We start from the raw sequence: 72,089 nt of genomic DNA on the forward strand, positions 1-72,089 counted from the left end.
AGAGGAGACAATGAAAATCAGAAATGAAAAGGGGGATATTATTAACAATCCTGCTGAAATAAAAAAAACTGTAAGTGAATGCTATGAACAACTGTATGCCAATATGCTAGATAAACTAAATGAAAAGAACACATTCTTAGAAATACACAAACTAACTACATTGACTCAAGAAGAAATGGAAGATCTCAACAAGACAATTACTAGAAGCGAGATTTAATCAGTCATCAAAAACCTCCCAAAAAAGAAGGACCAGAAGCTTTTCATAGGGGCAGTCTGCCAAACCTTCCACAAAGAATTAAGTCCAATTCTGCACAAACTCTTCCAAAAAATTGAAGAGGAGGGAACATTCTCTACCTCATTCTTCAAGACCAGCATCACCTTCATACCAAAGCCAGATAAAGCTATCACAAGAAAACTACATATGATACATGCTACGTGGAAATGCTCCAAAATGTGTTCATCAATTACTATGAAGGAACCACACTAATGAAAGAAGTTGTTAATGTGGGAAAAATGGGAAGTGTGTGGAGTGGGGCATATGGGAATCCCTATATTTCTTTATGTAACATATTATGTAACCTATGCATCTTTTAAAAATAAATTTTAAAACACTTAAAAAAAGAAAGCTACAGACCAATATCTAGTATGAATATAGACACAAAAACCATCAACAAAATATTAGCAAAACGAATCCAACAGCATGTTAAAAGAATTATACACCATGATCAAGTGGAATTTATCCCTGGTATGCAAGATTGGTTCAACATAAGAAAATCACCTAATGTAAGTAATAAAAGATATTAACAGAATGAAGGGGAAAAAACACATGATCCTACTTAATCGTGAAAGACCTTTCCCTCTAAGATCAGGAATAAGATAAGGATGTCCAGTGCGGCCAGTGTTATTCAACATTGTCCTGGAAGTTCTTCCCAGAACAATTAGACAAGAAAAAGAAATAAAAGGCATCCAAATTGGAAATGAAGTTGTGAAACACTCTCTGTCTGCAGATGATATGGTCCTATATACAGAAAATCCTGAAAACCCCACAAGAAAGCTGAAAGAGCTAATAATTGAACTCAACAAAGTGGTAGGGTACAAGATGAACACCCAAAAGTCAGTAGTGTTTCCATACACAAGCAATAAACAATTGGAACAAGAAATCAAGAAAAAAAATTCCATTCACAATAGCAACTAAAAGAATAAAATATCTAGGAATAAATCTAACCAAGGATATAAAGGAATTGCACACAGGGAACTATAACATACTAAAAGAAATCAAAGAAAACCTAAATAAATGAAAGAACATTCCATGTTCATATATTGGAAGACTTTCATTAAGATGTAAATCCTGGTGGGGATCATAAGGCAACCAATCAGAACAAAAAACAGCTGGGGCCCCTTCCCGACATTAGGAAGGGGGCCAAGGAAAGGTCTTAACCTGTAGCATGCCCTCAACCCATGTCTCATGTTGTGTACTTATTTCATTTCTAGTTTTCTTGTTTCTTAATAAACTCTTTACTCCCTTGTCTACCCAGCCCCCCCAAAAAAGAAGATGTAAATCCTATCCAAAGCAATTTATAGATTCAACATAATCCCAATAAAAATTCCAACAACTTCACTGGAGAAATGGAAAAGCCAATCATCAATTTTATATGGAAGGGTAAGGTGCCCCTAAATCACTAAAGCTATCTTCAAAAAGAAGAATGAAGTTGAAGAACTCACACTTCCAATCTTACAGCTTATTACCCAGCCACAGTAATCAAAACAGCATGGTCCTGGCACAAGGACAGACATATAGACCTATGGAATCAAATTGAGAGCTCATAAATCAAGCCTCACATCTATGGCCAATATTAATAACTTGAGATATTCAAGGACGCAGAAGATTTATATACTATAAATTCTTTTTTAGGAAGTTTCTTAAATATGCACTCCAATATATGAAGCAGTACACTGCTAAAAGAAATAAAACAAAGTAAAGCTACTATAGCTAAGAGATTTAAAATTAAGTCAGGAGATCATTCTGGACGTTATTATTTAGATCCCAGTCAAATATTACTGCCACAGTATGCAAAACCTCAAGCAACAATGTTCTTGAAAACCTTAAGGACATCTAGACTCTATAACACAAACCACAGGATAAAGAACTCAGTTAACTATCTAACCTGGAGGACAATTAGAGTACCCCAAACACCACCAACCACAAACAACTTGTGTAATCTTCTTTTCCTTTAAAACACCCTTGCCTGGATACGAAGATGGGACATGTTTTGGTTTGCTACCAGAATCTGTGTTCCCCAAATTGTAATTCTAAGACCCCCAAATAAATGTCTTTATTGCCTTGCGGCTTAATTTGTTATTTCTCAGTTGACGAACTAAGAAAGGAGAGATAAATATGAATAGATCCACAGAAGGAGAGCAGTGAAGAGAAGTGCCATCTTAAGAGAGCACCAGAGTAGATGAGAGCCAGAAAATAGAAGGCTTCAGGAGAGAAGTCTCTAGGGGAAAAGAGTGGAAAGAGAGGATAGGTACTTAACAAAATAGAAAATATGATTGAGAACTTAAAGAAAAAACAAAACAAAACAGGAGATATTAACAGAAACAAACAAACAAAAAAGGAATTAGAAATTTTAGAAATAAATATAAATGCAAACATGGTCCAAATAAGAGTCAAAATTAATTATGGCTTAATTTGGAGTAAATAAAGTACAAAAAAACCACCTTGTCTTGCTTGAGGAACATTCTCCTTTAAACGAAAATGGGATCTGTCCATAGGAACATGTCTTCTTCCAGAGATGCCATTGTCATTCAATCACTTGGCTTGAATTAAGTAACATTTACTTAGTCATAATACTGGATGAGCTGTTTAATGATTTTATACTTTTAGAATCAACCTTTGGACAAAGTACAAAAACTTGATTGTGGTTGCAGGAGAGAGGTAAATTGCAACAACCTGAAGATTGTAAAATAAAGTGCAACCAAGAGAAGGTGGGGAGTAGAAATGGGGAAAGGAAAGAGTAGGAATCTTGATCTTTTAATCATTATAGAGTAGCCAGTCAGAAGATAGTGTTTACTGTTGATGGAACAAGAATTTAAGGTTAAAGTGCATTATTCAAAGTCGTAAAGTTAATCTGTAAAAGGACTAAAAATACTAGCAAACAATAGAAGGTGGCAGGAGGAAGTTGGAGGGTACATGAGATCAAACCTCATGGTTCATGGTGGATATCAAAAACTGTAGTCTAAAACTGATAGAAATAGAGAGGTACATTGCAAGCATATTGTCTATGGTTATGAAGATAACCAGCAGAAGACCTTAAAAAAAGTTAGATTTTCTTACATAGAATTACTATAATACCAGCAATTCCTTTTCTAGGTATATACTCCAAAGAATTTAAAACAGGGACTCAAAGAGATACTTACATGTCAATATTCATAGCAACTTTATTCACAATAGCCAAAGGGTGGAAACAATCTATGTGTCCATCAAGGGATGAAAGGTAAACAAAAATGTGGTATATATACACCATGGAATATTATTCAGTCATAAAAAACAATGAAGTTCTGATACATTCTACTACATGTATGAACCTTGAAAATATCATGTTGAGTGAAATAAGCCTAAAAGAAAAGAGCAAATACTGTATGATCACACTTATATGAAATATCTAAAATGTGCAAATTCATAGAGACAGAAAGAAGATTAGAGGTTACCAATGGATAAAGAGGAATAGTAGGATGGGAGTTAATTGCTTAATGAGAACAGGATATTTTCAGTGTGATGAACAAGTTTTGAAACCATGGGCGAGCCAAAAGCTGGTTTGTGGGATTTCCTCTGTTCCCATAAACTTTTCTTCTCAGTTTGTTTTGCAGGTGCAGAAATGCAGACTCTTGTCCTATAGACAACCTTTGAAACACCAGGAACCAAGATCACCTCCCTCAGAACCAAGATTATGAAGACAAGGAGACACTGGAAGCAAATCAAATGCAAGATTTCTTTCAATAAGGAAAATCAGCCGAAAGTCCACACTAGAACAAATGAACAGCTATAATTAGTTAATTGAACTTTGCCAAGTCTAACCTCCCCACCTCTGTCCCTACCTCCCACCTCCAATTCCCATAAAACTTTCCTTAGTTCTCAGATCAAGGAGATAGAGGTGAGCTTTGCCTTCTGTCTCCTTGCCAGTTGACTTAACAATAAAGCTCTTTCTTTTCTCAAAATCCAGATGTCATAGTATTGGCCCCTGTGTGTACCAGGCAGTGAGCCCTTGCTCAGTAACAGTTTTTGTAATAGATGGTGGTGATGTAGCACAACATTGTGGAAGTAATTAATACTACCAAACTGTACACTTAAAAATGATGAAAATGGGATATTTTATGATATGTATTTATATATGTGTATGTTATTACAATAAAATTTTAAAAGAGATTTTCTTGGTGGAATGGGAATGGAGTGTTTTAGATGGAAGAAGAAGTGCGTGTCAGTTTTTTTCATCATAAACTTTTCTGTAGTACCTGATTTCTTGATGTACTTTGATAAAAAGAAAATGAAAGAAGTGAATGCAAAGGAGTGTCACTGAAGTGCACATGGGAAAGGTGCTCACACTTCACATATTTCAAGGAGCAGCTCAGTCCTCACTATCCCCCATTCCTTCAATGGAGGTGGCACAAAAGTGCACATTTATATCCCAAGGGAGATGTTACATCCCAGGAGAGTGTGCAGTGGATGTAGAAATTGGGACTTCAAACTCCTGCCAAATGTTAAGTGGATATTCAATTGCAAATATATCTGCTCTGCATTCCCTGGGGCCCATAGTCATGTATTCATGTGCTAATCAGAACTCTCCAGCTCTTCAGGAGCTAAAATCAGGACAAATTGTTAATGCAGAGAAGCTTTCAAGAAGCCAGAAAGAAGCATTCTTCAAAATGTAGAAGCAGCTTCTACATTATGGAAAATGTGATTCCCCACCTCCTTCAAATATTGTATGCCTTCTTTGGACTATCAAAGGATTTGTGCACAAGATAAATCCAGGTTTGCAAACCTTTGCCTCCACACACAAAGTTCTCAGGACTTCATTATGCCTCAGGAGCTTTATGAACTGTAGACACTGCCCTATTTCATGACCCTGTGCCCTTCTCAAACAAAATCCTAAAAAACTAAGGCTCTATCTTGGAGGTTTGCAAAATTTCAAGGTTCATGGAGCCCTCAGTGTCTCAATAATTTTTTCACCACACCCCAGTCCAAAAGAAGTGCCTCACAATTCCATATACTAATACAACTTAATAAGCAATTATGTTCTAACAACTTAATAGCTGTTTGAAAAATTAATACGCATAAATTGAAAGAAAAATAAGATTTCATTTTAACCATTTTAACCATCATTACTTACTAATGGAATGTTTGCTCAGTGTGCTCTTATTTTGGGGCACTGCACTTCTCAAACCTTGGCATCGGGCTAGACAACCTTCACCCTCATTTCTCGTTCCACATTGCTTGTTCATATGGCACTTACTTTTGATCACAGAAACCTCAGAAAACAGTTTCACAAAGATATGACATCATCAAACGGTGTGCGAGCCAGTGGATAACCACAAGCTAATAATTCATACAGTGTCTGACAGAAATTGAATATTGCTAGCGATGCAGGTTAGTATAGGCAAAGAGGAAAGATGAGTCACAAGTGGGACACAGCAGAGAACCGTGGCCATGAGAGCGCCCCTGGAAACCCTGGGGGAAGGCTGCTATTAAAAACAAAGCCTGGAAAGACCCTGCCCAGACCCTAGCCACGAGCCCCATTAGGAAGCTGTGGATAACTCCAAACAGGCCTCCCCATTGGTCCCAGGTAACTCCAAACAAAAGGCTTCCTCATTGGTCCCCTGAGAGCAGGCAGGAGGGGATCGAAAGGCAACCAATCAGCACAGGAAATAGCTGGGACCCCTTCCCAGCATTAGGAAAGGGGAGGAGTGAAGAATGACTTTACTAAAGGCAGCCGCCACCCCAGGAGGTACTCCACATCCAAGTATGGGTGTGTAGTTTCCTCTCCTTTCACAATAAATTCTTTTCTAACTAAATAACCATGTTCTTAAATTATTTTATGCAACATAGCCAAGAACCTAGAGGAATCCAGCACCTTCTGACTTCACTAGAATTCCCCCCAAATTTCAAAGTATGCTACAGTGCTCCTATGAGTCCCTGTATGCTCAGGCTACTTGGGCGCACACTTTGGGGATCACAGATCTACCCAAGACAGACCTGACACCATCCCTAAGTTCTAGAAAAATTAGATAGAAGGTATAAAGTGGCAGATGATGGAATGTGGACACTTGACTTTAACACCAATTAATCAGGCATTTCCAGAAATGTGTACTTCTGAACTTGAATGCTATCCGTGAAAGACTGATAATTCTTGTTCTAGAAGACTTATGTAAATATCAACAGATTTTTTAACCAGAAGAGATGATAGAGGTAAGATGGCCCAACTCCTCTATTTTCAAATACAGAATATAGTGACTAGCCATTGCTTAGCTCTTACGTCAGTCATTATTCTAAGTGCTTTACCGGCATGAACTCATTCTCCTCACCACAATTTCACAAAATGCTATCATTATCCTCATTTTACAGAACAGTAAAGTGAGGTGCAGAGGGATTAAGAAATTTGCCTAGGATCACACAACTAGGAAGAGGAGGAACTGGCATTCACTCCATAGCCTTCTTGGTCCCAAATTCCAAATTATATGTCATTATGGAGGTTAGGCCCTGACAGAATCCTTCACTTAGATTTTTGGTTTATTTTTTTGACAATTTACAAAACGCTTTCAAATCAGCTATCTCCTCTGATAGCCACAACATTTCGAGGTGGGCAGTACAACTATTATCACACAATTTCAAAATGGGGAAACTGAGGCTGTGTGGCTTATAGTCCAAAATTAAGTTGCTAATAAATGGTGGTATGAGGACCAGCCCAGCTTTCGGACTCCAAGTTGAGTAGTACTCTTCACTGTACCATTTTAGGAGATTTTTTTCCCTCTCATACATTCTCAAAGATAATACAAGTGACTTCTCAGAGGACACAAATACTGATAGACTACTACTACTCAATATTCTTCGGGAAAAAAATAATAGCTTCACATTATTGTGCCACATTTCAAGTGTGTCGCCAAAGCACTTAATCTCGTGGAGTCCTCCTGACAGACTTACAAGGTAGATGCTTTCCTCCATTTTACAGATGAGGGAAACTGCAATTCCATCACTGCCCAAATTCATTCAGCTCAGGAAGGCAGGTTTAGTAGACTGCCTGAACCCTAGGTTTTACTAGGGTGTCTTTATCCACTGTGAAGGTCTTTACAAAACGTGATTTGTAAAACAGCACGCTTCAACTACAGGACAAAAGAGTTTTCACTGGCAACGCCAGTATTTTGAAAAATTTTATCTTACCTGCTGCAAAATTGTGACTTTGTAATCACTATTTTCTTTATTTGGAAATTGGTGGAAACAACTGCAATGATTACATACGGAGGTCAAGAGACAGGGTGTTTATTTAATTTGGCTCCATGGGTGAGTAAAGCAGTGGAATTTAAAGAGATTTAAGAAAAGTCACCAAGAACTAAATTTGCAGAGAGAGTTAGTGGGGAAAACAGGAGCAAGTGAGCACATATTAAACCGCTACTGGGCAGCATTAACTTGTCCCCTATTTCCTCCTCACATTCCCTGTCCAAGTGGGCGCTTTTCCTGGTTCATAGGAGAGGAAGTGAAGCTCAAGGTGACTAAGGGCTAGAGACCCTTCCACCCATGACATCATCTGGGATCTAACTCTCTAACCTAAACTCTTTTCTGTGACCAGCTTTCCTGGCCAAAGAAACTGATCATGCAAACATTGGACATGGATTGCCTGTGCATATATATAAATCAACAAGCAAGAGCAGTATTTTCTAACAATTAATTTCAAGATCCTGTTTCATAAAGAAAGACAAACAAACGAAACCACCCAGGCCCTCAGGGCAAGAAGACCCAGCCTAGAGAGGATCGGCATTCTGACATCTCCTAAGAAGCCAGTTCCCCAGCTCCTGAGAAGACAATGCAATTCATTGGACTCACCCAGGACAACTAACACAGAGACGACGTTGGACAACGCCCATCCCAAGGAACAGAGAGAGTCTGCAACTGCAAGCAAGATAGTTTCATCCTTCTGCCCCATGGGATCGAAACCCCTCTCAGTTAGGAGCAGAGTGGGCATCAACATCCCAAAATCCTCAAGACTGGGGAATGAACAGTGGACTAAAATAGACTTATTACTATTCTATTATAGTCTTATTATTCTAGCAATGGAAAAACTCTTATCATTGATATAAAGGCAGTGCCCACTAGAGATTCTGAGGGATGGGAGAGGGAAGAATAGGTGTAATATGGGGGTATTTTCAGGACATTGGAATTGTCCTGCATGACATTGCAATGATGGATACATACCATTATATATTTTACCAGAACCTAGAAAAGTGTACAGGACAGAGTGTAAACTATAATGTAAACTGTAGTTCCTGGTTAGTTGCAACGCTTCAATATGTGTTCATCAATCGTAACATATGTACCACACTAATGAAGGATGTTGTTAAAGTGGGAAAGTGTGGGAGGGGTGGGAGTGGGGCAATACCAATGCCCTATATTTTTTATGTAATATTTATGTAATCTAAATCTTCTTTAAAAATAAACAAAATTAATTAGAAAAATAATAATAAAAGCAGATGCTGAAATAAGGAGAGAAATATATATATATATATCACCTTGCTCAAAAAGCAAAGAATTTAAGTTTTCTTGTTCATGAACACGGTGCTTAGATTTAAAAAAAAAAAAAAAACAAGAGAAAAAACTGTATTAGATATGAAAATTTAAGCCATAAATAAATAACTAGATAGTTTCAAATACTAATAATAATAATTACAAAGCAATGTTTTACAAAAAGATCAAGTCTGGAGTAGTATTTTTAAAAAGAAGAAAAAGCCCCACAACTTGTCAAAGACATAGCTGTACTTTTTCATGTTTGTCAGTACAGTCCATCAGCCCTCGTTTCTTTCCAGAAGGAAGTTGCCATACCCTTGGTCAAATAAATTTAACTCTCCCACTGCAATACCGGAAAGCACAGGAAGAGCATGCAGGTTCCAATGCACGCAGACTGGCTCAGTATCTCCATAGAGAAATATGAAGTGGTCCATGGTGACTCTTCCATTAGCAAGGAAATGGGAAGCTGTAATTTTTTTTCTTTTCTGAATTTTCAAATAGTAGTCACCTTCAATGGTGGTTGTCACGATCCATGAGTTAATTCACGTCAAGCTCTTAGAACAGTGTAAGCACACGGTAAGCACTCCAAACTAATGTTACCTATTGTTATTATCATCCTCATCTTTATTTTTACATCCATTGACCTACGCTCGGCATTCTGTGTAAGGCTTGCAGGTCAAAGTGTGCAGTGACAGAAAGCTCAAGGCACATGAGCTCCGTTCATAGGTTTGCCTCCCATTTCCATCAACGGGGCCTGTTAAGATAGAAATACCTCTTAGAGCAGGCACATTTTCAGTTTTTAGAACGCAATTTCAGATTTGTAGCAGTTAGAACACACACACACTTAAGTACGTAAGTACTAGACCTGAAAATTTAGCATTTGGGTTTTTAGGAAGCCACATTAAACTTGAAGATATTTGAGAGCTCTTTTAATGTTTCAATTTTAAAAAGTTACAATAAGACATAGCATAAAAAAGATTAACTTGGCAGTGTCTATTTTATTCCTGTTTCTTCTGATGTTAAAAAGTAAATTCTAATAACGTGACAGAGGCACAGGAAGAAGAGGGAGTGGAAACACAAGGCTTGAGTTTAACAAGTGGTACCTGGTATTTCTAAACACTCCCTCTCGCCCAAAAGGACATTACGAATATATAAAAGAGAATACTAAATTGCCTTTAACAGAAGCCAGAAGCTTGAACTTATTTGTGTCTTTTTGTGCATTCACTCAATCAACCCACTTAACCTTTTTCCGTACTATCCTTTTGGCTCTTAGCACTTCCTCCTGTATAGTAGCTGAGTTATATCTGTTTATCTCCCCTACCAGACCAAAAGCTCCTTAAAAGTAAAGACTATTTTACCCTTGTATCTGTAGAGTGTTTCCTTTGGCTTGCTTTAGGACATAATAACCTCTCAACCACCATTTAAATGAACAATTTAATCAAGCATTCAATGAGTATTTAATGAATATCTACTTATTTGCGAAGTCCTGTCTTGATACTGTAGAGGATACAGAAAAATATGAGGAATAGTTCCCATTTTAAAAGAGTTTAGAATTTAATAGGATAGATAAGACTCAGAAAGATGGCTGTTTATAGACAAATAGGTGGATGGATGGATGGATGGATAGATAGATAATCAGACAGATAGATGATAGATGGTAGATAATAGATAGATGATAGTTACATAGAAAATAGTAGAAAGAAAGAGAGGGAACGAGAGAGGGAGGGGTGGGAAGGGAAGGGAAGGGAGGAAAGGGAGGGGATTTAATCCACTGTTTGTGGATTGACTCAATGAAGGTAATATCAACTGTCAGATTTAAAAGATAACTCAGCTCACAAAGGCTAAGCTCCTAATTTTACAAATAATAGTTGGTCTTAAGATGTTCCCTCCCACACAGAGCTTCCTCCCTCTTCTACATTTGTCAAGACCCAGGTCAGTCTTCACCTTCCTTGAAAAGTCTTTTTTGTTGTTGTTTTAATCCGTGCAAAGTGAACCTGCTATTCTCAGAAATCACCCTCCTTCCTTTCTGAATTTTCAACTTCATTAATTACCCATTGTACATAATAGTCATTTAAAATTTTCTAGATCATGAAAAATTTCAAGGACACAGTAAAATACAGAATATGATAAAACAGAGAATCAAATACCTGCCCACTATCCAGATTTATCAAATGTTCACATTTTGCCACATTGGCTTCAGATCTTTATGTAAACAGGTTAAAAATATATAAAAATCATGTGGGAGGATGTATGCCCGTTACAGCAAAGTGGTTACTTCCCAGAAAGGGAAAAAAGTGGAGAGACAATGGGATGGGTAGATGGGGCAAAGGTTGGGAATTTAGCTATTAACTGTCTTTGAAAGGTTGATAACACCAACAAAAAGGTCATGGCAACTGGTCTCGGTTTTCCCTTTCCTTTGACTGAGGCTGCCCTTGTGATAGTGTTGTGAGAGCATTGGGATGAGACTTCCCCATGTTTAAATCTTGACTCAGTAGCCAGCTTGATGGCAAGCTCCTGGAAGGTAAGGCCTTATCTTACCCACATTTGTCTTCCGCTTGGCACAGAGTCACACTAAGCACATTGCAGGCTGATTTGATTTTTTTAATCTTTGTAATTCCTGTGAATATGGCACATGCAGTTCATTTTTTACATTTTAATAAGGCTTTCACTCTCAAATTATTAACATTTGCAATGCCTTCATTTATCATCTCACTTCCAGTCTTCCCAAGAATGTTGTAACTATAGCAAGTCAAATTTACATGTGGTCTCTAACTTGTTTCCAAGGGACTCCCATTACAATGAGGATGAAAAATTGCAGAACGCTGTCTTCAATCCCATCTGCACATTCTATGCTTTAGGGATTCATTAGACACATTTTCTTTGCCTAGTTTGAAGATAAACTATGGCAGCATCTCCATGGTGGGGCAAATGTAATCTTCTCTGGCCTGATCCAGTGCAGATGCTTAGCTGCATGGTGGAATTGAATGTCTCAAAGGTCAATAACTCTTTCTATCATTTTTCATTAAAGTGCTTGAAGCAGGCAGTTCTTGAAGGAATAATTACTTGGAATCTGGCATATGATTCCTGTTCACCCCAGTGAGTTAATCTTGAGAATTCAACTCCAAAGCCAGTCCTTGACAGGTTTTTGCGGGAGTTTCACCTCACACCTTGGAACAACTGAAACATCTTAGGAAATCCATATTACCAAAGTCAGAATTCCCAGGATGAATGCAGAGGCACAAAACTCAACCATCTCCAATGCACGAGGGTGGGTAGATTTGCCAGGTTGGGAATGGAAAGGAAAATGAGGGAGGGGATTGCCTTAGGTTCAAACCTGGATTTACTATAGTTTCAGGGCCAGTCCAACAAAGCTGTTGTTATTCTAACTTCCAGGCTCTGATGACAGAATCCAGCTCCTAAGCACAGACTCAGCTTTAACCAACCGCCTTGGGGAGCTCAGTTGTCCTTCCCGACCAGAAGACTCTCTTAGCCTAAACCCAATTCTTGTGGCCAAGCTAAAAATCTTAGCAGACAGAAGCAAGTTCAGGGCTTGGGGAGCAGAAATAACGCAGTCCGAAGTGATCTAATCATTTCAGAATGTGCTTTTTAACATGACCTACTCTAAGTGCTGGACGGATTAACTGGTAGAGGGAAAATCCTCTGTACAACTATCTGAGGAAATCGGTAGGTATATTAGCTAAAAATCTCTTTGGTAACTAAGAATTCAAGCTACTCTGGCTAGGGTAAACCAAAAGAGGAATATAGTCGGAAAAAGCTGAGGTGGCTCAAGAAAGAGAAAGAAGGCTGAATAACTAAAAGCTGGGCAAGGCTAGGAAACAATCACCCGACTCACATCGCTGGAGCAATGCTGTCCAAAGGCAATAAATTCAAACCGTATATGTACTTTTAACTTTTCCAGTAGCCACATTAAAAGAGACAGGTGAAATTAATTTCAGTATTTTATTTAACTCAATATATCCCAAGTATTATCATTTCAACATATCATCAAATAAAGAATTACTGACATATTTTCTTTTCTTTCATGCCAGGTCTTTGAACTCTGATGCTTATTTCACGCTTAAAGCACCTCTCAGTTGAACCAGCCACACTTGAAATGCTCACCGGCCATGCGTGGGTAACAGCTTCTCTACTGGACATCCCAGCTTTGGAGGGCGGCCATTGATCCCAATTATTACTAAAGATGCCTTACAGCATCTCCCAAATTTCAGAAAGCTAGAAATATGATTGGCCAGTGAGGGTCCTGGCTGGGCTGGATGGATCAGCCAAAGGGGTACGGACAGCTGTGGGGCCAGCCACAGACAAGGCCCCCATGAGCCAGGCAGCTAGCTTAGGAAGGGATGCTGAGAAGGAGTTTGGGGTTTCAGAGGGATTTTTTTTAAAGCTTCCCAGGTGATTTACGATGAGACAGGTTTGAGAATCAGTGATCCATTTATCCCTCTTTGTTATTTATTAAGAACTGAAGCCAAAACTGTTCATTCAACTACTTCAAAGATTTGGGCCTTCTTGTCTTGTCATGGAGCTCCCGTCAGGATGCGTGTGCTGGGTAGGGGGAGAGGCATGGTGACTCTTCCTCCACTCACTGAGGGGGTCCTCAGTGGATGCACCCAGCCCTCCATGCCCTTCCTGAACTTCTGATATGTATGACCTCATTCCCCAAGACTTCAGAATATTGCCTAGACTAGGTCAACCCTTCTTACCCAAACATAGACTTAAGGCCTCAGGAGCACAGCCTCTCTCCCCAGTTGCAGTGGTATTCTGGTAAACTGGCTGCTACCAGGGGAGGAGGTAGGGAGCTCCAGTTTGTAGCATTTGCCAAGTTCTGGGGTATAAATATTCCCACCATGGCCAATTTTAAGCTACTGGCAAAAATCCTGGAAATTTTACAAAATGCTCTTGCAGCCCAATACAAGCTACCTCCAGCACACTACTAGAGTATTGCTAAAGCATTTCACCTTCTACATAGTTCCGATTCTTACCCTTCTCTCTGTTCTCCAAAGAAGCAGCATGGTGTAGATAATGGCTTTGGAGCCAGTCACACCCTTGGCTAACTCCTGGGTCTGCCCTTCTCTTCCTAGCAGACTTCTTTCATGCTGAGTTAACTGCTAACTAACCTACAAGATGATGGTGAGGATTAGAGAAAACCCGTGGAAAGCCTGCACATAGCAAGCACTCCATAAATGCCACTTTTTTTTTAATTACTTTTTTTTATGTTTAAAGAAGCTTTAGATTACGTAAATGTTATATAAAAAATATAACAGATTCCTTTATGCCCCACTCCCTCCCCCTCCCACACTTTCCCACATTAATAACGTCTTTCCTTAGTGTGGGGCATTTGTCACAATTGATAAACGTATATTGCTACTGACCACGATCTACAGTTTAGTTTGCACTCTGTCCTGCACACTTTTGTAGGTTCTGACAAAATATACAATGATATGTATCCATCACTGCAATGTCATGCAGGGCAACTCCAATGTCCCCAAAATGGCCCCATATTATACCTATTCTTACCTGCCCTTCTCCTCAGAACCTTTGGTGGCCGCTGCATTTATATTAATGATAAAAGTTCTTCCATTGCTAGAATAATAATGTCTATAGTAGAATAATAAGTCTACTTTAGTCCATTGTTCATTCCCCAATCTTAAGAATTTGGGGATGGTGATGCCCACTCTGCTTCTAATTGACCCACTCTGCTTCTAATTGAAAGGGGTCTTAGATCCCATGGGGCAGACGGATGGAACTATCTTGCTTGCAGTTGCAGATGCTCTCTATTCCTTGGGATGGGAGTTGTCCATCATCACCCCTTTGTTAGTTTTCCTGGGTGAGTCCAGTGAACTAGAGAGTAGGTGTTGCAACTCTGCTGAATTTCAGGCATAAATGCCACTTTTTAAATTTTGAACAGCAAATTCACATAGCAAGTCAGAACTAGAACCAGGATTAGAACACAGAAAAGTCCCTTTGAAGATATGAAAATAGATTGCCCAATCTGTCCAGTTCAGGATATTGCAGAGAGGTAAAGCACCTACATCCCTGACCTTTGTGTGTATTCCTTGGAGTCAATGGTGGGGAAAAGGGGAAGTAAACAGTGAAATAATTATTGAGAATTTTCACGATTCTGAAATGAAAAAATAATATCTGGTCCTTTTAAGATCTAGACACCATAACATAAAATTCTTATAAGATGTTCTCAGCCTTTTAACCACCTTGTCCCAACAAAAAGAAAGGCATTTTTACATTTCTAAGTTTAATTAATATAGTATAAACAATTTTGTTGACAACACTGGAGAATTTGGCCATACCAGCCGTTCTTATTTTGGCAAAATGTGATCAACAAGTCCATTTCCCAATGGGAGGAATCTGAGCACACAGTTGCCAGATTTCCCCTGGTCACAGAACATTAGGGCTGAATCTTAGTGTTCAGACATGTGGAGTATTTTTTTACCTTCTGTATTCGTCTTCCCGTAAGAGGTACTTCCTCACCCAAAGTCTGTTGCCATGTGCTGATGCAAGATGGTGGGTGGCATCTACAAGCCTTCCTTCTTCCTCCTAAAGCTCTGTGGGTCCAGCTCCTTCCGATCTCAGCTGTAGGCTAGCATAGGGCTCATCTCTCTTCCCAGGGCTTATTTCTTTCCAGGCTCAGCTGCTCTGGTCTATTCACAAGGTCAGCTGTAAACCATCAGGCTCATCTCTCTTCCCTGAGCCTCTGCCATTTCTAATGAGCTGTCTCTATTCCTCTGTTTTCTTCTCCTATGTGTCTACTTTCCTATAAGAGTCTGTTTTATCAGCCCAAGGGGACTGGGGACTCAACGCTGAGTCACTCTCTAATGATGTGGTTGAATCAAAGCCCTAATCTTACCATAATTTACTCAGATGTCTCAGCTGAATCTAACACAACCAAAGGGTTATCACGCCCAGCAGAACAGAACAGTTTACAAACATAACCTCTCTTTTTCACAAATAATCTCAAACTTCCACAGCTTCCTTAAAAACTCCCTACACACACCTCAGCTCCCCTATACAACTTTCATCATTTACTCATTACCTTAGTCAACAATGTGCATGTGGATCCAGGGCCAACCACCGAGGGCGAGGATTGTGTGGAATGGAAGCCCATGTCTACAGTTGAATTCTGGCTCTATACACCAGCTGTGTGATTTGGGCAGTTTACTTTACCTTCTGGTGCCATTTGTAAAAAGGAAGTAAGAGTAATCCTTACATCAGTGAGTTGGTATGATGATTACAGAATGTAGTATATGTGAAGCGCTTGCCACAGTTCCTGGTGTCTTGTGAGACACTGAATACAAACTGGTTATCACTGTTACTATGAGCCTAGTCCTGAATCAGACTGGCATGGAGTTACAGTCCAATGGAGACAGCTCTGAATAAATAAATATGAAAATTTTAGGTTTAAAAAAAAATGTGTTTTGCAAAATCTTATTTCTACAAATATTACCTGAGTTTCTGATTGTGAGGCTATCCTATAATTACGTGTTGGGAGAAATTAATCTTACCTAATCAAGGTTTTCCAGTCTTTCCAAGCATAAAGCAAAGATTTGATGTCATTATTCACTCTTGATTTTACATGTGGGATTTTTATGTGGGTGTGGGAGTTAGCAAAGGGGTGAGGGGTGGAGGGACTCATCTATTTCCCCAATACAGCTTTCAAAGGTGTTCTTAAAGTACAGAAGAAAGGGTAACAGGTAAATAGGTTGAAAAACACTTGTTCGTGTTGAAGCTTGACCAACGCAAGTCTGAAAGCAATTTTGAAGTATCCCACACATTCTCTGATAACATTAAAAATAAATAAATATGATGCTATCAGGGCTGAGGTCCAGTGAGAAACATGACGGCTTTGTTTTTATCAGCAACAACTTTGGGAGTCAGGAAGGTGGGAGGCAGCAAGCCATGAGCCAGTGTGCCCCACTGCCAGGGTGCCCGGGGATCTTACGCGAAGGAAAGAGGTGGCCGTGTTTATCGGAGTCAAGAAACATTCACTCAGCTCTCTAAAAAGGAGACTGGTGGCTTAAAGCTATGGACCCCAGAAAAACATATTCTAAAGCTTAATCCATTCGTGTGGACGTGTGAACCCACTGTAAATAGGACTTTTGATAAGGTTACTGCAGTTAGGGTGTGGCCGGACTGAATAAGGAGGAGTCCTTTATAAGCAGAATGAAATTCAGATACACAGAGAGAAAGTCACAGAGAGCAGCCAGGAACCAGAAACCAGTGGAACCCAGAGAAGCCAGGAGAGGCCACCTCGTGCATGGACATGACACGGAAAAGTCAAGGACCAAGGATCGCCGGCAGCCAGCCCTGGAACGCCACAGTCTCCCGGAAGGAAGCATCACCTTGACGACTCCTTGATTTTGGAGCGCTTTTAACCTCAAAACCATAAGCCAATAAATTCCTGTTATTTAAGCCAACTCATCATAGGGCATTTGTTTTAGCAGCCAGGAAACCAAACCAAGATGTATCAAAACTATTTATACAGTTGTCTTCTACCTGCACTGAATCTATGGGCCAATTCTGATTTCCAATATTTAAGCACTGAATTAAGAACTATCTATATTATGGTTTGTTTTTTACTCATGTTTAATTTTTTTTTTTCAAGAAGACGTATTATCTGAATTCTAGTTGTATACCTTGGAAGGACTTTTCATATAAATTATTTCATAAATCAGAAAATAAAATCCCTTTTCAGGTCACTGTGCCCCGAGGTTCTGTCAGCTGCTTGAGAGCAAAACAGTCAGACAAAAGGAACCATCCAAAATTTCCCCAAGCTGGATTGCACTAGAATCATCTGGAAAGTTTGTTCGAAATACAGCTTTCTGTTTACTCTGTTTACCTGGGATTGAGTCAATGGCCTGGGGTAAGGTGTGGGAATCTCTGTAAGTATATGTATGCTAACTTCCCCTCCCCATTCAGCTGGGTTTGGGAACCACTGAGCTCACCCACCTCCCTCATTTTACAGGTGAGAAACTGAGGGCCCAGAGGACAGAAATGACTTACTCTACACCATGGCGGGAGTATAGGAAACTTGCATTCCCTCCACTTCTGCTCCAGGGTCTGAAGCAGATTAAAAGTTGAATTCAAGTGTAGCCAGCCACCTAGTGGGGTCAGGAGTCAGCAGTAAATAATATAAGCCAGTACAGCGTAGTGATTAAGAGGCCCCGCCCTGGAGCTGACAAACCACAGTCCAATCCTCTCGGTCAGCCACTTTCCAGCCATGGGGAAAGTCACACTGGAGGCAAAAACCCAGCTGAGCATTGTCTCTTCCACTGTCACAGGAGATTTCAGTTCATGTCCTTGCAAAATTAGAAATGCCAGAGATCTTCAGGGTCCCTCTCAAATCTTTGGAACCACAACCTTTGAATTCATGAATATCAAATGGTATTGAAGTTAATAAATACATCCCCACCTCACCCCCAACTCAGCCTACAAATAAAACAAAGGGGCTCTGCCTAACAATTTAATTGGACCCTGACGGTGGGTGTATCAGTGCTGCTTTTTTGGCAATTAACCCCCTACCCCAACTGGTGCAGTTTCTGCAAGGGGAGTGGAGATTTATGTGGGGAAGGAAGCCTTGACTGGGAAAGAGCAATCAGGAAGTCTGGGGAGAAATTTAGGAACTGAGGATGTTCTCAGGAGAGAACGTCCTTGCGAAGATTTTAACTTGTCAGAGTTCCAAAAAAGGAGAGGCTAATTTTGTGTGCACTTCAGGTCTTGCTTTCTTGTGGTTCCCACTGGTCACCTGCTTCCTCCAGAAAGAGCAGCCTTGTTGGTGTGCAGTGCAGGGACAGGGCAGTTTTAAGGAGTCGTCTCGCCCCACCCCACCTCTCTGCTCAGGAACAGGGAGCCACACCTTATCTAGGGGATCAAATCCTGAAGTTCCAGGAGATGAGCACCAGCAAAACGAGGGGGGGCTCACAGCAACCGGAGCATGACAGAAGGCCACCTAGTGTGATGGAGATGACATGGAGATGCTCCCAAGGTACCACTTTGGAGGGACGTAGATGAAAACTTGCAGGTTCCCACTGTACATCAGGAGGACTGAGTGGTAAAACCAGGTGTCAGGACTCACTTCATCCACCTGTCGGTTAGATAGGCAGACGTTGCAGGGCCTTTTCCAGCATGTATTTACAGCACAGAAAGCAGGCAGCAGTTTTTGCGGGCGAGCAGGCAGCCATCAGTCTGTGGCTATGACGGTTCCACCGAGGAAGAAAGAAAAGGAGGATCCTTTCTCCGTGCTGCCACTGTCTGACCTTGGGCCGGTGGCGCCACCCTTCTGGACCTCAGGACCCTTCCTAGTGGTGTCCCATCATTTCGCAGATTATTTCTAAGATCCTTTCCAGCTCAAGGGCGCCATGATATGCTTGTGCCAGGCCTGAGCTGGCGTCTTGGCCGTAGGTAGAGGAGCTGACAGATTTCCTTCTACTCGAGCTGCTCATGATAAATAGAGGTTGGGGAGAGCAGGCAAAAAAAAAAAAAAAATGAGTCCCTAGTGATATATTTGTATTTGAAAGCTGAACGCAAGTCCTAAATGAGCTTCAGAAACCTGAGGGTCTCCCCCAGGTCCCCCACCCACCCCCACCTGACATCCTGCTGGGCCTTTTCCAAGAGGCTCCAGATTTGAAAGCTAAAGAAAGATAAAGGTGGGGAAAGGCTGTTCTCTGCTTCTGCTCTCAGCCCAATTCCCTTCAGCCCTTGGAGCACGGCCAAGCAGTGACTAATTACCCCTCTTCCTGCTCTTGGGTCTCTCCTCCCAGAGGCCGGCAACATACCTCAGGCTATCGAAGTTCCTAGAAAAAGCAGTCTTTAGGGGTTTTTTCTGCACAGGGATCAGGATAAGAAAAGGAAAATAGCATTCCAAGGCCTGAACAATGGAGGCCTTTGTTGCTCTATAAACTGGAGGCAGTGTGCTCTGTCAGCTAGCCCAGGCTGGGTGAGGCGTGCAGCCATTTTGAACTGAGCCCGACTCCTTCTCACCGGCTTCGTGGAACACCAGAAAAGGGCTGTGGCAAGTTTAATTTACACAGATTCCAGTGAGCAAGAACTGTTTGTCCCTCTTCCCTAGCACTGACTGTGTCAGCACAAAGAGCCAACTGGTTAGGGATTTTCTAGTACTTTCCTTTATTTATTTTTTAAATCACACCACTATGGTCTTCCCTTTTCATCTAACATTTATTGAGCACCTACCATTGGCAAAATTGGGCCTATGACTTCTGGGAGAGAAAAACAGTCCCTGAAAAAGAGAAACTCACATCCAATGAGTTGTTCTCAGCCCTTCTTAAAAATGCCAAAGCCTGGCCCCACCCCAGACAATTGGACCTTTTTTTGGTGGTGGGGCCTGGGTAACTGCAGCTCGAAAAATCTCTGCAGTGACTTCAACATGCTGGCAAGGTTAAGATCCACTAACCTGGAGGGAGAGGCAGAAAGAGGGCACAGGATGCCTGCCATCACCGCAGGGATATATAGTTAGATGTGCCCTGGGTGGATTTTAGGAAGTCCCAGCATCGTGAAATCTAACAGATGGGATGTCACTGTGAAAAATCTAATTGGGGTCAAGGTGTCCCAAGGTATTACTATGGGATAGTATATGAAAGAGGAAAACTAGCTCAGAAATTAAGGACTGCAAAGGAGGGGGGGGGGCAGTTTCCAGGGACTTTACTCAGAGGATAGTCCAACATCAGCCAAATATTCAAGCTAGGAATCCTGGGAGCTGCAGTACCTCCAAATCCAAGAAGGAGCAGATAACTGGTCTGCATATTGAATTTTCTCTTCACTGGTGATAAGGTTTCAATTCTGATGACTTTAGGACATGGTGTATCTTTTCCTCTGTAAGAGGTTCTTCACATTCACAAACTGCACCCAAATTGCCTGATACTTAAGAGTGTGATGAAACTGTTATAAAGTACCTTTCAGAGCCACTGACAAATAGCTGCTATAGCAAGTGTGATTGATTTAGTTAAGTATATAATGCTGATGTTGGTTTTATTCACTTTTGGAAACACAGTTGTTTCTTTTATAAAGTAATGTATCAAAAAAGTTTAGGAAATGCAGAATTTTTTTTTAAAAAAGGGAAGAAATTCTCTTGTAGTCTTGAGTCTTGACAGTCTCATGCCTGTCTGCAAAGATAACTATATATTGATCATTTCCTTTCAGTCTTTTCTCTTTTTTTTTGGTTTTATGAAGAATACAATTTTGTATTATTTCTTTTTTTACCAAACTCCATGACGCGGGCATTCTCTTATATTATTATTTTAAAGAACTCTTCATAATGATTACTTTTACTTGCTTTACAACAGCCACTGTGTGACTAGGCTATTATAACTTAATGATTTCTATATTGCTGGGACTTTTTGGTTGGTTCTAATGGCTTACTAACAAAAATAAGTGAATGCCTTCATTCATAAAAGTGCTTTTTTTTTCCAGCTCCCAAGAACAAATCTACTGGGTCACATAGTCTTTAAATCACTTGATATATAATATAAAATTATTTTTCTAAATTACAGCGTCACCAAATTTCAGTGTCATGTTGTAAGTGTAAGTACGTGATGTAAGCACACGGGGCTATATTGAGGTAGGGGCTATAAGTGAGAGAAATGGATTGCCATTAATGTGTTAAAATAAAAAACCAAAACACCTGCTCAAAAAATAAGAGCACAGGAAGTTAGATTTGTTGGCAAAAGTTGCTTTCTATGTGGAGAAAATAAAGTTGAATTTTTTGCTCATACCATATGTATTAGTCAGCCAAAGGGGTGCTGATGCAAAGTACCAGAAATCTGTTGGCTTTTATAGGGTATTTATTTGGGGAGAAGATTATAGTCATAAGGCCATTAAAGAATAAGTTACTTCCCTCACCAAAGTCTGTTGCCATGTATTGGAGCAAGATGGTTGCCAGTCTCTGTGAGGGTTCAGCCTTCTTCTCCCTCCTAAGGCTCCGTGGTCCCAGCTTCTTCCAATCTCAGCTGTAGGCAGGAGGGCTTGTCGCTCTCCGGGGAGCTCATTTCTTCCCGAAGCCGCAGGATCCTATGTAATGAGCTGTCTCTTGTCCCCTATGTTCTCCTTCTCTCTGCATTTACTTCTTTGTGAGTGTCCACCTACCAAGGGGGTGGGGACTCAAAGTCCTACTGATGTGGCCGAATCAAAGCCCCAATCTTAATTTAATCAAGTAAAAGTGAAACTTCTGAATTTAATACAATCTAATACGCCCAGAGGAACAGGTGAGTTTACAAACATAATCCAATATCTATTTTTTTAATTCATAAAAAAATCAAACTGCCATATCAAATGCAAACATAAACTTCAAATAGATTGAATGTGTAAGGCAGAACCATGAAGGTAATAGAATATGATGGATGAGAGAATATCTTTAAGACTGCAGGATGACAAGGGTGTCTTACATAAACTCCAAAAATATAAAACATGAAAGTAAAAAATCACAGTTTTGATTCTATTAAAATTAAGGCTTTCCATTCATCAAGGACACAACAGACAAAATTAACAAATCAACAACCTAAAAGATGTTCACAAACTCTAAAAACAACAAGGAACCTTTAGAAATCAAATGATAAAAGATAGAAACTCTATAGAAAATGAGAAAGTGGTATGAATAAGCAATTCACAGAATGGAAAGCCTAAATGGCTAACAAGTAGAAGAGTTCAATTTCTCTCCTAATAAAGAAATGCAAATTAAAACTAGACACCACCTTACACTCAGCAGATGAACAGAAAGTAGAAAGTCAGATGACGCACTCACGTGCATTGGCAGATGTGTGATCTAGGACAGCCCTTCTGAGCTATTATCAGTAGTTCTTCATGATATTAGGAATGCATGTATAAATGAAATAGAAAGTCTGCTCTTGGGGATATGATCCTGAGAAAGCTTGCATAGGTTCACAAGGGGAAAATACAGGTATTAACACATCAGACTGATGGGAAGAGGGCAGAGGAATGAGAGAAAAAAAAAAGAATAAAACCAAATTAAGAGAGGAGCCCCATAAGGCCCATTCTGACAGCATGCCATAAACTAAGAAGTGTAATTAATTAGATGCTTTCCACCTGAAGTCCAATTTCATTTATTACAGAATTAGTTAGGTGTTTAGCTGGATTAAGTCTCTCAGGTCTGAGACTTCAAGGCAAGGACCAGTTCCAGCCAGGTTGAACTGAATCATGTCCTTACATATCAGTAATGTAAATCATTTAGACCAGTGATAATATTTTAAAACTCCGCCATTCTGACTAGTGGAAAATGTACAACTGAGTTTTGCAAGGTGTTCAAGGATTTTAAAATGAGATAAAATTTTAATTAGATTAGATTGAAAATTAGAAATGTATTTCATTTCATAAAGTGAAGACTTGGTGGTAACTGATATATCCTGAATGTTGTATGGTCTACGAATTCTGGTGTCTGCTATGTTTAATATAAAGGAGTGGCTACCTTAGCTATGTTTTTTTGATGGCTCTGTCATGATTTTTTTTTTCTAGTCTGGTCATTCTCTTTGTCCTTGGGTACCCATCACCTAACCACATTGTCAACCTGGCCTGCCTTGCTGACTCATCCAGAGAAGGATCAGAACTCTACCCAGTAGGTTCTGCAAAGAGGGCATTGGCCAACTCCCTGTTTTATCCTGAGGCTACAAGACACTGGGGTAGATGAATCAAGTACCTCTGCAAACACATGTTCTTAATCTTATCTGGATTTTCCTGTGGGTTTTAACTCATTGTAAATAAGGCCTAATGGAGGCATCATTTTTAGTTAAGATGTGGCCAGCGGAATCAGGATGGTCCCTAATCCAGGTTACTGGAAGCCTCAGAAAGAGAAGGCTTTTGGTCGCAAGAGCAAGAAAGGAGAGCACATCTCCATGCGGGTGGAGGCAGAAATACAAATCAAGGAAACCCCAGGATTACCAGAAACCAGCACCAGAATCTAGTTTTCTAGGAGAAAGCAAGCCTTGCTGACATCTTAATTTGGAATTTAGCCTCAAAACTCTGAGTCAATTAGTCCCTCTTGTTTCAGCCAACCTACAGGGTGACACTTGTCACAGCAGCCTGACATAATAAAACAGACATTCAGCCAGTTCAGATGACCTGCCTGGAGTTCCCTCTCTTTTCCCTGGCCAACTCGTTCAGAAACCATTGATGTCAAAACCAGAAAGCTGCTATATCTATATTAATATGGATGCCTAATAATTATTATCTGTATTAATGTATGAATGATAATTCTATTGTCTATGCTAATGTGTTGGTAAAGGAGAGGATCACCACATAATGATAAAAGGTTCAATTTACTAAGATATTATTTTGTAAATTTTTAAAATAACCTAAAAATGCCTGAAGCAATAAGAAAGATTAATCTTCAGGAAGAAATATTAGTCCACAATCATAGTGGGATATTTCTATGAACTTTTTTTTTGTTTTTGAATGATCCAGGAGACAAAAGAGAATCATCAAGGATTAGATCTGTAAAATTCAAATAAGTTCTGTACCCAATGTTAGAGAATATACATTTCCTCCCTCATTAACACAAGTATATTTCCAAAGTTGATAAGGAACTAAACAATAAAGAAAATCTCAATAAATTTCAAAAAAAGTATCATACAGACCTTGATCTCTGAACAGAACACAATTAGGTAAGAAGTTAGTAACAAGCATTCTCAACTAAAATAACCAAAGCCCAACAATGAAGAAGTGAATATACGTACATCGGGATGTTATATAGCATTCGGTGATGTAGATCAGACATCAGCAAACTTTTTCTACGAAGGATCAGACCACAAATACCAGGCTTTTGGAGCCACACTGTTTCTGTGAAAACTACTGAACTCTGCCCCTGGGGTATAACAGCAGCCATAGACAATTTGTAAACAATGAATGTGGCTGTGTTCTAATAAAACTTCATTTATTGACACTGAAAATTTGAATGTAATACGTCACAAAAATCTTCTGATTTTTTTTTTTGCAAACATTTTAAAATGTGAAAACCATCTCAGCTCACGGGTCATACAAAAACAGGCAGCAGGAGTCCAGTGGAGAAGCGCGACGCGGCAATCCTGTCCAGTCCTCCCTGACCACGGACCCCTGACGACCCCTGACCCCCGACCCCGCAGGGCTTCTACTGGCGGGGAAGGTGGCCCTGAAAGCTCGCCGCACTATGTCTCCCACGTCCAGGTCGCCGGCGGGCTTGGTGGCTCCAGCAGGCCCAGCCACGCACCGCTGCCTCTCTGCTTCCTATTCTGCCCCTCCTCAGATTCACTTCATCCCAGTCCGGGGCGAGTAGTGCTGGGGTTATGTCTTTATTTGACGAAAACGAACTGTTGCTGTTGCACAACCATTGGCACCTGTATTGAGGAAACATAACAACAAGCACGACACAGCCTCCGTGGCGAAAATTTTTTCTGCATTATCAGAGTGCAACATGTATATATGCAAATGCTAAAATGGTTTGACATCACGCTACATTTTATACTAAAAATGCTTTACTGTGAGTGGTCTGTAATTAAGCCCGATGAGACATCTAAGGAGCTCATACACATCCGTGGGCAATGTGGTTTGCTTATTCATGCTTATTGCATGTTTCTTTTTGAAAAACTAGTGGTGGACACATGGATCACATTTATACAGTTATAATAAATAAAGATTTGGGTTTTGGTGGGGTTTTTTTGTTTTGTTTTGTTTTGTTTTTTTTTTGGTCAATCTTAAAAAAAAAAAAACTGGTAGCAGTCCAGAGTCAACCACAGTTTGCTGAACACCTAAACAGATGAATTTTAGCAACGTTAATATCGACTTCTTTTAAAAAAGAAAAAAGAAAGAAAGGAAGTCCCAAAAAATTGTGTACAGAATGAGACTTTTTTTATGAAATTTAAAACAATTCAATTTTAAAACTTCATGTATTGCTTCTTTGTATGTGTCCTTGCATAATTCAATCCATTGATTACAGACAGAAGAACATTGTTTTAGCAGCCAGAAGGATCTCAGGTTACAAATCACACAAAAGTAATGGAATGACTATATGTACGTATCCTTTTTAGGAATATATACCATGATAAAATGAAAAGAACAGACATGTGAACCCAGGATTTGGGATGATGATGACCCCAGGTGATAGGAAGCAAGAAGAAGGGATTTGGGGGAGGAGGGATCCAAAACCTGGCTCTTGTTTTGGGTGGTGGGTTAGTGGGTACTTATAAATACATTAAAAATTCTAACTATATGAAAACACACCATACTTAGACCAATGAGAGTATGTAATGGAAAAAAATACGATGAATCAATCTCTATGCATCTGAGAATCACCAAGTAAGACCTAGGTACATAGGAGCAAAAGAACGTCGAGCAGAAAGAATCACGTGTGCAAGAGCCCTGAGGTAGGATTTGGAGAACTGAAAGTAGGCATCTAAGGTTGGCTCTAAAAGGGCATGAAGAGTTAGTCAGGGGCCAGCTCACACAGGGCCTTGGAGGTTTATTAAGGATTTGGGTTCATATCCTAAGAGCAATGAGAAACCAGTGAAGGGCTCTAACTAGAGTGATGTGAGCAGCTTTGTTGAACATGGCTAAGTATGGCTGCCGTGGGAAAGCCCATTCATCACCGGAGCATAGGCGTGGGTGCAGGGTATCTAGGAGACTGATGATGAGGTCACAGGTCCATTGTTTTCCTTATATCTGGGTGTCTGCTAGATGTTAATGGATTTTTTTCTCTGCTCACATTTTGCTGACTCTAACAGGTGAAGTGACCTTCACTGGACCCAGGGTTGGAACTGGTGGGCACAGGCAAATGATAAGTGACACTTTAACTTTAGTTTTGTCTTTTTCCATCACCCATGGTAGTGACCAGTTCTCTCCTCAATTACTTAAGAGCTGCTCATCACCTTAATGTACATGCTAATTTGGGGGAAAGGGGGACATAGTCTATACTTTGTATAAGGCCATGAAGAATGAGTAATACATGTTGTGGCAGCTTGAAATTATTTTATGAATCCCCGAAAGATAAAGGTTATGTTTCTAAACTAATCTATTCCTGTGGTCTGATGCCTTTTGCATTAAATTCAGTTGAGAGGCCTTTGATTAGATTACTTGATAAGATGGTTTTGGAGCTTTTGATTGAACTATGTCAGGAAGGCATGACTCAGGTTGAGTCTCTGCCCCCTTGCTGAGTCTGATATATCCCAGAGACAAAAAGGCAGACAGACAGACTTAGGAAAATGAAGCCGCCATATGTTTGATCCTGCCACATGAGAGGTTTTGCCCACAGCCGAGCTGCAAAGAGCAAAGTCCCCATGAGGTTCAAAAAGCTGAGTCCCAGAGAGACAAAGAGGAGTCCTGGCAAGAGACAAGCCTTATGTCAGGTTTGCCTATAGCTGCAGAAAGGAGAGACCTTGGTAGAGATCGGCAGCCATCTTGCTTTACCATGTGGTAGCTGAGTTGGAAGAGAAAGCACATTTTATGGTGCCTCGATTTGGACTTTTCACAGTCTTAGAACTGTAAGCTTTTATCCCAAATAAATCCCCTTTAAAAACGCCAACCCATTTCTGCTACTTTGCACTGGAAACCCTTTGGCAGGCTAAAACATATGTCCTCCCTATTAACATACTTCGACTTCTCGCAAAATCTTACCTATACCACAGTTGTGCTAAAAGTACTTGGCCCTCCTTTCTAGCCTGTTTTCTCTACACAGAGGCTCCACACGGCTTCTGTTGGTTCTACCCCAGGTAATTTCTTTCTGATCCCAACTTTCTCTCTTGAAAATGGGAAGTAATTGGGGAGGCATTTTTGTTCATTTTGTTATAAGTGCAAATTCTCTTTAGGAGATCTTCAACCTCAGTGGAGGAGAAGGAGCAACTGGTAAGGGTGCTGAGCTGGCTTAGATAAAAGGAATTCTGGTGGATGTAAACTGATATTTTGCAAAACAAGGAAAAGGAAAGCTCACCACATTTCAATGGCAAGGAGTTTGGGAATCTAGTGATACACTCTGGATTTTGGGTAGAGTAAACTCACCCTATAAAGAGTAAAACTGTTTCTAAGAAAACAGGTCAGCTAAGATGGAAGCTAACTGTTCTACACTCAGTGGCAATGGTCAAAACTCATCTATACTAATGCCTGGGGACATGGCAAATGTTTCAGTAGAGTTTCCCCTAAGGGAGACTTCGTGTCCTGAGAAAGAGGTTCTGGTGATGACTGGTAGATGGGTTCATCTGATGACTGGCAGAGGGGTTATTCCACGATTTAAGACCTGAAAGTCATATGTGCCCTGGGAGGTTAAGAAAGTAATTTAATGGCTCCTTTGAGGGCTAAAGAGACCCATGGGAGTTATGGTCATGGCCGATGGGGTTAACTACCAGGGCAGATGGCCCCTCTTTGGAAATGGTGTTTATGTGTGATGAATCTGGACTCAGATGGGATCTCCCTTCATAAGACTTTCATGCTAATGTGCTGGAGGTGCAGTTAATGTTGGGGTTTAAGATATATTTAGGGGATTTGAATCTCTGGACTGACAATGTGATAGCCAGATCCTGAGCCTCAACAGACTCCAGCACCTACAATCTGATTTATTGGACTTACCACACTCAGCTAAGATGGAGGTGAAGAAGGACAACCACCACACCATGGAGCCTAGAGTGATTACAACTGAAAATGGGAGGATTGCATCCAGCATCCAGGTGGAATCTGAGCCTCCTCTTGACATAAAGGTGCAATGGACACAACCAATCCAGTGTCCACATAGAAGAGGTGGCATTGGATTGGGAAAAGTGGACATAATGGACAAAGGGTATGGGGAAAGGCAGGAAGAGATGAGAGGTGGAGGCGTCTTCGGGACATGGAGCTGCCCTGGATGGTGCTTCAGAGGTAATCACCGGACATTGTAAATCCTCACAGGGCCTACTTGATGGAATAGAGGAGAGTATGGGCCATGATGTGAACCAATGTATATGAGGTGCAGAGGTGCCCAAAGATGTACTTACCAAATCCAATGGATGTGTCATGATGATGGGAACGAGTGTTGTTGGGGGGGGGGGAGAGGGGGGGTGGGGGGGTGGGGTTGAATGGGACCTCACATATATATTTTTAATGTAATATTATTACAAAGTCAATAAAAAATAAAAAAATTAAAAAAAAAAAAAAAAAAGAAAGTAATTTAGGGGAGAGGGGATTTTCTCCTACACTCCCACCCCAATCCCCAAATAGAATAATGTGTAAGACATAGACAAACACACTGGTCTTTGAGACACAGTGACATGGGTCAGTTGTTGCAGTCATGTTTCCAGGACCTTCTCACCTCATAGGACAGAGTCTAGGAGGACTTGAGTCTTCATCTTGTCCCCTACAGAAGGCTACACTAGCATAATCCAGTCTCCACACCTCTGGGAGGGAGCCTTGTTGGAGGTGACCAGGCAGTGATACCTAGTTGAGGAAGGGGTGTCTTTCCCACATGTAAGGCACAATACTATGCTGCCTTCCAACCCACACAGGACTCTAACCAGTCAAAGGGTCTATAATATGGGTGGGTTTGATGTTAGACCACAGCCTTTTCCCTTTATCTTGTCTGATGACATTCCTTGTTCACATTCAAATCCACTGATCACAGAGAGAGGGCTATTGTATTAGCAGCCACAAGGATCTCAAGTTTAAATTACACCAAGGTAATGAAATGTCAAGCTATTCCAGTCTTGTAACTTTCACTAGCTTATTACCTATCTCACACTGGTTCAGTTTATAATAGCTCTCCCTTGGTTACCCACAAAATCTCCCTCTCTCTTCAGGGCCCCAGTCCTGCAGCCCTGCCCTAATTCTCAGAGACATGCAGTACCTCTTGCTGGACCCAACTCTTCCTGCAAGTCCAGATTTGAGCTGCTTTCTCTGCAGTCCCCCAAACCCTGGCCTAGCTGCCCTCCCCTTCCCTGGACTCCACCCAGGCTCTCTTTATTAAGCTTTGCATCCCTGGGTCCTTTCTGTATGCCTAAACAAATTACTTTCAGCTTATGCTCCCTTCTTTCCCAATCTTTTCTAGCTGTCTTGCCTCTGGTCAAAGGTTGTATTAAAAGCTACTCTTAAAGCATTCTAGTTTGCATCCTGTCTGATTTTATTTCCTCTAAAGCTTCCTTTCTCTCTTCAGCCACACACCCAGGAGTTCACAAATGTGGGCCTCCACTGACTGACCAGGCTTGTAGACTCCATGACAACATGAGTGAGCTGAAGAGGGTATCATCTGCTTTGGTCCCTGCCCAGCTGAGAAGGAATCTAACCCAGTCTTCTGCCAGGGGCAGCAGCCCTGGGTGGCTCCTCATTCCTGTTCACATGGTGTGTTGGCTTTTATGGACCCCAGAAAATTATATGGGCCCTTTTGATTGGATTGGATTCATTTGGAGTCCTTTGATTGGATTGCTTCGTGAGGCATGACCCAGCATGGGTCTTGGTCCTCTTGCTGAAGTCCTTTATAAACAGAGGACTGAAGGCAGAGACACACAGAGAAAAGCAGCAGAGACAGAGAAACCCTGAGAGGCTGGAATCAGCCAAGTATAGACGCATGGACAGAGGCCCCGGTGAGGCTGAAAGAGACAAGGCCTGAGCTGAGCTCAGGGAGGAAGTGAGCCTGGAGGGAAAGGCAGAGACCAGCTGCCATTGTGCCTTGCCATATGGCAGAAGTCCAGCTTTGCCAGCAGTCAACCTTCAGTGAGACAGCATCTCTGATTATTTATGCCCTGATTTGGATGTTTTCACAGCCTCAGAACTGTAAGCTTTTAACCTAATAAAGCCCTGTCAATCAAAGAGGTACTGATGCAAAATACCAGAACTCTGTTGGCTTTTATAAAGGGTATTTATTTGGAGTAGAAGCTTACAGTGCAAGGTCCTAAAGAGTCCAAATCAAGGTACCATAAGAGATATTTTCTCACCCAAAGTCTGTTGCTGCATGTTGATGCAAGATGGTGGGTGATGTCTATGAGGGTTCAGCCTTCCTCTTCCTCTTCAGGCTCCATGGTTCCAGCTTCTTCCAATCTCAGCTTTAAGCTGGCATAAGGTTTGTCTCTGTCCTCGGTACCCATTTCTTTCCAGGTTGAGCTGCTCTGTTCTCTTCACAAGGTGAGCTGTAGACTATCAGTCTCATCTCTCTTCCCAAGTCCTCTGCCATTTCTAATGAGTTGTCTCTAAACCTCTGTTCTTCTCTATGTATCTATTTCCATAGAGTCTGTTTTATCAGCCCACCAAGGAGGTTGGGACCAACACTGAGTCACATACTAATGATGTGGTTGAATCAAAGCCCTAATCTTAACATAATTTAATCAGACATCTCAGTTGAATCTAATAGAATCAAAAGGTATCACACCCAGAAAAACAGGCCAGTTTACAAACACAGCCTATATTTCTTTTTGGAATTCATAAATAATATCAATTTTCACAACCCCTGTTATGAAAGGCACCCCATTTCTGGTATTTTGCATTGGCAGCCTTCAGAAAACTAAGACACATCATGGTACCATGTGGACCCTCCCTCCTGGCTTCAGCTGATTGGACCCCAGCCACCAAACTTCAGGGTGGCTGACCTGAGAAAGCTCTGAACAAAAGACTGAAGTTACAGCAAGGCCTCTGTCATAAACAGTTGATTGGGATACAGACTATTAGCATGTCGGCTGGTTGGTTGGTAAACAGCAGGAGCAAATGCAGGGAAATCCACAGAAAGGCAGCAGTTTGCAGATTCTAAGAGGCTGTGGACCCAAAGGCACTAGAAACCTGGGATGATCCCCAACTCCATGAGGCCCCATAAAGGGTCTTAGTTCCTTACCATCAAAAAAGCCAATCAGTCAGCTTATATGCACCCCATATATCTGTTTACCTTAATCTGGCAAGGAGATAATGAGTGTTTTGGTCCTATTAATTAGGGAAAAAAAACAACCTTGCCCTTAGAGTCAGTTGGCCTGGTTAATACAACTTCCCCATCATATGACTTCAAGTTCCTTAACTCAGTTACTTTGTCTGAACCATGGGGCACTTATCTGCCCTGCCCACTTCACAGGATTGTTATGAGGACCATGCAAGTTCACAAATATGGAATCGTCATCATCATTGTCATCATCTCATCCAACCTGTCATTTCCTAGATGAGGGCTCCAAGGCTCAGCAGGGGAAAGTGATTTGCAAAGATGGTCAACAAAGGGTTGACCGTCAGGATGTTGACCCCTCCCTCAGGCTAACTCTAAACCTGCCAGTTACTCTTCCCCAAGAGAAGAAAATCACTAGCACTTTGGGCAAAGCTGTCCTATTATCCTTACAAGACAGAGAATCTGCAGGAAACCTTTCAGTAAGGAAATGAAGCAATTTGTTTTCCTTACCAAGGAAAAGCCCTTATTTTCCTGGACAAGCATAAATGGTGAGAACAGGAAGATTGGTATGCATCACTGTCTACAGATTCCTCAGACTTCAGCCCCTTCAGCCACAGGTTCCTGGGAAGGCAGAGCAAGGTGAGGACTCAAATAAACAATCTGTATTTGGGAGGTATTACAGTTTGAGTCTCTTGTGGACCCTAGAAAATTATGTTCTTAAGCTAATCTGTGCATGTAAACCTATTGTGGGTGGGACCTTTTGATTAAATTGCTTCAGGTACAGACCTTTGATTGGATTGTGGGATCCAGGGTAGGTCTTAATCCTTTTACTGGGGTCCTTTATAAATAAGGAATAAAAAGCTGCAGACACAGAAAAAAGCTGCAGACTGAGAAGCTGAGAGAGATGGCCCCTGGGAGCCAAAAGTTGAAATCAACCGAACACCTGAGCTGAGAGGAAGCCCTTTTAGTCAGAAGCTGAGAGCAACAAGCCCGGAGGAGGGAGAGAGATGAACAGATGTTATCATGTGCCTGATCTCCCATAGCTGCAGGTCAGGGAGAAGGCATCTTCTGATGATGCCTTGATTTAGACACTTTCACGGCCTCAGAACTGTATGCTTTTCACCTAAAAATCCCCTTTGCAACAGCCAACCCATTTGGTATATTGCTTGGCAGCCTTTAGCAAACTGAAACAGAAGGTCCCACAGAGTTCAGCAGAACGAAGTGACTCTACTTAGGCATTTCCCCAAGCAACAATTCCCAGAGATTCCAGGCCCAGAGTTTTGAAATCTTTTCTCTGACACAAGGTCTAAAACTCAGATATTATACATCCTGAAATTCAGATCCTCTGCAAAACAGCTTATCTCAAAGCAATCTCATCTGCACTTCTTCATTGATTCCCTCTACCCACTCCAATTTGGATGTTTTCTGACATAAGCATAAAAGAGGATTTTTCAGAGAAAGGGGGCAGGGCAAAATTTAATCAGGCACCCACTCTGCTGCTTCATTTGATTGTCACAACAACTAGGTGTCCCAAATATTATCACCATTCTATGCCTGAGAACAGATACTTGTCCATGGGCTTACTGCTTGGAAGAGATGGTTTAGGATGCCAACCCAAGTATGTCAAAGCCTAGGCTGTCCCTGGAGCTTCTTAAACTTTCTTAGGATTTCTTTGGTGTATTTTTACCACTAATGAGAAAGACGCCTGAGCGAGCGCCAGGGTGTTCTGGTGGCACTGTAGACCCATGCCTGTGGCCTTCAGTCAGTAGGCAGCCTTCTTCCTAACCATTCTGTAGGCAAATCTTCTCACACTTCAAAGAGAGAAAATGATGCCCACTCCAAAATAATTAAGCAAACTGCGGCATAGGACAGAGCCGAGAACAGAAGCATGTGGCACACGCTTATGCGCAAGGCTTCCCTTCAGGGTGGCCTTGACCCAGTAAGGGGCGTCAGCTTTGTGGGGAACTCTTGGTCAGCTCCCAAGAGGTCAAAAGAGAGGACTGTGAAGGGTACTGCTGACATCCAGAGTAGTCCCGGATCCATGAGATATTCCCTAAGGTCAGTCTCAGTAAGGGAAGGAGCCAAATCTGTGCCTGCTTAATATATCCATCGGTTTCTAGCAATCACCACTTCTCTTTCCAGGTGCCTATAAATTAGTTATTAAACAGTTTCTTTTACTCCTGTTCTGAAAGCCATAACGGACAGCATTGCTTCAGCATTCGCCCCCTCGAAGCCCAGCATTCACCTGGACATGGGAGCCAGTCCTTTATCAGAGCAGAGTCTGTGACCTCACTTCAGAACATCAGTGGTAGACCAGGAGGCCAAAAGCAAAAAACCTCAGCTGGATAAAAACAAATTCTTCCTGAAACACTTTTTAAACTCAAAGAAAGTGCCAGAATGTTTGTAGCTGTACAGTCAAATGCAGCTCATGAAACATGCACAAGTGACCAATGGGAATCTCAGCGAGTGTTGCTCCAGCCAAGTGCTACAGTCTCAACAGCCCTCCTCCCTCAAGGTGAGACAAGGTTCTAGACAACGGGCCATGAGTACCACAAAGTACCTTGGGCCAAAGCCGGCTCCTAGGTGCTCATTAAAAATAGGTCCACAGGGAAGCAAACAGTCAGAGACCCTCAGTGGCCGGCATGCCACTCTCCACCGCTCTTACTGGGTTGGGAGGGGATTCACGGGGGAAGGAGCCTGATTCTGTTGCCCTTTGGCTGATTAAGCCCAGGTGCTCCATTTGTTTTGGAGTGCAAAAAATAAAACACACCAAGAGTTTAACACTTAACATTGCAGACAGGAAGCAAGGCCACTCCAGACACGGCAGTGTCTGAAATCTGAAGATCAAGACAGGCTTCTGCTCAAACAGGGACTGTTTCTTCCATGGCTGGAGCCCCTGCTGGTGCCTCATGATGGAAAAGGTACTTCTGCCTCCTCACTCTGGGCCGTTCAAGGCTCAGCTGGCAATAAATTACGCATTTTAGACGTACTTAGTCTGTCCTTTCTCCTTACATGTAAAAGCAGATGGTTTAAACTTGATCCCGGCCAAGCCGTCTCAAAAGAGACAGTCGTTGTAAATTGGCCATTAAAGTCTCTCTGAAATAAAGTATCCTTAATGTGCAGCAAGAACAAGGGTGGTAGAGGGACAGCCAAAGAAAAGAGTTGGGGAAAGAAGGGAGGATTTTGAGGGCAACAAGCGCCTCATTAAACCTAATTACTTTCCATTGCTTATTGAAACACAGGGATTGGAAGGAAATTTTGTAGTGGGGTTTTCTGCGTCCTTTGTATAAAAGTGACCCCCGGTCAGCTTCCCACTCCCTCCCTCTGACACACACTCATCATGTGCCTAATCTTACTTTCTGCTTCTCTCTCACATCAAGAGCTCTGGGAAGATTTTAAAAAAAAAATGAAGGAAATCTTCCTTTCCTTTCCTGATTTATTAGGAGACAGTGCCTCTTCTGTATTTTCACTGGTGATATGGGTCAGCAGAAAAATACAGTAGCCCATTGTATTAGGCAGGGTTCTCTGGGGAAACGGAATCAGCAGGAGATATCTGCCAATAGTATGAGATTTTTTACAAGAGTCTCTCATGTGACCGTGGGGACGCACAAATCCAGGTTCGGCAGGTAGGCTGCAAACCAGGGGCTCCAAGGAAAGTCCAATGAGGGTTCTTGACGAGTTTAGGGAGATAATGGCTGTCCAAAGACAAGCTGGGAAATTCTCTCTGAATGCTGAAGTCACTTCCCCTTTTAAGGCATTCAACTGATTGGATAAAGCATCACTCATTGCTGACAGCGGTCTCCCTGACTGATGTAGATATAATCAGCCATCTCTGCAGTAAAGTCACCAGTGACTAAAGTCCATAAATGTCCTTGTATTACAATTAGCCCAGTGCTTGCTTGACCAAACAACTGGGCACAATGACCTGGGCAAGTTGACACATTAGCCTAACCATCACACCCATCATATCCTTCAAAAGTCTCGCAGTCGATGTACACCACCTCTCTTTTGCTTGGGGACGCTGGAGAACATGCTGTGTTAGTAATGAGAGTCCCACTCAGAAGCAGGCAAGCTGTGCACTGGAGAGTCTCTTCTGACTGGACCTCAGTTTCCTCATCTGTCAAATGAGAGGAGAGAGAGGACACAACTACCTCTAAGACTTATTCTAGTTCCAGAATTACGGTTTCCATCAGTTCCCTCTCCTTAAGGAGGAACCTATCTCTAGAGCCTTTGATGTAAGCACTCTTTGACATTCCACTGAAGAAAGAAAATGATAGAATAAAGACTAGCAGGAAACAGGCCAAAATCTGACATGATGCATCCATTTCAGAGCCCTTGGTGGTAAGCATAAAAATCAACTTTATCAATTTAAGCAAGAAGACTTTCTTGGGTGGAATTAAAAAAAAAAATGATCCAGGCTTTTAGAAGGACAGGCCCAAGGGCAGATATGGAGAATTTCAGGAAATGGAGCCATGGACTGTCTCATTAAGCGGCTGATGTCAGAATGACTCATCTCCAGCTGCCTTTTATTCCTGATAGCTTCATGAAAATTCCAATTCCTGGCAGGGAAAAAAAAGCCTTTTTGGTCCAGCTGAGTTAAATATCTCTTCCTTTGGCTAGAGGGGCCAGTTCTGATAACTGCCAGCCCGACCAGTATCACAGGGAGAGAGAGGGAGGGAATTCCCTAAGGAAGGGATGTTGGCGCAGCATCAATAGATATCAACCTCAAGTGGTTATCATTAGACTATCATGATTTTTTTCCTGCTTTTTGACGCTTCTCTGTGACTTCTAATTCATTTAGACATTAAACTCCTACTGTTTTGTGATTAAATGTGTGTTATATGTGCGCATTCTTGAGATCAACTCTGAACTTTCTCTAACCTCTTAATATGTGCGTGGGTTAATCAGCGTTAATCAGAAGCTCTCTTTTCTAGCCACGGGTGTTCTGTTCAGCATAAAAATGCTCAGAGTCCCGGAGGTGGGAAGAGCATAACACTTTACAGGTAATAGGTGCTCAATCAATTTTGTTGAGTAAAAGTGAAATGGGACAAAGCACAGAAAGGGAAGATAAAGGCCACACCTGTCACATGTTGACCTGGAAGGTCCCTCCATCAACACTATTGCTCTACCCACTCTTGTAAAAGGAACAGCTAATGGAGCCACTTTGAGAAGTTTTCCTATCTTTAATTTGCGATTACAGAGAAACCAGATGCTAAGCATCCTCCTCACTTCACATCACTGTCTTACCCTTCAAATACAGCCTTATCTTACATGAGTAGGACCACTGTGTTGAATAAGGTCAACTGGTGGGCTATGATTGAAGAACATTTCTATTGGTTGACTCCTACTTACCTATTAAAATTTTTTCATTGGGGAAGTGGATGTAGCTTGGTGGTTGAGCACCTGTTTCCCATGTATGAGGTACCAGGTTCAATCCCTGATACCTCCCCAAAACAAAAACAAACAAATGAAAAAAAACCAACTCTCATTGGGAAGCAGATGTAGCTTGGTGGGTGAGCACCCGCTTCCCATGTACGAGGTCCTGGGTTCAGTCCCCAGGACCTCCTTAAAAAATAGGTTTTTTGGTTCACCAGGAGAGGCTTTCATCTGCCTCTAGATAAAAACTCAGCAAGTCGGTGACTTGTCAGTGTTCACTCTTAAATTACAGATAGCCCTGTGGTCATTGTAAGTCACAAAATTTGCCCTCAGTTCAGAAATTAAGTGTCCTACCCAAGCTAATCCACCCTTCATTCTCCATCGTCCCTCCCCACAGCCAGCCCCTGGGAAGGGGTGTGGTCACTTCTGTTCTCTTTTTCTGCTCAACTGCTCCCCCTTTCACTAGCTGCTATGTTGACTCTTGCCAGGGTTTGACAGGGGGGCAGAGAGTTAAGGGGACAGGACAATTCTCTTGTTTGAACGGGCTTGTACTCTCTGGGCCCAGCAGATGGTGAGAAATGATTCTCTGCTGGGCATCTCTGTGGATTCTTTGGTGGACCCCAGGCTGGGGTCCTCCAAATGGAGCTACTCAGATGTGGGCAAGGCTGTCCTGCAGGAGGATGCTCAGCCTCTCGCTCCCACCCCACCCTACCCTCCAGCCTCTCCTTTTCCAGCAGACAGCACTGCACCTAGGAGGAACTCTTGGACAGCACTGAAGGCAGTGACTCGAAACCCCGTATCCCGTCTGTCCGTAGGAAAAACTTACTCAAATCATTCTTTCTCAGCTCAGCCTTCGTGCCTCTATCCAGCCCCAAGCCATTTCATTTTCTGAGCTGACAGACAAGCCCAGTCTAACAGGGCATAGTATGGAATGCCTCCTCAGCGAGATAGGCATACACATCAAGCTCTGCACGTCGTCCTGCTGAAGAAGCTCACGCTCTCCAGTCTCAGTTTCTCCCTCTCCCTCTGTGTCTCTCATCTTGCATGAAGGAGGAGGCATCATCAGTGACCCTTCACAGGGAGGGGAAGATTCATGCAGGCTTTTGGGGGATGGGGGTGGAGCTCACACAAATGGAAGGAAACCGGTTCTTGAGCAGCTATGTTAAAGATTTCTCCTGGGGGATCTGTTCTTACATGCACTTGAGCAGTATTCTACATCTCGGTGAGAACTTCACCTTTAACATCCTGTTACACTCATGGACTCACGGCGCTTACACACATTACCTATCGCAGTGAATCCATACAGCATCCTTATGAGGTTTTCATCTCGATTTTAGAAATGAGGAAGGGAAGCTATGAGGTTTTCATCCCAAATTTAGAGATGAGGAAGTGATGTCATTTGCCTAAGGTCCTTCACTCAGCAGGCACCTGGGGGAGGAAGGATTTGAACCCATGTACTTTCTTGCTCTCTCCTCCTTTGCACCAAGCTGGCCTTCAGAGGGGAGGAAAAGTCTACCATATGAGATTCAATCAATTCCTAGTAAATAACTCTGGCCTTTTACTATATTAGGTCTTGGTAGGTCACACATGCTTCCCCTTGATTATGTATTAAGCAGTCATTTGGTGAGTGGAGCTGCTAGGTGCCCAGAAAACAAAAAATTGAGTCATACCCAAAATCAACCCTCAGGGGTCTCACACACTCAATCTAGAATTTAGACTATACAGGAGTGTCCAGCTTTAAGTAAACTCAGGATCCACATTTACATGAGACTAATGAGGAGATAAAACTATTTTATACTGTAAAAAGATTTACCTTAAGTTTCATTGAAAAGCAAATTTTCATGGGCAAAGAAAAAATGACTAAATGTACTGTATTAGTTCCTGGGGCAGTTTGAGATTATTTATGAACCCCAAAAAAGAAAAGGACTGTATTTGTGTGTTAGTTAGCCAAAGGGTGCTGATGCAAAGTACCAGAAATCTGTTGGTTTTTATAAAGGGTATTTATTTGGGGTAGAAGCTTACAGTTACAAGGCCATAAAGAGTAAGTTAAATGTAAACCATAATGTAAATCAATGACCATGGTTAGTAGCAATGCGTCAATATTTGTACATCATTTGCAACAAATGTACCACCAGCATGCAAATTGTTATTTTATATTTTTTATAAAATTTTATAAAAAATATTTTATAAGGGGGAAAGGGAGAGGATGTTGGGTATATGAGAATCTCCTATATTCTCTATGTGACTTTTCTGTAACCTAAAGCTTCTTCAAAGATAAAATGAAAAAAAATTAGACACTGGGGGAATAAATGGAAGAAAATGTCACTGTACATACGAGACAACAGATCTTACGGTGATGAAAGACATAATGCCAAAATTTATTTAGTTTATTTTCTTATTATTTCAAATTCTTTTTAATTTTTTGTATTTTGTCATTTTAAAAACTATAATTATTTCATTTTCTTATTAATTTTATTCAGTTATTTTGTTGGCTTCATTTTTTAAGAAGTTTTGGATCACAAAGGATTACAACAATGGCAGGGGAGAATCATTGGTACAGGGTTTCAGGTGATGAGGGCTGTGTGGGAGTAGGTTCACCTGAGACATAACTATAAGTTATATGCAAGAGTTCAAGTGTTATGGGACATTGTAACAAGCTGGGTGGAGATCCACACAATAACCGAAATAATATCAAATTCCCATCCTGGGGAACTCTGCCACATTCTCTAAGGGGACAGCAAGAGTCCCTCAAGTATAGGGAGAGTGACTAGTGAAGGAGGATGGACCATTAACAGGTCCTTCATATGGATGATGTACTTATGAACCTTTACTTTTGAATTGAAATTTGGCATATTATTATAGATGCTCTAAGAGTTACTTCCTGAGAGCCTACTTGTAGCTTAAATGTGGCCTCTGTCTAAGCCAAACTCACTACCTTCCCCCCGGCATGGGACATGACTCTTGGGGATGAGCCTTCCTGGCACCAAGGGATTACTACCAAGCACCAAGTGGCAATGCAATGGAAAAAGACTTTGATCAAAGGGGAAGAAGGGTAAAGACAAATGAGTTTATATGGCTAAGAGACTTCAAAGAGATTCAGGAGGTCATTCCAGAGGTTACATCTATATACATCTCAGCAGGATCTCATTGACTATCACAGTAAACATTGCCTCAAATAGCAGGACTCCTGAAGGTGCTGGCAACATCCAGACACTATAGGCAGGGCTGACAGCCCTACTTTGGAATTTATGCTCCCCAGTGTGACAGAATTGGACTCAGTTGTTGTTTCCCTACACATGGCTCTTCTTCCCCTTATATTTGGACTGATAGTTAGTACTAGAGTTGATAGTTTTATGTCCAAGAGACTTAAATCTTTGGGCTTTCCAGTTGGGCCCTGAATCTCAGCAGAGTTGCAACACGTTCTCTCCAGTTCATTGGACTCACCAGGACAACTGACATGGATATGATGATGGACAATGACCATCCAAAGGAACAGAGAAAGTCTGCAAATGCAAGCAATAGTCCCCATGGGGCTTAGTCCCATGGGATCTGTATTAGTCAGCCAAAGGGGTACTGATGAAAAATACGAGAAATTGTTTTGTATGAAGGGTTTTTATTTGGGGTAGGAACTTACGGATACCAGGCCATAAAGGATAAGTTACTTCCCTCACCAAAGTCTATTTTCATGTGTTGGAGCAAGATGGCTGCTGATGGCTGGAAAGGTTCGGGCTTCCTGGGTTTCTCCCTTCCAGGGTCTTGCTTCTCTCTGGGTTCAATGTTCCTTTTTCTCAGGGTTTTCTTCTTCCTGGGCTCAGGGTTCCTCTCTTTATGACACTGGTTTCTCTTTCCTCTGTGAGCTTACTTCCTGGGGCTCCAGCTTAAGGCATCAGCATCAAACTTGAACATCAAAAAACCCTCAACTTTGTCCTTTGCCGTGGCTTTTATCTGTGAGTCCTCACCCACCATAGGGTGGAGCCTAATGACATGGCCTAATCAAAGCCCCAATCATAACTCAATCATGCCCAGGTACAGACCAGATTACAAAATAATCCAATATCTAATTTTGGAATTCATAACCACGTCAAACTGCTATAGGATCCAAGCCCCTCTCAATTAAAGGAGGTATGGGCATCAATATCCCAGAATCCTCAGTATGGGGAATAAATAATGGACTAGAGTAGACTTACAGTTATTCTACTATAGACATTATTATTCTAGCAATGGAAGAACTTTTATCATTGACGTGGAGGCAGTGGTCACTGGAGGTTCTGAGGGGAAGGAAAGGAGGAAAATAGGTGTAATATGGGGGCATTTTGGGGACACTGGAATTGTCCTGAATGACATTGCAATGACAGATACATGCCATTATATATCTTGTGATAACTTACAAAATTGTGCAGGAGAGACTTTAAACTATAATGTAAACTATAATCCACTCTTAGTAGCAATGCTCCAATATGTGTTCATCAATTGTAACAAATGTACCACACTGATGAAGGATGTCGTTAATGTGGAAAATGTGGGAGGGGTAGGGAGTGGGACATATAGGAATCCCCTACATTTTTTATATATTATTTATGTAATCTAAGTATCTGTATTAGACAGCCAAAGGGGTGCTGGTGTAAAATACCAGAAATTGGTTGGTTTTTATAAAGGGTATTTATTTGGAGTAGGAACTTAGAGATACCAGGCCATAAAGCATAAGTTACTTCCCTCATCAAAGTCTATTTTCATGTGTTGGAGCAAGATAGCTGCTGACGTCTGCCAGGGTTCAGGCTTCCTGGGTTCCTCTGAGCTCAGCTCCTGCTTTCTCCATAGGACAGCTGTAGACTATGAGGCTCTCTAGGCTTTGCCTCTCTCCATAAGGTCAGCTGTAGACTATCAGGCGAACAGCTCTGTCTCGTTCCCTGGGGCTCCATCTTAAGACTTCAGCATTAAACTCCAACATCAAAACTCCAACATTAAGAACCTCTAACTCCGTCTTTTGTCATACCTTTTATCTGTGGCATGCCCTTGGTGAATGGGGACTCAATGTCCTAATGACATGGTCCAATTAAAGCCCTAATCATAACTCAATCAGGTCCAGGTACAGACCAGATAACAAACATAATCCAATATCTATTTTTGGAATTCATAACCATATCAAACTGCTATAGTATCTATAAAATGTAAGAATTTTTTTTATTTACTATGAGTCAAAATCAGCAGGGAAGTTAAGCATGAGAGATGGTAATACATCAGACTAAAAAGGCGGGGGGGGGGCGGGGGGGGGGGGCCTAAGTTACTTTCCTCACCAAAGTCTGTTGTCACATGTTGGAGCAAGATGGCTGTCGGTCTCTGCAAGGGTTCAGGCTCTCTGCCCTGTCATTTTCTGTGTGAGTGTCCACCCACCAAGGGGGCAGGAATTCAACGTCCTACTGACATGCCTGAATCAAAGCCCTAATCTTAATTTAGTCAATGAAAAGCAAAACCTCTGAATTTAATACAATCGAAGGGTATCGTACCCAGAGGAACAGACCAATTTATAAACATAATCAATATTTCCTTTTGGAATTCATCAATAGTATCAAACTCCCACAGTTTGTAAATTGGTCTTTTCCTCTGAGTGTGATACCCTTTGATTGTATTAAATCCAACGATTTTAAGCTGACTAGATTAAATCAATTTAGGGCCTTTGATTTGACCACTCAGGGTTGAGTCCCCACCCCCTCGGTGGGCTGATATAAATGAACATTCACTCAAGAAGACATACAGAAGAGAAGAGAAAAGTGAACTTGGTCATTTCAGTCCTGCCATGTGACAGAAAGGAGAAGACTAAAAGAGCTAATGCTCCAGGATGAGAGACAAGCTCCATGCCAGCCTACAGCTGAGAGCAGAAGAAGCTGGGACCATGGGACTTTAAGAGGAAGAGGGCCCGAAAGACCAGGAAGAGATACAAAACGGCTGCTGAGAATGCAGATAAAGTGGAAGATGACTGAAAGCAGAAAAGAGGACGTTACAACGAGAGCTATGAACCACACTGGACAAGATTGAGGAGATGGAGATGACCAACAGCCACCCGGCCAAGCGGCTGGAGAAGATGAAAGCCAACAGGACGGGCGCTCCTGGCCCAGCAGTCGGAGGCCGCTGGGCAGCCTGTGCCGCTCCTTGAGCCTCACCCACAGGGACTGACTGTTTTTGTCCATCGACACAAACCCCTTTCAGTACTGTCATTAAAATAGCCACCTTTGTATTTTATAACTTATGAGAGAATGAAACAGGTTTGAATCTTCGACATGTGGCAAGAGACTTTGGTGAGAAAGTACCTCCTACGGTACCATGAGCTGGACTCTTTAGGGCCCTGTAACTGTAAGCTTCTACCCCAAATAAATAAACTTTATAAAGCCAACAGATTTCTGGCACTTTGCATCAGCACCCCTTTGGATGACTAATACAGTGTCCTGGCACTGTTATGGCAGAAAGGACATGGCCTAAAACAGCAATATACTGCCTCCGTTTTGAATGCTAGGAGTCTGAAATCGAGACATCAGGGGGGCCATGCTCCCTCTGAAACCTACCTGAGAGAATCCGTCGTTGCCTCTTCCAGCCTCTGGTATTTGCGGGCAGTCCTTGGTGTCGTTAGCTTGCAGCTGTGGCATTTCACCCTCTGGCTCAGTCCTCTCACTCCTGTGTCTCTTCTCCCCATTGTGAGGAGACAGTCACGTTTGATTAAGGACCCACCCTACTCCACTATGACCTCAGTTCGACTTAACTAATTCTATCAGCAGTAACCTTATTTCCAAATACTCACAGGTGCCCAGGATTAGAATTTGAATACACATTTTGGGGAACACATAATTCAACTCATACACCCTACCAAGGTCCAATAACCCAAACATATCTGCATACAGCCAGGGCAGCCTCTGGGGCGATCGCTACTTCCCTTCCCTCCTCTCCGACCCCACGGTGGGTGGCAGGACCCTACTCCAGCTGGCCTTAAAGATAGAGGAGTCACTCTGGAAAGAAGCTGCTGGTCTTGCTCCAACAGGGCCGGCTCACAGGGGCCCTTGGGATAACCTGCTGTGTGGAGAACCTTCACAAGATGGCTTGAACTTTCTTTCCAAGTGATTGATGTCAGTATTTTTTTCCTGAAAGGAGGGACCGTTGCCAAAAAAAGTTGAAAGTCTGGCTAGCTTTTAAGGAATTTGCACTTTATTTTTCCCCCTGTCAAAGACTTCACCAAGGTGGGGGTTTTATAGAAACAGCAGAGAGCAGTGAGTTAGGAGATTTTAAAGAAAGAGAAGAAGAGGTAAAGGAGTAAAGGGGAAGGAAAATGGAGAAAGGGCTTCCTTTTCCTTCAGGAGGAAGGAAATCCTCCACCTGCCATCATCAGCCCCACATCCCCCTCCACCTTCCACCCACCTGTGACCACACAAGCCCTGTTCACCAACTCCAAAGGACCAAAGCTCTCTGGCCTCCAAGCTTTCCCTCCAGGTCATCTGGTCTAGAAAACCTTTCCCCTCCTCCATCGATCCAAACCCCACTGGCTCCTCAAGGCTCCTCAGTCACTCTAGCCCTCAAAGTGGCCAGCAGGAGAGCAGCTGCTTCTCCTGAGTGCATTCTACAAAGTCAGTGATGCCTCATCATCACTTTTTAAGGTGACATGACATTTGTGGAGGCGAGGGAGACTTAAGAAAGTGAGACTCTGAGGCACAGGGAAAGAAGTGCAGCAAACCGTGTTGGCTTTTTAGGTGTGGGTTCACCTCCTTCCTGCAGAGGGGGGTACGCCTCTCCCTTCAGTACCACCTGGTTTCGCGTCTCCTCTTCCATCTTCCTCTCCAGGAACAACCACTGGGCTTCCGGGCTGTAGCAGGCGTGCACCTGCGTTCAATTACTGCATCGTCTTGGTTTCATTTTATATGGGTTAATGTCTCCTCAAGTGCACTGAAATTCATGAGGTCAAGTAGTATATCCTGTTCTTTGATTGCCCCACTCCAATTCCCTGCCCCTCCCACACTACCGAATGAGCACATAGTGCCCCCCAAAAAAACACATTTTCTGAAAGATTCCATTTCAATCTTTCCCCTTGCAGCCCTTGGACCCCCCAGTCTGGCAGTCAGTATTTTTAGAACTGCCATCTTCAGGGTGCTGGGCTAAGAGGTTAAACCTGACAAATCAACACAACTGACCAGAAGTGGGGACCAATTGGATGGCCTGATGTCCCTCCATGCATCCCCAATCCATTCCCTGTCTTGGCCATCAGATGGCACCACGGTTCCACAGGTCGCCCAGGACTGCCACCAGCTGTCTGGAAGAGGAGCTTTGCCATCCCTGCCACCGCCCCAGCCACAGACCGTGCCACCCATGCGTGCTTGGGGTTCCCGCCTCGTAGCTGCTCTCCGGAGAGCCTCTGTGTGCCTGGGGCAGCTCTCCAGACCAGGCTGGAGCTGGGCCCCCTACAGCGGGGTACGTGTTATGTTGCCTGGCACACGAGGGCACAGCTCCCTTAGGTGCTCAGGGGAATGGAGCATTTAGGAAGGAAAGTTCACAGGGCCCTTCAGTGGCTCTCACCTTGAGAAGTTCAGGAAAGCACCAGAGTCTGGCCTTCTCTCTGAAGCCTTGGTTTTAAAAAGTGTTGCTGATTCCCCCAAATCCCACTACCTTTTCCTGATTGGAGCAGGAAAGCCAAACATCTGCTCAATATTCCCATATGAAGGGTATGGTAGACAAAGGGGAGAGTGAGCCGAGGGGACCCCTGCCCACGAAGCCATATTTTCAAACCCTATAGCATTTTCCTCCTAAAGTTACTTTGGTTAATAAGAACTTTCTACCAAACTCTCAGCAAATAGATCAGAAAAAAGTAAATTTTTTTTTTCTAATTCACCTTTCTTCCCCTGAAGGCACACAAATTGGATGATGTTCAATAATCTTGATTCTGAATCAGTAAAACCAGACCTATCCTCAAAACCCTAGCCCCAAGATTCTTCCGGCATGAGTATCTGTTGCATCTGACCTTGGCTACGGGTCAGTGTGAGCATCCCATGTGCATCTTGAGTATTTCTAGGGTTGTAAACAACCTTCAGAGCCTCGAATGGTGGGAAACAGGAAGAAAGAAGGAGTAACAGTTTAGACAGTTTGCAAACAACTTAGAAGGTGCTCATGGTTTAACTTAAAGACCCCAGGATCTATAGAGCATATGTGAACTGCACGGTGGCAATCACATAAAATCACATATCCAGGGAGCATACAGGGTGTGATCTGTGAGTCTGGCTTTATTTTGAGGTCACATAATCCCCAAGACAAGACAGAGACTATGCTTGGAGTTCTCGTACCCTCATACACTTTGAATTATGACTGTCTGTGGCCCCCCACTGCTCTGATAACTTCTTGAGGACACTGGGGTTCCAGTTCTCTGTGGTGTTGGCATGGTGCTCTACAATTTTTTGCTAAACTCATGATCACACACGCATGTGTGTGTGCATACACCACACACAGAGACATGCAGACTTTTACAAGCATACCCTTTGACCAAGGAACTAGACACAAAGGGAAATCGTAGGAAGAGCTGGCAGGGCCAGAAGTTCCCTCCCCAAGCTCATGGGATGCATTTTCAAATGCCACGCTGTGGAAAGAGCAGCTCCCATAGACATGGGCAGTCCAAACTATGGCTCTACAGCTGATACCAATTCGACAAGCTGCAGTGGAGAAGATGGGGTGGGGGTACCAACTCCACCACAAGGCATTCTTCCTTTTCTGCCGACTCAAGAAGACAGTGTGAAAGCTCTCTCCCCCCTGGTGCCAGGAACTTCCCACTTCTGACGGCCCCCGCAGCCTACACCCTTTTCTAGCTGCCTCCATCCAGCTGGAGAGATGCTGTGGGGAAATGGCTGAGCTTGTCAGCCCATCTCAGCCACGGCCCCTTCACATCCCAGTTTATTGTCTTCAGCCCCAGCTAACAAGAGCGGCAAAGTCCGTCTACCCCTTGGCCGAGGCAGGGCCGTGCCTCTGCCCTGCCCCCTCTGTTTTCTGCATCCAGACTCTCTGGCACTGGGGTTTGCCCTCTCAGCAAGGTCCTGTGTTCTCTAGGACTAAAAATAAATTAAATAAAATAATTTAAAATCAGAGGACGTACAATCCTGTTCTCCCCAGATAATATTTTCTACAGGCCAGGATGAGAAAAAGATGTGTGCCTTCCGCTCCTCTTGGCTTCCTAAGGAGAGAGGGAGGCCAGCACTGCTCTTGGGACAAGGTCCAGATCCTTCATGTACCCACTCCCACCCCCCAAGTTCACATCTTCACTGCGATCCCACTCCAGGGGCCCCGACCTCTCTCTCCTGTACCCTATTTGCCCCAGGTGCCAGCCAACCCTTCCTCTGCTTTCTTTTTCTTTGTAGCACTCAGCTCCACCTGCACAGCTCTTCCATGTGTTCCTTCCTTTGCCTGATTATCATCCATCTTCTCCACTAGAACATAAGCTTCTCAAAGGCAAGAGCTCTGGCCTCCTTGACGCCATGCCTGCAGAGCCTGGAATAGTGCCCAGGAGAAAGCAGAAATTCAGTGTTTACAGAAGGAATCAAAGGTGGCATCCCAGGCTCCACTTCTCCAGCTCAGTCTCCTCCATTCTTCCCCTCTGAAGCCTGACTCACTCTGGTCTTCTCTAAGGTCCTCTGAAGACCTTCCCTTGCCCAGACTCCTCACACGCCCACTCTCCTCCACCACCAACGCCCACCCCAGGTGACCCATCCTTAGGCTCCCATCACACATTTTCACCCCTTTCAGCAGTTTTTCTTCACCGCCTTCTTCACGGTTTCCAATGTTATCTTTATTTTAGAGATTACTTCAATAATCTGCACACCCCCCACAACTGCCTTTCCCTTGCCTTGGTTTTACCAGTTCTGAGCAGTGTCCAGCACACAGCCAATAAACACTTCCATTTGATATTTATGATGACTAAATGAACACAAGTGTCCCTCAGACTCTTGATTTCCTTTTTTTTTGGTATTTTCTCCCAACCCACCCTAATTTTTTAAACAAATCTATTTTATTGATACATATGAATAAAGCATACAATTTATCCAAAATTGTACAATCAATGGTGTATTAGCCAGCCAAGGGGGTGCTGATGCAAAATACCAGAAACTGATTGGTTTTTATAAAGGGTATTTATTGGGGGAAGGAACTTACAGATACCAGGCTACTTCCCTCACCAAAGTCTATTTGGAGCAAGATGGCTGCTGACGTCTGCCAGGGTTCAGGCTTCCTGGGTTCCTCTCTTCCCGGGGTTTGCTTCTCACCAGGCTCAGGGCTCCTCTCTTCCTGGGGCTTGCTTCTCTTTCCTCTGTGTGTTTACTGACCAGGGTGCCAGCCTAAGGCTTCAACATCGATCTCCAGCATCAAAAACCTCCAACTCTGTCCTTTGCTATGTCTTTTATCTGTGAGTAGGACTCAACACTCTACTGACATAGCCCAATCAAAGTCCTAAATCATAATTTAATCATGCCCAGGTACATACCAGTTTACAAACATACTCCAATATCTATTTTTTGGAATTCATAACTATTTCAAACTTCTACAAATGGCATTTGTTATAATCACATAGTTGTGCATTCATCACTTCAATCATTATTAAAGCATTTTCACTATTTCAATAATAATGATAATAAACAAAAAAGACAAACTAAAAGAAATTCCTTCCCTCTCAATCTCTGTTTCCCCTGCTGTACATAGCTGCTATTTCTGACTAGTCTTAAACAATTATTTATTTGTTTATTAATCAGTTTTATTGCGATATATTCACATACCTATGATCTATCCAAAGTGTATAATCAATGGCTTTTTTTCCTGAGTAAGAGGTATGGTTTACGAAGATAGAAAGTATGTCCAGGAACCAAAAAGATTTTTAAAGCTTTCTGGGCAGACTTCCCTAAAGTTTCCCATTCTCAGAAGCCAAACCACATAGAGTTGGACCCATCGTTTTTTCACCTATCTGTTAACCATGTTTTTTTTATAGGGTGTGTTCAGAAGGATAGAGAGCTGAGGTCAGGTGTGGGAGGGGAGTGGGTGATAATGAGGAAAGAGAAGGGTTTGCCCAAATGAGAGTTACAGTTTTCAGAGTAATTCTGAGGTTTGGATTTTTCTCCACATCAAATACCTTTCATCCCCCATCCTCACCACCATATTAGGAAAACACACACACAAGTGTCATCACAAAACACCTCAACAAATCAAGACTGAGAATGTCTGCTTTTACTTACTGCCATAAGATTTGCAAGACAATCTTGGATCTGGTTTTGCAGCATTTTGGAATGGTAAGGTACCTAGGGAATCAAGTAATCCAACCCCCTAATTTTACAGATAAGGGAGCTAAGTTAAGGTCCACAAGGTAACCAAGTTCACAGAGCTGGTATTAGAATTCAACTGGTCGCCTAGAATCATCTGCCACGATCTTTGTTGCAAGTTTTTGGCTTTTGGCAATTAAGCTAAATTTTCCAAAAGCATTGTTTGTTGTAGCAGAATATGATAAGAAACACAAGGCAGATGATTGCTGACAAGAATGCATGTGTTTCTTCACGATATCGCGTCTTAGTTGGATCCCCACTCCCACCAAAGTAGCCTCTGAGACAAGGATTTGAGAGCAAGAGGCGATCTCAGAAAGCTCGGGGAGGGAGTCAGGAAGGGAGGCAGTGAGGTGAAAAAACTCCACGGCACAAGCTTTCTAAAAGATGTCTCCAGGACCGTAAACCTTGGAGCTCCAGCCCGAGCCCCACCCTGTCCCTGAGGCCTTGGGTACCACTGGCGCCCATTGCACTCCTTAGGCACTCTTTGCTTTCCTGTGGGCTCCTTCTCTGCCTGCCTTTGCCCCACCCAGGCTGTGCTTCCTCCCGCGGCTACCAGGGCTGCTTCAGCACTGCTATGTAGAAAGCTAGGTCCGCAAACACGTTAGACGCTGCCTTTCTCTATCATAATGCTAGTAATTAAGAGGTTCTTTCAGAATTCTGGCCAAGAAATTAAGTTTAAGAAAAGGAAAGAATTAAGAATAGTATGCTCACTTTTTTCCTCCACCTTTTTCCTCAGGGTCTTCCCCCAGTATGCACAATACACACACACACACACACATTAGAAGAGGAACAAACTAGGAAGAAATACAACAGCGCAATGGGGTTATCTCCTCAGAAGGAGTGAAATTAATTCTAATGCAAATGAGCCTTTAAGTCAGGAGGCCAGGGTTCGAATCACAAGTTTTGTCATGCTGTGTAACACTGAACAAGTGACCTAACTTCTCGTATTCCTCCAGTTTTCTCAATTATGAAATTTTGATGGTGGTTCATACCTCATGGGCATGTTGTAAACATGAAGTAATGTGACAGTCTATGAATGTCTTACCGTGCCAAGATCCATAGCAGATGCTTTCTAAATACCAAGTGGGGGAAGTGGATGTGGCTCAAGCAATTGGGTTCCCATCTACCACATAGGAGGTCCAGTGTTCGATGCTCAGAGCCTCCTGGTGAAGGCAAGCTGGCCCATGTGGCGAGCTGGCCCACGCAGAGCATTGGTGCAGTAAGATGATGCAACAAAAAGAGACAGGGAGGAGAAATAATAAGAGACGCAGCAGACCAGGGAGCTGAGGGGGTACAAGAGAATGATCACCTCTCTCCCACTTGGGAAGGTCCCAGGATTGTATCCTGGAGCTGCCTAAACAGAATATAAGCAGACACAGAAGAACACACAGTGAATGGACACAGAGAGCAGACAATGGAGGGAGGGGGGAGAAATAAATAAATGAATCTTAAAAAAAAAATTCCAGGTGGCTCTCTCTCATATAAGGATTTGACTCCAGGGTTCTCTGCTTCCCCCATACCTAAATTTTCTGCCCATTCCCTCCCTCCCACACACACCAAAGCCCCTTTATCAACAGCCAGTGGTGCAACCATCTTCTCCCCAGCTCAGACATGAAAGCAGGAGGTGTCCAGTGAAAGCAGCAGCAGCAGCAATCCCTGGCAGACCCATCCAGAACTGCTCTGCCCCTTTTCTGAGTAGGTCTGCTTCTTGTTTGGGGAGAGGCAGCCCTGGGCCCCAGAGTTTGTAGTAAATGTTTGGGAGTGGGAAAGGGAAAGTAAGGAACTGTACAAGGAAATATTAAGGGGCACGATTCCTTACTCCGCTATTCTGAACATCATCAGCGTTCAATTTCAGATTTTCTGTCTTAACAAGATCCCAGGAGACCTGTAAAAGATGCCAAGTGTGCCTTTTAGGGATGGCCTTGCTTCCAAGTTGAGGTTTCATCTGTAGGCTTTAGTCTGAAATTATTCTGAGCCTTTCCCTAACCTCAAATTACATATGGCTCAACCAACTGAACCTATCAGAACTTACATCCTGCCAACCAAACTATCAAAGAGGTAAGAGTTGTATAGGGTACAGTCCTTGCCCTAGAGAACCTCATTATTGCACTGGAGGTGAGCTAAATACACACAACAAGGACTTAAAAACATGGGACAATACAGGGAATCCTATCACATACAGTAGAAAATGTCTGTGAAAAATCTCCTAGATCATCTATAAAACACAGTGTGTGGTTTTATATGCACGTTGTGTTGGATATCTTCTGTTATTCCTTCCAGATCCAATTTCTATCCTTCTCCACCCAGCTCCAAGCCCCCGAAGGCTGAATTATATGAACTACATCCACAAGTCTTTGTGTTTGACTTCCTGTTGGCTTAGCCAATGGAAGTGGGAGCTGAGATCTCAAAATTTCCTCCCAGGCCCCTCCCTGTGGAGTCCTGCAAGCTGGCTGCTTCCCTCTACCAAAGGTCCAGCCAGGATTGTTCTGATCAGCTGTCCATCCCCATTGTTCCTTCAAGTTTAAGGATGTCAGCCCTGGCACTCTTCACTCTCTTTTGTGGTTTGCCTACATTCTCCCCACACCTCTGTAAAAAATCTCTTTATGTAGTACCCCTCAAATGATCCAGTTCAGTGTGCCATCTGTTTACTGCAGGAAACTTGACTGTTAAGGTGTAATATGTGTGAAATGAATGTCAAAGACTCTTTGTGCTGTGGAGCTCATGGAGGAAGAAGGATCAATTCCTGGTGGGAATTCTGAATTAGGTCTTGAGGATGGGATTAAAGTGGCTGAAGATGTGTATGGCAAGGCCATGTCTGGACGCAGAAAGAGGATGGTAGAATGTGTATAGGGGAAGGTCAAACTCACATCCTTTGCCCCAACCTTAGCAAAAGTAGGAAGCCCAGGAAATGCAGTCCAGCTTCTGGGAAAAGGCCAGGGCAATCTGCAGTCCAAATGGGAAGAGAATCTGCTCCCCGACCCCAACCTGCCAGCTGTTCCACAGAGCCAAGTGAGGAAATTAATTAGGATTGCCTCAGAGAACAAGATACAGAGGGTGTGATCCCAAAGGGACCCAGTGTTCACCACAGACTTCCAGTCACTTCACACATCTGTGGAGCAGTCAGGGAAAGGTTGTAATGCCTCCCCAAAGTGCATGATGTCAGATTCAGGGCCCAGCTCTGGAGTTGCTGATGGTCACCAAGAACTCCTGCCCTGCCTCTGCAGCTGGACCCAAGGCCTTGAGCCAAGAGACAGAGGCTGAACAAACCTGGAAGAAATGGTTCCTACTGGGTCACAGAGAGGAGGTCTTAGTCTCTTGGTGGATTATCCTAAGAAGAAAGCTAATGCTTTAGTCATACATGAGCAAGTCACCAAAATAGTGCCCCTCATCCCTTCCCCCAGTAAAAACACAAAAACACTAAAAAGGAAAGCCCACATAGACACTCTCAAAGCCAAGACACGTCATTTCCAAATGGATTACATGGTCCATTTAGCAGCCTTCACCACAGATTATTTAGGCACTATTAGTCAGGGCTCTATAAAATGGATGTAAAATTCACGCAGGTTTCCTGTAGTTATCAAGCTGGTAACTTCCTAAAACCAGAAAATGGAGCAGGAATGTGCCAAAGAGCTACAAGAGGGGAGAGGTAGGAACTTCCTAAGGTTAACACTGTGGACTTAAAACCCAACAATTCACCTGCTGCTTACCCAGCCCGGGGCTATTTAGGGGAGGGTCTGGTTCTTGAACACAACCTCAGCCTCAAAGACAGGAGATGTTGCCCCTAGTTATTTTTTATGGATTCATCGTACACCAGTTTCTTTTTTCTCCAAAGATTTATGTTTTTAGTCCTTGCTGACTCTTGCACGTCTTAAATTTACTACCTTGGAAACAGCAATACTTACTTTTATTTACCCTACATTATACTTCTTTCAAGTTTCCAGGAGTGGCTCTAAATTGGGTATTATGAAATATCTCTTGCCTGTCTATTCTCACTCATCCGTTTACTAGACTTTGATCCTATTTGCTTCAGAGTCTCATCCATCTACATATATTGACTGGGCATCTACTATGTGCCTAAAATTAGACTTTTCTAGCTCCTGCCCACTCATTCCTTGGATTGCTTTGGTTATTCCTTGTTTTTCTCTTTACTTATCCATGTAAATAACTTCATTGACCTGCAAAGATGGAATGGGCACATGACCATTCTCTTTCACAAATGAGGGAACCATGGTACAGAGATATTTTATTCTCAAGAAACTGCTGCAGGGCTGCAGTCTTGTATGAAATGAAGGAGCCTTGGATTTCAAGGACTTGTGTCCAAATTCTGGCTCTACTGCCTACCAGTCTTGTGGCTTTGGGCATGCCAATGAACTGCTCTAAGCTTTTGTTTCTAGTCAGTAGAATGAGGATAATATCACTTCTCTCAAAAGCTTGTTGGGGAGGGAAGCGGACTTGGCCCAGTGGTTAGGGCATCTGTCTACCACATGGGAGGTCCGCGGTTCAAACCCCAGGTCTCCTTGACCCGTGTGGAGCTGGCCCACGCACAGTGCTGATGTGTGCAAGGAGTGCCCTGCCATGCAGGGGTGTCCCCCACATAGGGGAGGCCCACGTGCAAGGTGTGTGCCCCGTAAGGAGAGCCGCCCAGTGTGAAACAAGGTGCAGCCTGCCCAGGAGTGGTGCCACACACAGAGAGAGCTGACACAACAAGACGATGCAACAAAAAGAAACACAGATTCTCATACCACTGACAACAACAGATGTGGACAAAGAAGACACAGCAAATAGACACAAAGAACAGACAACCAGGGCAGGGGGCGAGGGAGGGGAAGGGGAGAGAAATAAATAAATAAATCTTAAAAAAAAAAAAAAAGGCTTGTTGGGGAATTAAATGAGAAAACTTCTGTATGTGACACAGAAGCAGTTCTCCATATAAAACCAGGTTACTTGTTTTCAAAAACATGATCCTACCATGACAAGAAGGTGCAATACTACAGAGGAGACAGGAAAGGCATAGAAAGGCAAGATTTGGGGATTCCTTGATCTCATTACATAATGTGGGTCATGGGGAGAAAACAAAATTAATATACTGCCAATCACTGGTTTTCCTTCAAAGCTGGAATAGTGCTATCCTTTCTCTGCTTGACCAAAATCTTTCTTCAGAGAAGCTTCATGAAGATGTACAAAGAACAAAACTATTTCCAGAGTCATGAAAAGACTTCACATATGAAGTTAGATGCTGGTAGTTTTATGGAATTGTGGGAGGGGTGTCACTCTTTCAGAGTTTAATCTCCCTCTGACCTAAGAAAGAACTTCATTCAGCCCTAGATGAGGATGTGAATGCTTTAAGACATATATATGGTACCAAACTTTATGTAAACATCTTGCTAAGTAAGAGAGACTCAAAACCCATGAGAAGGATCTCTGGGTGGGGGCTGAGCAAAGGAAACTTGCCATTTAAAGTCATGCTGTAGGTTGGGGTGAGTGTTGGGCAGGGAGCCCAAAGAAGTAGACTTACAAGGTGAGCAGAGGGTCCCCATGGTGCTGGGGGAGGGTGTTGATTCCCTTCTGTGCCCCCATCAGTGCAATGACACACTTGGGTCTTTCTCCACAGTCTTGTTAGCTGGTGGCTTATACTATGTGCTCCCCTAGGGACCATCCCTCTTTTTAAAGGAATTAAAGATATGAACCTTCAAAAATTCCCTTGCGGCAGATGGTGGGGGCTTAGCCAAGGCATCTACCCAGGAACAGCCCTAAAGTTTGAACGAGAGAGGGCCTCTTTCACTCCTTCCTCCTCACTTGTCAAAGGAGGGGCTCGATCAGTATTTCTCTAAGTGTGATTCTTGGAATACCTGCTTCAAATTACCAAGGTACGTGGTAAAAATGTAGATTCCTGAGCCACCCAAGTTGAACCAACAATTCTTACATTAGTCCCTAATGTTCCTTCCAGACATAATAATCTATGACTCTGTGACCAAATAAAAGCAGCAACCAACTCCACCACCTCACCTTTCCACCCTTGGAAAGTATCAGGCCCCCGAGCAATCAGAGTCTAATTAAAATACTACCCAAACTGCCTCCATTTTTTTAGGCTAAGGCTCTGGTCCACATTCAAATTTAAAAATCTCTTGGAATTAGCAAGTCTGAGCTTCAAATTCTTCGCTGAGGATATATGTGAGCACAGAGAAAAGCCAGGAGAACAGGATGTGTGTGTGTTGAGAGAAGGAGAAGAGAAGGGGTGAGGGAAATAGGATGAAGAATGAGGCACTTGCAGAGCCTGAGGTGAACCTCACCACATCTCAACTTCAACCAGGGCTGGTGCCAAAGAGGCATCAATCTTTAAAAATACGCACATGCCTCATGGGACCCACACATCCTTCTTCAGGAGCTTGTTCTCAACCTTGCTACTTGTTTTGAAGTTAGTACATCCTGACCAAAGTCTTAAACTCTCCCTCCATCAGAACTTGGCCTGGGAACCGCTGTTTGCCAAAGATTTTCCCTCTCAAAAATAATATTTGTGGAGGGGCAGAGCTGCGTCTCTGAGAAGCTCTGAGCAGGACCAGAAGCATCCCTCTCACAATCTGGTTCTGTGTTTTCCGCCACTCCCCATCTACAACCCCATCCATCTCTCATGGGTTGGCATATGGCAGGGATACACTGGGCCCTTCAGACTCCAACGGGAACCAGCAAACAGCAGACAGGACTTTTTCCAGGGCTATGAATATCCCCACTGAGAAGGGACGTGGGAAGGTACCAAGACTGTCTTATCCTGAATTTAGTGCTCTTTGCCTTGCTCTTTGAAGATAATGGAACTACTCTTGCATTCCTATGGTTTTTTTTAAGTTTTTCAAAGATCCAATTCCCTTTTCTTCATTTATTTCTTTATGCCATCTGAGCTCCCAAACACCCAGTGAGCCCCCTCTGTCTTCAGCCACTTCCCCTGGCCCACCCTTCCTCTCCCACTGCCCCTGCTCTTCCAGGGACCCTCAGTCTGTTCTCAAATCTATTGAAAGTGGCCTGGTCCATTAAAGGGGCTTCCCAGCAATTCTGTCCCTGCAGGTCTCCCTAAGTAGCAGGATCATTCTAACAGGTACATGCTTATAATTCTCAGAACCAGCGAAGAAATATTAGAGGAAACTGAAAGGGTATGCATGCACCAGTAAATGCTCATTGCACATGAGCTCCTTACTCAGTCCACTATGAAGTTCAATGACTCTTGCTCTCAGGAAGCCCAGGACTTGATTATGCTGACTGTCTCTCACTAACTGCAACTGAGGGCTCACTCTGCATAGGACACTGTGCCAGGTGCTTCACACAGAATACCTCTGCAGTGACACAGTGATTTAGGCATCACTGGCCCTGTTGCAGATGATAAGAGGGAGACTCCTAGAGGTGATCTGACTTGCTCCAGGGCCCACAGCTGTCAAGGGCGAAGGCTGTGATTTGACGCAGGTGAATCTAGCTTAAAACCATGTGCTCTTTCCACAAAGACTGAGGCCTAAATGACAATGAGATTTAAAGCCATAAGAGAATTTGGAGGAAGAGAGGGTCAGGTAGATGGTACCACTAGTGCAAAAGCTCAAAGGCAAAAGCAACTTTCTGCATTTGAGGGACAGGTGTGGCTGCAACTCACTGACATGAGCTGCCCTAACAAAGAGCCCAGAAGCATTTGTACTGCTATACTTGTTTCTTGGCTAACATCTGTTCCAATTGGTCAGTTGTCCATTCTAGTTGGTCAGTACCTGTTCTATGCCAGAATCAGATGTTAGATATTTTCAATATCACCATCTGATATGAAATGAGGTTGGAGAGGTAGGCAGGGCTTAGCTCATACAGGGCCTCATGGGATTTATAAATTTAATGGGAAAACCATTTGATGAGTAATTCTAAGCAGGGGAGTAAAGAAATGTTTACTTAAAATGATAACATGAGCTGCTAGTTGGGAATTGGATTGGGGGAAGTAACTAGTGCGGCTAGATGATTATGTTTTAGACTAAGGTCATGGTAGTGGAAATGGGGAGAATGGGGATTCAAAGTATGTCTTAGAGGTGAACTTGGTAGTTCATGCTGATGGATGGGGCATGGGGGATGAAGGAAAGAGAAATGAAAACTCCATGTTTTTGGCCTTAGCAACTGCATGGATGGTAATTTCATTTACTGAAATTGGACATAATGTGGCAGGAGTAGCTCTATGATTGTTTTTAAATAAATAAAAATTATCATTGATTGGCCTCACAAGAAACCCTGTGGTTTATGGAGCATAGCAAGCAGGCCAGACTGTTATTCTTTAAGCAGGTTAGAGTTAAATAATCCAAAACAGCAGGATTTCATCAGTTGCTCGGCTTCCGCACCCACCCCATTCCATATTTTCACCAGCAGGGTCTAACCTCAAGGATTTTCCATGGTGCATAGAAAACTTGTCCCGATTTGGACTGATGGAGACAGTATGTGCTAGTTGTGGCAGTGAGGAGTGGAAGTGTTCTCTGCTCCCAGCCTGAAGTGATTACAAAGGGCAGGACCACCAGGAGGCCAGGGTCGCAGCTGGTTAGAAAAGTACATTTCTGATGAAGTCTCAAGATCGTCAGCTCTTTTCTCCTTCACTGATTCTTCTCAGAAAGACCAGATGGAATTGGTTCAAGGTCAGTGTGTCCTTTTGGCCCCTCAACTCATCAACCTTCTGTTTCTCACTTCTATCTCCTTTACTTCTGCTTGAATAATAATAAGATCCTACTTCGGTTTGCAATGCTCCTTCACTCGTATATGGCATTTGATCTTCCCAACAATCTTAAAATAGAGGTATCTTTTCCACTTATAGATAAAAACTTGAAGCTCAGAGGCCAGGGCTTATCCCAAGTGATAAAAGTGAAACCATAACTTTCTCCCAGACCTGCTTTCCTTCCAGGTTTCCCCGTACCAGTGAATCAGATCCACCAACTATCCAGTTATTCATGCCAGAAACCTGAGAGACAATTTTGATACCTGCTTCTTCTCCAAACTTCATCTCATCAATTACCATATTCTGTCATTTCTATCTCCTAAATATTCCTCTCTTCCTCCGAAGCTAGGACTATTGAGTAAGTCAGCATTGCCTCTACCTTGGACTGATAAAAAATAGCTTCTTCTCTGGTCTCTCAGCATCACTCTTGCTCTATGTCCATTCTTCACAACACATTAAGTAAGTGTTCTTTCAGAAATGCAAGTCAGATCATGCCATTCCCTATTTTAAAACTTCTTATGGGGCCCCTTTATTCCTAGCAAAAGAAGAAGAAAATGTTTAACATGGCTGGCAAAGTGCTGAATGGTTGGACCTCCACCTACCTCTTCAACTTCATCTCACATAACTCTTACCTTCTTTCTCTTCCTGAGCTCCAGCCACATTGGGCTTCCTTAAGTTCTTTGAATGTGCTAAATACTTCCTACGTCAGGACCTTGACCCTACTGGTCCCTCTGCCTGGAATGTTCTTTCACTCCCACATTACTTTGCTTGGTTAGTTCCTACTCAAGACTTGTCTCACCTTAATGTTACTTGCAGGAGTTTGAAGTTTGGTGGACCCCAGAAAACCCTGCCATTAAAGCTAACCCATCACTGTGTAAGTGGGCCCATTTGGTTGAATTACCTCAGTTAAGGGCCTTTGATGGGATCGTGGGACCCAGAGTGGGTCTTAATCCTCTTACTGCAGTCCTTTATAAATGGAGGGATAAAAAGCCACAGACACAGAGAAAAGCTGGAGACAGAGAGGAACCCCAAAGCTGAGAGAGAAGTTCCCATCAGCCAGAAGCTGCAAGCACTGAGGCCGAGAGAAGGCAGAGATGGAGACCTGCAGATACTGCCATTGTGTCCTGCCATGTGGGAGGAACCCAAGACAACCGGCAGCCTGTCCTAGGAGAGAAAAACATCACCTGGTGAAGCCTTAATTTGGACATTTTTACTGCCTCTTAACTACAAGCTTATAAGTTAGTAAATCCCCAGTGTAAGAGCCAACCCATGTCTGGTGTATTGCCCAACAGCCTTTAGCAAACTAAAACACTTCTTCTTCAGAAAAGAGTTCCTCAGTCTTCCAAATGAAATCAGGTTACTCCATCATATCCTCTCATATTCCCATTATTTCTCCTTTATAAAGAATATCACAATTGTATTTAGTTTATTGATTAGGTACTTATAACAGTTCACTGTTGCCACAAAAACACTGCCTAAAAACCACTCCAAATCTCAGTGACTTAAAATAACAATCACGTATTCTCATGGATCTGCAGGTTAGCTGTGGATGCCTGATCTTAGCCTGGCTCAGATGGTAGGCTTTGCCTTAAGCTGCAGTAACTGGGGTGGTAGCTCTCCTTCTTACTGAGGTCTGTTCCACATGTCTCTCATCCTCTTCATGCCAGCTAATTATGGCATGTGCTCCTCATGATGATGGCAGGGGAGGAAGAGGGCAAACAGATACATGCAAAGCCTAGGTTTAGAACAGGTACACTGTCACATCTCCCCTCTTCCAATGGTCAAAACCAAAATCAAATGGTGGGGAAATACACCCCATTTCCCCTTCTAAACTCTAAACTCCATGAGTGCATAGATTTCTGTGCTGTATAACAAATTGCCATAAACAACTTAAAAATACATGCCCTTAATATCTCACAATTTCTGTGGGTCACAGTTCCGGGCACAGCTCAACTGGGTCCTTTCACGTACCATCAGCCAAGACTGCAATGTGTTGATGAGGATGTATTCTTATCTGGAGGTTTGACTGAGAAAAAAATCACATCCAAGCTCCCTTAGGTTATTGACAGAATTAATCTCCTTGCCACTGTAGGGCTGGGGTTTCCATTTTCTTGCTGGTTATCAGTCAGGAACCACTCTCATCTCCTAGAGGCTGCACACAGTTCCTTGCCATGTGCCTGTCTCCTTAGATTGTTCACCACATGGCTGTTTGCTTCTTCAATGTCAATAAGACAGCCAGATGGAGTGTGCCCAAGGTAATCACAAGATAATGTACCATCACCTTTGTCATATTCTATCAACTGGAAGCAGATCAGAGGTCTTGCACACAGTGGGAGAGGATTCTGTAGGGGCTGAGATAATTGGGATCATCTTAGAATTCTTCCTACCACAAAGACAGAAGTGATAGACCATTTCTGTCCAGCTCACTTTAGCAGTCCTGTACCTCAAACATAATTTATGTTCAAAAAATACCTGTTGATTGGATGAATGAATAAAGGAACAAAGATGATTAAGTAGTGAAATCGGGACTTTCAACTCTGACTGGAAAATTTTTCCATATCCCCAGGCATCCTCTCATAACATCTCCAACTTCTTAACTCCCTCTTCAGCTTTATCCCGACCTCTTTCATCTCTGTTCATTCCCTGTGCTTCCTAATTTTCAACTCCATGTTGTCTTATGTTCTCTATCATTTTCTTCCTCTACTCTAACTTCTAAAGCCAATGCATTTCCTCTCCAGTCTGTTTTGTCCCTCACCTCCAGGCCCACTATCCACACTGCCTATGATGTCCTATGCTTAAGAAAAGGAGAAGGAGCAAAACACCTTTGTTATCAGCATAGAGAAAGCATTTTGCTTAAATGAGTGAATAATTGAAAGAATAAATGAAAATAATATTTCCAGAAATAGCAAGACATCATGGTTTTGTCAAAGACTGGTCTGCCTTTTGAAGGATCTGAAAGTAGAAACAGCAAGTATGAATGGATAGCCCTGGAATGAGTATCTGCTGACATGATGGAATAGGAAAGTAATATGTGCCATCTAAACTTTGTGTGGGTATGTATGTGTATGTGTATATGTTGGGAGAATAAATTAGGTAGCAATAATAACAAGTCCAGAGTTCTAGTCTTCCAAATCTCTTGACTTAAAATTTAATTTATGTTAGGTGTTTTGCACAGTATTTGGATGTCAGACTCAGAAATTATTCCTTTCCCCACTCCACCCCCACATACCACATGCTTTTCACTCCCACCCTTCCAACAGAGTAACAAAGCAATGGTGACCTTCTGTCTGAGGTGGTTCTGAGTCGAATACATGAAAAGTGTAGGATAAATGCTTGGGTTTGCTAATCAGATCCTTGGTGAGTAGATCCAAGGACCCAGTACAAGTGGGCAGATTGTCACTGTCACCGCCTGGCACTGACCAGTCTGTGTGAGTTACCATCAGGGCACACAGACACCAGGGGTGCCAGTCGCAGGGTTGGTCTAAGCACGCTGGAAGTGGGTGAAGTTTATCTGGAGACATCCTCCCAGGTCCCCTCTCACCAGCAAATTTCTCTGTTTGTGTAAACTAAAAGCCTCAAAAGGGAGAGAGGACAGTAGTTCTGGAAGCCAGGAGAAACTTGAAGATCCAAAGGAATCCTCTTTAGGAGTGGATTCTGGTGTTTGGCACATGCAGGAATAAATCAGAGACTTTGGAAAGACAAGATCTTCCTCCAACCCACACAGAGAGCAGGCTTTAGTCTCCAGCTTGGCCACTGTGGCCACTGCTAACCCTGAGCTGCAGAACGATACGCTCAACTTTACCGCTTGTTTGAATGCTCTGGTCCTATATAAAAACACGCCAATGGTTTGTAGAAGGAGAAACAATGTCCCTGAGGCTGCAGCTTTTATCAAGGGTCATGCTTTCTGTATCCTGGGATGGGATTGATCCGGGCCTCTGAGAAATGCCTTACAATGGGGAGTCCTGATTTGATCTCAAGTGAAACACTTGTATTCCCTAACTTCGGTTTCGTTTCCCTCTAGTCAAACTCTCCAGGTCTCTTTTCCTTTTCTCCAAAATGAGACAGATGGTTTGTTAATTAGGGTTTATTAGGTGAAGTTGTTATCACAAGGACACCCTAATACAATGGTTCAACTAAGTTACAAGTTTTATGCCTCTCTCTCATAAAATTCAGAAGTCAGTGGTTCAGAGATTTGTAGACCAGCTCTACTCAAAATGGTCATCCAGGAGCCAATTTAGCGGGTCAACTTTGCTATTATCACATGTGGCTTCCATCTCTGGAGCCAGAGCAGCAGGAATGGGGAGAAAGAAGGTCTAGGGGTTTCCTCTTTAAAGAGATTACCCAGAATGTCATACAGGTAGGCCACACCTACCTGCAAAGAAGGTTGGGAAATTTAGCCTGTAATTGGTGGGTCAAGTATCCAGTTGAAGCTGGAAGAGAGGTGAAGAAGAGTTCTATTAGTAAAGGGGAAAGGGAAGAAAGGAGATGGGAAGACAGTTTCTACCGTGGACATGATGATCTTGAAAGTTCTGCTGGTGCTTCGAAATAAAGAGGATAGCTTCTTTAACCATTTCACAATCTTTCCTAAGTAGCAACTTCATCCTGTTTTCACTTCTTTGCTCGGAATAGTCCATTTTGTTGTTAGGCACATTTCACAATCTGTACCTCACCCTGATCTTTCATCTTTCTGACACCATTCATATGGTTCAGCTGGTTTATATGCCTCCTCTTCCATCTTTTGCATAATCACTCTTAAAATCTTTAAGCTTTATGGGCAGTTATGTATTTTTTTAGCTCTCTCTCTTTTCTTCCCCCTTGCTATTGTTCCTGGTGAATGACTGGGTTTTCACATGCCTGGGTTATTTTCTGATTTGTTTCCCCCTTGGTAATCTCTTTTCCTAATAAATTAGGCATTAATCTGACCATGCCCAATATCCTCTTCCTTTAATTTCTCCTGAGGATCCCATACCATACAATGTTCAGATGTGGCAGACAGACTTAAGTCTAGAACAGCAGTTTCCCTCATCATTTATGCCCCCCCTTTTGAAAGTTGAAAGAGATGAAGGCAAGTCCAAAGGCTTGATTTTCAATAGAATAAGTATTTCCCCTGAATACTTCTTCCTTGTTCTAAAGGAACATTTCAATACTTCTTCTTCACCTGGAAATGGCCATGGCAAATTACTCAGTTCCCAGCTTTTGGCTGGAGTCTCTCTTGCTAGCCTACTGGCTCTCTGCTCTACTCATCACTGTCCAACCCCACTCAGCAGATGCAGCCAGCCTGCACCAGTGTGCCATGGATGGCTCTTGCCCAGATGGTACCTTTGCCTCTTGAGCCACCTTTCCCTTCTTCTGTATTCTTAGATCGATCCAGTGATGACTCTCACTGTCAGAAAAGAATGGATACCTTGCCTGGATGGCGGAAGAGTGGGAACAAAGTGTGCAGAGCTAAAGGAAAGGGGCAGAGAGCCAAGGAGAAAACTGAAAATGAGCAGAGGCTTGGCTGGAGCTTTCCTCCAGGGGACATTGCTGACAGAATCCCTGAGTTTTCAACTGATGGCAGCAAAGGAAGGGGGTACAGCCAGCTGGCTAAGTGGCCCTAGGAAGTAAGAAGTTTCTGGACTGACTGGTTCTCAAGAGTTCCCTTGGGGGTGCAGAAAAGGGAAACAAGCCACTGTCCACTAGATCAAATGAGAGAGTGGCAGCCTCTGGGGAACAGATTCAGGAGAAAGAATGAGGAACTCTGGACACCAGTCTTCAAGGTGTGGGTGAAGAATACAGCCATAGGAGGAAAAGGGCCAGAAACCACAAGTCCACGTGCACAACTTGGGAATTCTACCTTTTGGTGGAGAAAGAACTAGAGACACTCAGTAAGCTCCATGGGACTTCTCCAAAGTATATTTCATGATAAATCTTGGCTCAGCAAAGTTTGTTCCAGTCCATTCATGTTTTCCAGGTGAGGTAAATAAGGAAATTGGTGCTGAAACAGAAAACGGAGTCCAAAGGGAGTCTTCTGTTTCTGTTTTTCAGAGGCAGAAATTTTAATAACAACAGGAAGCTTATATGGCTCAAGCAGCTGAGCTCCTGCTTCCCACATGGGAGGTCCCAGGTTTGGTTCCCAGTGCCTCCTAAAAACAAAACAAAAACAAGCAAACAAGCAAACAAATGAAAAAATCAACTCGGGGGGCTGATGTAGCTCAATGGTTGAGCACTGGCTTCCTACTTACAAGGTCCCAGGTTCAACCCCAGCCCCTGTACCTCAAAAAAAAAAATTAATAACAACAGTGGTTGAACTGAGACTGAAGTCACCCTGATTTGAGTATTGTTCAGGCCAAGAAAAAAATATTTGAAACAGTTTCCATCAGAACATAGTACTGGAAATAACTTCTGCCTATTTTGGATTTAAAAACACCCTCAGAATCAGTTCCAGATTTAGCAGGGGAGGAAGGCGGTCAGGGCAGTAATAATTTGGGTCTGATGCAGCCTTCGTCTGTGCAGAGAGAATCTCTTCTCCTACAGTTTCTTCCACTTAAATAGATTTTAAAATCTGATCAGAATTATGGCCTCATCTATTAATGTAAGAATTAATAGCCTCATCTATTGCTCAAGGAAAGGGAAAGACAGTGACTCCCCCACTGAGGTGTGAGGGTGTGCTGGTTAGAAGCTGTATGTACCCCAGAAAAGCACATTCATAAATCTAATCCATTCCTGTGGATGTGGACCTATTGTAAGTAGGACCTTTTGATGAGGTGTGACCCACCTCATTCAGGATGTGTGAGTGTATATTTCTATTACTGGAGAAGAGAGAAAGCCATGGAAGCAAGAAGCTGAAAACAATGAAACCCAGAAGAAAAGGAAGAGATCAGCCAGTGCCACCATGTGCCTTGCCATATGACAGAGGAGCCAGGGATCACTGGCGGCTGGTCTTTGGGAAGAAAGCATCGCCTTGAAGATGCCTTGGTTTGGATATTTTTCTCAGCCTCAAAATTGTAAGCTAATAAATCTCCATTGTTCAAGCCAAACCACTTCATGGTATTTGCTTTAAGCAACCTAGGAAACTAAGTCAGAGGCAATGGGGGGATCCTGCCAAATTTCCTGGGAATATTGGGGCATGGCAACAAGACAGGAGACAAGACAGGACATTTATGGGCATTATACTCAAAGGGGCTGCCTTCCCAGGCCCTGTTCTCTTGGCCCTTTCAGTGTGAGGCAAACCTCATTTTCTATTTTAATTGAACCCTACAGTTATCTAAGTTACTCTAGGGCTCCTTTAAACTCTGGAGAAATCCATGACACAGAACCAGTATCTTGCATGATCAGAGATACCACCAAGTTTCCCAGAAGTCCAGGTAGACCTAAAAAAATACAAACAAATCTCCCTTTGAGCTTCCCCTTTTCCCCACAAGCATTTTATAAGTGAAATCAGACTCAGATAAAAATTTCAGCTGCCTTAAAAGCGAAGTATTTTCCAAAAGGCTAGTCCAAGTATGTTGCATTGGAAGGAAATACAGATAAAGGTAAGAAACTGTCTTGCATGTATGTATCTTGGTAATGATGGCAAAGGAAGGGTTATGAGCTGATTGAATGTAATGTCAAGACTCTATTAGGCATCAGTATGAATTGGCTCCATAAATCTTGGGCACAAGAAACAATACGTTCCTTTATTTTTTTGTAAATCAGCTTAAACCTGCTCTGCCTCTATCCATCGGGTTGGCAGGAAATTCAATCTCAATTTTCAATTCCTTTTGGGTCATAAGAAAAAATAAATCCTAGGTTTACACAATTCAGGAAACTCAGGAAGGGCCTCCTGTTGTCAGAGTTCATTGACCGCTTTGATCTCAATGTCCAAGCCTGGGTGAACCATTTTAGGTTTGGAGGTTCTAGGCATCCTCCCTCCCAGCCAAGAAGGAGCAACAGGAACCCTTCACAGCTCTTAAGGAGGTGGCGCTTCCTGTTCAATCCTCCAGACCTCTCCACACTTACTCCATCTGAGGTCCTATGTCCTCCAGCAGCCCACTGTGTGGAGGCAAAGCATAGCATCTGATGTCCAAGGAGTCCATCACCTCTCCATCCTTCTTCTTCAGGCATGCACCTCCTCCTTGTGAAGAGTCAATCTTCCCTTCAACCAGAGAAATCCTCCCCCTCTGGGATAAGTCAGCTCCTCCCCTCCACAAGCCTATACTTGTTGGTTCCCTGGGGTGAGAAATGTCCAGCTCTCCAGAGCACAGAGCCCTGGCTGTCCTTGAGAGGCGGTGGAAAATACTTCTCATTCTTTCAGAAAGTTCCTACAGTCTGCCTGGAAAACAAGAGCGAATGCATTCCTCAGTAAGGTTGTACCACCTCACAATTGTGGAGCTCACTTCCTCCTTATCCTCCATGGGTGATTCTCCTGACTCCCTGCGTTTATGTGGAGAGGTGAGGGAAGGGCAAGACAAAGCCTGGGGTCCAGGCTTTATTCTCTTTCTTCCATTCACTACACAAAGACACCCAAATATGGAAGAAGTAGGGGTTGAACCCAGCTAGCACTTCTTCATCTAGCTCTTTGCCCTACTGCAAGGCTGTGTTTGACTGGAGGGGGTGCCTTTTGCTAATTCATACAGAGGTACTACTTGGCCTTGTGGTAGCCCCATACCCATCAATCTGTGTGCCCCTCAAGGACGCCCTGTGAGAGTTACACTTAAGAGAGGAGTACCAGCAGGAAGGGAGAAAATGGGAAGAGGCCGGCCCCTCCCTCTGCCCCCAGGAACAATTCATCAGCACTGACAGGATGGAAGCTAGCCCAGCATGCTGGAAAGATGTGGTCCAACTCAGCTTCTCTCTGTGGTGGCTCAAGCCAGGCCCAAGTGGGAACATCTCCTTCTGGACTGTCTCTTCCTGGAAACCCTTTTTTCCAGCTGGGGCAACATGCTTAGCTTACTGGAAAAATCTCTTGAAAAAGAGTTGGGAAACAGTGGGTTGTTATCTCTTTATGTGGCCTTTGGTGGATCTTCAGTTTCCCAACACTAGAATATCAAGTCCTATTTAGGGAGGCTGAAACTAATAAGGAAAATGCTGAGAACCACACAAATAGAAGTAACAGAGAGAAGTAAGAGTATTGTTAGGTTAAAGGGAACTTTCTTCCTCTCCCAGATCAGATCTTTGACCCTGCAAGAGTTTCTCTACAAAGAAAGAATGAAGAAGGCCATAAGGAAGCTGGGAGAGATCATTGAAACTTCTACAGAGAGGCACGTCTCCTGTTTCAGCCTGGCAGGAAAGGATGGATGGCATAATCCAGTCTTTCCAAACTCCTACCCACAGTTCCAGGAGCTTCAAAAACATCCATCTACTTGGGTTGCATCTTGTGATAATATTTGCTCCACTTAGAGAGAGCAGCCCATGCTCTATGACCCTCTTGAAGCCTTCAGCCCTCCTCAATCACATCCAGACCATGTGCCCTGCTCTGGGGAAGAAATGAAAATGGGGGGGAGGAGGGAGGTATGCAAGGGGTCTAGAGGCAAGAGGCCCAAAGGGAAGGACAGCAAACCATGGTTGTGCTTCCATACATCCCCAGCCAGAGCAGTCTTGGACTCTAAAAACAGTTTCATGACGTAAACCCCAGAACAAAGACTTCTTTGGCTCCAGGAGTAAAAATCTCAGTTTGGAATTTGACCAAAGGCTTTGTTACAAATACTTTACATGACACAGCCTATTAAGATCTCCAGCTAATTGTTCCCAGTTTTGTAATCTCTGAGGCGAAAATTCCAGCCAGGTCAATTAAGAGGATTGGATTTGCTCTACCAAGGACCTCTCATGTTCCTGTAAACTAAGCAGGGGGTGACGTATTATCCAGTTCAGAAGTTTGTCGCTGTGACTTGGCCTAAAGTCTCTGTTCACTCCCCACCCTGCTGGGTTCTCTCACCCTGTCACTTTAGGGGGTGACCATGGAGACTTAAAGAAGGGGCACGGGAAGAAGTGCACTTTATCAAGGCTCAAACTGAGGCAGCCTCTCTGACCGCAAGCGCGTTCGAGTGCGTTTGCTCCTGGAGCTGCTGCTGAAAGCTCCAGCCTTGTGCTTTATAAGTCAAAACGTACCCTCAGGCAAAACCTACCCTCTGGCTTTTATTAGTGAAGCTCCAGGACTCAGCAGGGGCAGTCAGGCTCTCCGACAGCCCAGATCTCCCACAGGAAGACCCAAGCTCAGGAGCAGAAATGATGGAAGTCGAGATCTCAGAAAATAGTGGCGACGGCATTTGGCCCATGGCTCAGGCCCAACAGAAGATTTGCAAAAAGAAAATGGCTTTGAATCTATAGCTGTAAGGGCCTCTCTAAATGTTAAAAAAAAAAAAAAAAAAAAAAAAACTTGACTAAAATAGATATGGATCGTTTCCTCAATGCACCCCAGGCAGGGGCTGGGTGAATGGGAATCATTTAACACATGTCCCCCCCGTAATCATCCCAAACCACTAAGATCAGTGAAAGCAAGGAACATTATAATTTCTGAACGTTCCCAGATCCAGGGGCCAAACAGACCCTCCCCACCCAATGCGATGGGAAGTTACACACAAGATAGCAGAATAAATGTTCAATCTGGCCAAGATATGCTCTTAAAATTGAGTTGGAAAAGCTCCTCCAGATTCTTATTCCCTGGCATTTTTTGCTTGGTTTCTTTTTAAAATTAATCCATTATTGTTTCATCCATTGAAACAAAAAGTTCATCAAGAACTTTTTGAGGGACTCTTACATGCTAGTTTCTGTGCTAGGAGCTGGAGAATATAAGGAGCAAAACTGGTCATCTTCTTGCCCTTGTGGCACTTACAGTCTAATTGTGGGGATTTTCAGAGGGTACCTGGAGATACTACATTCTATGGCAGCTTATTTTGTTTGGGGGTTTGTTTTTGCCTGTGTGATTTGGAGGACCTGGCAACTGAAGATGATGATTTAGGGTCTAATTCTTGTAAATATTACTTTTACTTGTTCTGTTCTTAATAAATGACACCTCGGACTCTACCTAATAGCTCCTTTGGCCAAAACTACCCCAGTGATCTCTCCTGAATTGTTTGGAAATGTTAGGGCGATGATGAGCTCATGAGCTGCTGTCACTGATTCAAGTCAGAGCTCAAGAATAACCCTCAAGTGACCTCTGAGGCCTTGGGCCTTGCGTGCTGTGGTTGTTTCTTAGTTGCCAGGTTCTGCAGCGGCACCTGTGGAGCATTTACTCTTGAACAGCTGCCCTGGAGAGATGTCTCTTCTTGTGGGTGACGACGTTTTCCTGGAGATGAAGCTGTGTTCGGGCACCTCATGCCAAGAGTTTAGATTCAGGATGGAATCCATGTGGAGGGTGGGTCTTGGCAACAAAAGCCCCTTCCAAGGTAGGTTAGTTGCTAAGGAGAAGTGAAGCTCCTTATAACAAGGCATGGAAGCTGTGGTAGGTTCAATTTTATACCCCAGGAAAAGACATGTCCTTAATCTTAATCTATCCCCACAGGGTAAACCCATTGTAAATAGGACCTCTAAAATTTGTTGTTTTTAGCTAAGATGTGGCCCAACTGAATGAGGTTGGCTGTTAATTATATTGCTGGAGGCTTTATGAAGAGAAAGCTGCATGGAAAAGCAGCAGCCGAAGTCAACAGAGCGCAGAAGAGAAAGAAGAAGGCACGGCCATGTGCATTGCCATGTGACAGAAGAGCCAGCGGCCAGCCCCAGAGTTCATGGAGAAAGTATCGCCTTGCTAATGCCTTCATTTTGGGGCTTCTTGCCTCAAAACCAGGAGTCACTAAATTCCTGTTGTTTAAGCCTGTTGTTTTAGCAGGACCCTGGGAAACCAAGGTTCATGCCTGCCTGAATACTCATCTCCAGTGTTTTCAACCCAACGGGAGAATAGCTGCTGCAGAAACAGGCCTGACCCACACAGATTTTTGAGGCTACAGCTAGGAAACTGCCTTTTAGGCTGGCCTCCTAATTTAACCAGCCGTTAGCACCAGTCGTCTTCCCCTCCAACCACCAGAAAGCATTTCCTTTGGGTCTTCTAATTGTACTGTCCCCTGTCTTTAAATCTCAGAACCCAGCTTCATGGTGAAGTGCTGAGCCTGAAAAACACGGCTGCTAGAGGGCCCCATGGTTGGGCAGCCACCACCGGGGACTCGCTCATAAATGTGGAGTGGTCAGGAGCCTCAACCATCTCCTAACTTTCCAGTCCACAGTACTGTCTATTCCTCCATCTCCTACCTAGATGTGGGTTTTCTATTTACCTTCTGAAGAAAATCAGTTCCAAATGTGTATTGGCCATGTTCCTAAAAGCTGTTAATACTCATGCTTAATCATTTTATAAATATTTCCTACAGTGTCCCCTCACCAAAGCCAAAAGGGCCAATTTCATATTCCTTTCTCTTTCCCCATTTTTCCCCGATCTCTTCCTTTCTTCCTTCTCACCTCCTTCTCCCTGCAGCAGGGGGAGTGGGAAAGGGCACAAGGGTCCCAGACTTCTGTTTATGCAGAGGAATTATTCTCAAGGCAACAATTTCCCCAACAACAATGTAATTATGAAATATTACCCAAACACATTGGGTATTATTGAAAGTGCCATTTCTGGATCCTGGCCAAGAGCTTTGGAAGAAATGGAACTCAAAGGAGGAAAAGAAGGAGAAAAATTATGGAACATGTCCCCCCTGCAGTCCTGCTAGTGAATTAAACCACATGTAAGTTTTCTAGAAGAGCACAGCAGAAAGCAAAAGCTCTGAAGCACATGTGTAAGAGCAGAGGTCTTGTTTCAGGGATTGTGAAAATTAGCGGCTGAAACAATATAACATGAAGTTTGGGAGCATGTGGAAGTGATTAAGCACTGTTGCCATGTACAGTTAAGAGTTGTTAACTAGCATCTTACTACCGGCTACTTGGAGACAGGATTTGGGTAAACATGGAGCTATGCTCAGTAACTCAACCAGGGCTTATGAGGCCCCTGGCCGTCAAGGGTGACATTTATACCTGAAAAAGAGTTGGAGTCAATGACATAACAAATTCCTAGTAAAACAAACACTGGAGAGATAGTAGTACAGAAACCTCTTCAACGGGATTGTACTTATAAATGCTTGGGGCTGAGAGGAGTCGCTGGCTTCTCGTCCTGCCTCTGGTACCAAGTCACCACAAAGAAACATCCAAAAGCACCAGTGTGCTCAATCCCTTTGTCTTTCAGTTGTTTCATTCATGTGTTCATTTATCAACTTATTCATAAATATATTCAGTCAAAATGTACTGAGTAACTACAATGAACATGTACTATGGGCAAAGCAGAGATCTGGTCTCTACTCTTAAAAATCTTACAATGTAATGAAAACAGAAATCCAACATTTAGAACAAGCTAAATCAATAGCAAAAGACGGCGTATACAAAAATGGTAAAGGAAACTTGCAAACAAGAAACTTTCAAGGACTTTAGAGGAGGAAGATGGGATTGCTGTGATCCAGGGCAATTCTGAAAAGGATGGGACTTGAGTCAGACTATGGATGAGTGGAGAGATGTGTTCCAGGTAAGATAGGGCAAGTTCATAGTGGAGGTAAAATCCTTTCCTTAGTGCTCCATTCATTCTTAAGAGTTGTGCAAGAGCAATGCCATCAAGGACAAGGATAATTAGATGAGCTTGACACTGATGAATGTACAACAGAAAGCATGGCCAGGGCCCAGAGCTTTTTGGCATGGTCAGAGACCAAGTTTAGAGCTGGCCACCCTGGCCCTGCTCCAGTAGGGGTGCTGACAGCCTTAATCCCTCCCTGGAAAAGGGTTCATTTAAGCCTCCTGCATTCTCAGGGTGGGCTCATTTGGGTAAAGGACTCAGTTCCTCCATGGGAACTTGACCACCAATGGAATTGTAGCCAAGCCATGTTTACCATGTCTCCTGTCCTAGGTCTGACAGTCTACTACTCTTTCTCCAGTTGGGCTGATGACTGCAGTTGAGCTCTTGGACCTCCCTGAAAGGCATCCAATACCTTCCATTGACCTAAGAAGTGGGGGAATAGTACTGCCCTTAAGTTGGTTAATACTTAGGCCAACTTCAGTGAGAAATCCATAACCACACAAATTCAGAGAAAATACAAAAATCTGGAGTTGTGCCCT

The 72,089-nt window shown here is 43.0% G+C and overlaps 1 long non-coding RNA gene across 1 annotated transcript; it reads right to left on the reverse strand.

Moving 5' to 3' along the window:
- Positions 1–9,371: 9,371 nt before the first annotated feature.
- LOC131276584 (uncharacterized) lies at positions 9,372–43,642 on the reverse strand. The gene is made up of 2 exons (XR_009184046.2): positions 43,535–43,642; positions 9,372–9,524 (listed from the first exon to the last, which is right to left on the reverse strand). It is a non-coding gene; the product is annotated as an uncharacterized lncRNA (long non-coding RNA).
- Between the last annotated feature and the right edge of the window lie 28,447 nt (positions 43,643–72,089).

Source organism: Dasypus novemcinctus, chromosome 29, assembly GCF_030445035.2.
Source record: "Dasypus novemcinctus isolate mDasNov1 chromosome 29, mDasNov1.1.hap2, whole genome shotgun sequence".
Classification (NCBI taxonomy): Eukaryota; Metazoa; Chordata; class Mammalia; order Cingulata; family Dasypodidae; genus Dasypus; species Dasypus novemcinctus.